The sequence below is a fragment of the Tauraco erythrolophus genome, chromosome 1 (genome assembly GCF_009769465.1).
Source record: "Tauraco erythrolophus isolate bTauEry1 chromosome 1, bTauEry1.pri, whole genome shotgun sequence".
Taxonomy (NCBI): domain Eukaryota; kingdom Metazoa; phylum Chordata; class Aves; order Musophagiformes; family Musophagidae; genus Tauraco; species Tauraco erythrolophus.
This window is the reverse complement of record NC_141465.1, coordinates 104,190,464-104,251,944: the sequence shown is the minus strand read 5'-3', so window position 1 is coordinate 104,251,944 and position 61,481 is coordinate 104,190,464. Positions and strand designations below refer to the sequence as shown.

The following is a 61,481-nucleotide window of genomic DNA, read 5'->3' as shown; positions in this document are numbered from 1 at the left end:
TATTTCACTATCACATGACAGGTCTGTAGTTTCTGAATTGTACTTCAGGGAAGTTTGGTGACCCATGCAGTCTTCCCATGTTTCTAACACTGCCACGATGCCTGTCTCTTCAAGCTACACAGTCATCTGCCAGGATTTCATCCAGCTTTAAGGACTTCAATGGTCACTCAAGTCATAACAAAACCCAATAGCTTCTCTCTTCACAGCTAAGTCAAGGCTCATTTATGACTATCAAGATCTCTGCATTCAAATTAGATCACTAATTTTCTTTGAGGGGTCTGTGGACTATTTTAGTCTTGAAAGGTAACTAAGAAAAGCAAGGGTATGGACAGCAGGCTTCCATCCACCACACAAATTTACTCCTCCTTTGAAAAAACATGTGGGATGCCTGCACATCAGAACAGTTCAAAAGCACTGCAGACATAATCAGGAAGAAAAACAAAACAGAACAAAACAAAACAAAACAAAACTGGAATGACACAGAGAGGGGAAGATGTATGAGGAGAGGCAGCTGTCCTAACAGGGCAGTGTTATAAAGAAGATAGAATAGTAAGACATGCTCAAACAGGTCCTACCACTGGATTTCACCAAATTCATTGTTGAATGTTGGATACTTCATGGTCAAACTAATACCTCTTTGGGTGACCAAAGATGACTGATCTCTCTCCTCTGTTCAGTCATTAAGCTCACAATACAGTAGAGGCCAACGCATCCCTGACAGGATTTCTTGGCAGAAGTAGCATACACTGAGCATGGTTCAAAGCAAGGGCTGGCTCCCAGTATCCCCTCTCTTGTGTGAATGCCCTCACAGCTAAGTTGCAGACTCAGCTTGTTCTGTTTGGAGGTTTTCAATTAATACTTGTTTCAAATTACGTCTTCATTTAAAAAGAGGCCGAGCACATGCAGATCAGAGCAACCCAGACCCTGGTGCTGGAGGCCCTACACTCAAAGCTAAGCGCAGTTTTCGAGACCTCTCACAAGGAGGAAGGAACTGCACCCACCAAACCCACAGCCTTCTCAGTAAGAACTGTACCAAAGAACACGGCCACTTTCACAGACCCTAGCTCTCTGCTTCCCTGAAACTGAAAGCCAGCATTTTCTCCAATTCTCAGGGGGCAAAAAAAAAAAAACCAAAGCAAACCTGAATTATTAACATTTAAGATTTTGAACGAAAAAAGGCATGACTGTTGCTCTTGTTTTTTCAGCTGTTCAGATGGGCAGCCAAATGAAAACAAGGCTTTTTCAAATAGTCCTACCCAGGTGTCAATCAGCTGTGAATTGGTAGATTCAAAGGTTTCAGTTATTGACACAAAACTACTTGTGGTTAATGTCTTCAATACCTGCTAGTATATTTGGAAGGACTGATAAATAGCTGCAAATATAAAAAGTTGACTGTTCTCCCTCCAGCTAACTCAGTGGTCCTAATGGTTCAGGAAACTTGCCCCTCCCTTCAACCTTGCCTCTTCCAAATTTGGAGCTTCTTAGCAGCTGCTAACAGCTCGTTTTAGAGAATAAACTGTCAAGCTTCAAATAAAACCACACCCTGCATGGAGAGGTGATGTGTCCCATCCCTCCCCAGTAAATAGCTTCCATTATCTAGTGCAGTAATTTACCTAATTTACCTTTGTTATGAACTGATTTTTAAGAATTATGCAAAAACTTCATTAAACTTCATGGAAGATAAGGGTTGGGGCAAGGATTGGGCCCCTGTGAACCTCATGAAGTTCAACCAGGCCAAGTGCAAGGTCCTGCACATGGGTCGGGGCAATCCCCAGTATCAGTACACACTGGAGGATGGATGGATTGAGAGCAGCGCTGCAAAGAAGGACTTGGGGGTTATGCTGGATGAAAAATTGGACATGAGCTGGCAATGTGTACTTGCAGCCCAGAAAGCCAACCGTATCCTGGGCTGCATCCAAAGAACTGTGGCCAGCAGGTCAAGGGAGGTGATTCTGCCCCTCTGCTCTCGTGAGACCCCACCTGGAGTACTGCCTCCAGCTCTGGTGGTCCCCAGCAGAAGACAGACATGGACCTGTTGGAGCAGGTCCAGAGGAGAACCACGAGAATGGTCAGAGGGTTGGAGCATCTCTCCTATGAAGACGGGCTCAGAGAATCAGGGTTGTTCAGCCTGGAAAAGAGAAGGCTCAGGGGAGATCTTATTGTGGTCTTTTAATATATAAAAGGGGCTTATAGGAAAGACAGAGCCTTTTCACCAGAGCCTGTAGTGGCAGGACAAGGGGTAACGGTTTTAAAGTGAAAGCGGCTAGGTTTAGATTGGACATAAGGAAAAAACTATTTACGATGAGAGTGGTGAGACATTGGCACAGGTTGCCCAGAGAAGTTATGGATACCTTCCACTTCCTGGAAGTGTTCAAGGTCAGGTCAGACGGGGGTGCTTTGAGCAACCTGGTCTAGTGAAAGATGTCCCTGCTCATGGCAGGGAGGGTGGACTAGATGAGCTTTAAAGGCCTCTTCCAACCCAAACCACTCTGTGATTCTGTGATCCTACAAAATCCTACCAGTAGCCCAAGCTCCAACGTAATTCACACACTTTAAATGTTAAATGCTCTAAAAATAAAAAGAAACCTCAAGCCCTCCTTCACAAAGCTTCCTTCCCTATTTAGTGGTGTCGCTTTGCAGTACTACAGCCCCTACAGGTCTAGCTTTCTCAGTGACCCTATACATGCGTTAACTAGTGTAACGAAGGAGAGAATCAGGCTGCAAGACATATTTTGAATGAAGTTTCCCCCTAAAGAGCTATCAGCTGTTCCTTGTCCATTTTTATTTGCACATCTTCCCCAGCCCCTATAAGATGAAACTCATCGCAGGCCTGACTGCTGGTTGACGCTGTGAAATGAAGAGCTGATTTTCTTTGGGTTTTGGCCATTTGCACAGATCTTAATTATTAATGAGAGTTTGGATCTATTTAAACTGTGTTTCCAGCAGACTCCAGAGCCAGGATAGCCTCTGTACTTGTGTGCACACAGTGAAGCTCAGTGACAAGTCTGTACTTGAAAACAACTTCAAACCCAAACTCATCTGGCAACCTGGGCACACCCGGTATTTTACTCTTCCAACTTCTGCCACCCGCCACCCACTGTGGATTTACAAATTGATGTCTAATTGACAAATAACTAAGCAGGCACCCAGATTCTCTTTTCTGTGTTGTGAAAGAAACTGCCTTTCTCATAACCGGTTGCCCTACATCTTACAGGCACTTTAGATTTTATCTGGACTAAAGGATTTTTCCAGCTGAAGTCCTGCTAGCACAGGTTTCTGCTGGTGGTTTTGAAAAGCTGCCCAGAACGGTACCTTAAAGCAGCCATGGAGAGTGGTAGGAAATATTGCAGTGATATCTAGCAAGACTCAGCATTTAACTCACAGACTGAAAATACTAGAGTGGGCTAGTCTGAAAACTCATTTCTTAAATTCTTAAATTTAGTTTTGTTTCAGGTCAATATGTAAAAGGTTCTGTAATTTCTAGGGTCTAAAATAGGTGGTGCATGCTAGGATTTCTTTTCACTGATATAAGCTGCACACAGTAGGATTTTTTTTTCAGTTTAACTGTACCCATCTAATATTTCAGCAAAAATTTTCAGCTACAGACTTGGCCTGAAAAACAGCTGGTTTTAATATCTTGGAAAAGTAATGTAGTCTCATGCAATGATATTCGAAACAGCTGATATTCTCATTTATGCAGTAAAAGAAAAAAATAAAATAATTTGATGTGGTACTACGTATAGTAGTACCTAATATGCTATCTCAATTAAATTAAATTGAAATTTTGACATTCCTTGTCATTCTTTTTCCTTCCACAAAAAAAAAGGCAACTAATTTGTTAGCAAATTGCCATGATTTAATTTAAAGGTTTTTGTTTCAATAGAAGGCATTTTTGAAATAAAATAATACAAGTGGAAAATCACTCTGACATGGTCAAATTAGCAACAACATTATACAGATATTTAAAGGAGGATGATAAATATGTTTAAGGGAGGAAAGCAGAAGGCTGCTGCTGCAAAATATTTATCCACTGACATTTAGCTCTGAATTTAAGAGAAAGTGTCAGTGAAGCAGTCTACCTTTTGCAGGCCGTGTGACAATTTTGAGTTACAGCTCAGCTCTCCCAGAGATTTAGTGGGGTTAAACAGGAGTAAATGCCAAGACAATAGTTATAAACTGTGTCTTGGAAGAAACAGTTGAAACAGTAAAGGCTCAGGCGCCGCGTTGCTTACGCAAGTGTGTGGCTGCTGCAAAGGTCGTTTGCTCTATACCACCACATCCCCTTTTTCCAGAGCACATGAACCCTGTGTGCAGCATGCTACCCGGTGGCTGTGTGCTGCCAGGATTTAATTTAGCTTCTGAGCCCGGAGAAGACAGTCACCATCTGCGAAGTACTGCAAAATCTCTGCTCCTCCTCAAAGCAGCGAGACTGAGAAGCTCGAGAGCCGTGCAGGGCCAGACCTTTCCAGTGGTCCTTCCAAATGTTCAGGAGTTGAAAAATACTGTGCAGTTCATCCTGCAGGCATGGCTGAAGCTTCAACAACAGGCAGGCAGCACCTGAGAGATCTCCCTAGCAAGATTTTCTCATTCATTTAAGTTAATTTATGGCCTCAGAGGACACGGTTACGCAGACATTGTTTTGAATGACAACAGTGCCTTATGAAGCGCCCATTCCCCTTGCAAATTCTCGCACTCGTGTTATCCCTTTACCGAGGCAAATCAGGTGTGTGAGTGCAGCCGTGTAGTAAAGTGATCTGGCTGCAAAGCAACCTCTATTTTTCCGAATCATTCCAGGCTGTCTCCATTCTGCTACTTGGTTCACCACCTAGCTGTGCGAGCTGCTGCAAAGGTGGTTCAGGGAGGTGATGGGAACACATGGTCGTGAACGGGGACAATCGAGCTGGTAAAGCAGCTTAGGCAGCGCTACCGCCAAATGTGAAATTAGGGTCTGATGCTGTGTGTTTTGCAAGGAAACAAAGGGAGCCACAGGAGCGTGGAAACAAGCGCTGGCTTACAAGCCTCTGGCACAGGCTCAGCCATGTGCAGGACACTTTAAGGCCAATCCGCAAATCCCTCACATAGCTGTTACAGAAGTCCTTGGTCCACACAAAGAAAAGTAGGAGGAAATCAGAGCTGTAACTAAATTCAGTGAAGTTAGGTCACCATATAAGTGACTTCAGGAAGAGAAGTTCTCATGATGTATCTTGGTAAGGGAGACAGAGCATAAAGCCTGCAGCTCACATGCTTCTTGCAATTAGCTTTATCCCATGACAAGCCAGGCCAGCCTCATTTCTACTTTCCCATTTAGTAAAATGTTTTAAACAAAGTATTCATTCTTTAAAGGCTGGAGCTGGGGCCCTAATTGAGATGTCTACTGTATAGGTTTCTGATCTCTTTTAGCTGTTTCCTCTTAGGAGGATCTGAATCATATCCTAGACGTGCAGGAGTGCTAGTCTGGCTGAGCATGACCAACTCAGAAGCAGGGATGGAGGTGTTGAGTGAAACATGTGGCTTCTCATCTGGGAGATGGGGTCAATATGCACGGCTCCCATCTCGGTGCCATGGGGTGGGTGAAAAGCCACTGATGTGACAGGCTGTGAGAAAAGTGCGAGTGAACAGAATCCGAAAAAACACCTGTGAGGGCATTTGCCCCAAAGCGGGTCACGCTAAAGAGGAAAATAACAATAACGAAGTTTGCTTAGGAGATGGCTATCAACTGGATTAAATAGTAACCAGGAAATTGCCAAGAGACTTCTGGAAAAAAAAAAAAAGAAAGAAAAGAAAAAGGAAGTCAGCTTCAAAAGAAGTCTAAACAAAACATACAAGTTCATGATGAGGGAAGAGAAACGGCCTGACAACGCGAGACGTCACCCCATCGGCATGAGTTGTGGGTGCCTGTAGCTCTGTGCATGTGGGAGAGGGTTGAAATTTGGGGGATTATTCATAGAAAGATGTTCAAGCATTTGTAGATGTTTGTTAACATTCTGGGTTATCTTTGGTACTGCTGATACTGATGCCAAATGTGTAGCACACTGATTATCAGGTGATTATGTGACATTAATAAATCAATGATCAATTATTAATGAATCCCTGTGACTGAAACAACGTGAGTGAAGCACTTTTGCACTGTGATGGAAATTAGCAAATTCCACCCTTCTCCCACTGGCAAAAATACAGACTGGAGTGGAAGTAAGGCTGAAAAACTTTAAATGCAGATGTATTCATACCATTCCTCCCTGAGATAACACTTCTTCTCGAATTCTGAATTCTCTGATAATTCTGATTTTTCTTCTCCTCCTCCTCCTCCAGCAGCATTTCATCATCTTCAGGGCAAACAGGAGCACATTCATTAGCCAAGATCACATAAATGTGTCTATGGGGGAGGAACTTCGCTCCGTAACAATGCTGATAGTACTTTTCAACTGCATTTCCTCCTCTATGTTTGTAGAAACATAGCTAGGCTTGTTTGGATGTTCTGATGAATTTCCCTATGCAGGAAAGTATCAGTATCAGATGTGAACTTTACTAAATGTGTTTCTTTTGTTTCTTCTCTGTCGTTATTCAGTGATGGTCACAAGGCTGTTTTTCCTTGTCTAGTTAGAATTACAAAGTTTCAGCATATTACTGACGGGTTTTTTTTTAAGAAAAACAGCACTTCACTGAGAAGTATCACAGGATTTCAGTGTGTGTGCACACATTTCCTCTGTGTTTAGAACAGAAAACCTTTTATAAATACCAGATAATTTAAAAGAAGCACTTTTGGTTTAGACTGTGTTTTCTCATTCATTGGTACCAGATGTGTGCTACAGCATCACCTAAGAGTATAAATTTCATACATATGAAGTGTGAGCACACAATACCACCTCTCTCATGTTAGAGCATAGGAGATGGTGTTCACACTAGTGTTATGGTGCCTAGGAGCTGGCTGATGATACCTGATCCACCATAAAATCTGCTTGGACAAAATTGTCTCTGCAAAATACGTATTACACTTCCACTGGCATTACAAGTTTGCATCACTTTGTTTCAAATAACTTTTTTTTTTGATCCAGTGGTTTGTGCTCTAGGACCCAGTTTCTCATGTCGTGGAACCATGGCCTTGGATGGAATTCAGCATCCATGAATTAGGCCACCACCCTCAAAAAGATGAAGGACTTCTTGTCTTCATGAAAGCCAGCCTGTTCTTCACCACTGCATCATCTGGTCTAATAAAAGATATTACCTCTCACTGTAGGCATTGCCTCTCTTTTAAGCACTTGACAGTTCACAAGTTTCCGTCACTGAAAGAGCATCTTGACATTTCTATATTCTCTATCACCACAGTAGTGTGTGAGCAGAATATGTCCATTATATGAATGAAACTCTTCTATCACAACAAGAAAACTTCTCCAGGAAAGAGACTTTGACTGGATTGTTCCCACTGGGTTTGCCTGGGTGGACAGCCATGCCTCCATACAGTCCTCATGATTTCCTAGAGACTCTGTGTGCGCGAATGCTGTTCCGAAAATGAGATTTTTTTGGCTCTGCCTGCAATACAAACACCACATCAGTTTGTAAGTCAGTTTAATCAAACAAATGCAAGACTGTCCTGGAGATAGAGTCAAACTGCTTTTGCAAGATTTGTTTAGTTGAACAATTTACTGTTGCAAATACTGAAAAGCAGAAGTTAATAAAATAACCTCAGCACATGGATTGGTTCATGTTACAGTTGAAAGAACAGTGGATGTCTAAATAGCAGAACTCCTGTTTAAAAATGGAAGGCAGAAGTAAGCGAATGACTAATCATCTGTTTCAAAGATGCTGAACTGTGAACATCTGCATTTCCATCAAGATAGTTAACCGTGATGAAATGTACCGACTGTGATTACTTTACCAACTACTGTGAAGACAAAAGTCTTGGAGGTAAAAAAGACTTTTTTGTTAAGCTGATAAATGTTTTGTGTACTTTTCTGTGTAGGTAACGACCTAGAAGCTTGATGACAGAGACAACAGCAAGTATCTTGAAGTAATTAAAAATATTATATAATCTGATGTCACTTTTCTTGCTTCTGTTGCCCAGTCATTCAGCAGTAATTTTTTTCGTGATGCTTTCATACTTTTTTTTTCATAACAAATAGCGGATGTCACCAGGACTTACCTTAGAAATCGATCTTTTAAGCAACGGCCCTCCAGGCTTAGGAAATGGCATGAGAAGAATGCTCTCCAGTATTATGATACGGAAGCTTTCGAGGGTCTGCCTCTGACAAGTGGACCTCTCTCAGCAGCCGCTCTTACATTTTGCATGGTGAAACATCCTGAAAATACTCAGTTCTTCCAGCCTGTTTCCTGGGAACTGCATCTCACCAGAACAGATGAAGCGTCACTTCCTCATCATGCAGCTCTACAATGCAGCAGTGACACAGTCCAGACGTCAGAAGTCACACTTGTCATTCTGGGTGTAAAACATTAATCACTTACCAGTTGGGTGCTGAATACCTGAATAGAAAAGAGCCCTTTTGTTCTGTTTAAATGAAGGACAGTTCTTAATGTAAAATTGATGCACCCACCGACTTCACATTTTTTTTTAACTCACTTAATTTTCCCAAATGTTCCAGCAAAGAGTGGAGGAAAAGAAGCTGTGTCTATCGGGCTCACCTACTTTAATGACTTGCAGTGACTAATCTTGCTTGATCTTTTACTTTTTCTATTTGCACCTACGGTTTTCAGCATTTTTATTTTGGGTGCCTTCCTGCATTATTTCATGCAGGTGAAATAATTCAATTTGCTACTGAAGTTTTGTCAGAAGAACAAATTCTTTCCTAGTAGGAAGGTATTCAGTATCTGTGATAGGAAAAAACAAAAAAGGAAAACCATCTTTCTACAGGTGACTAGTCTAGTGATATAGCTGTAGCTCCTTGATCCATTTTCTCTTGTGACAAAGCTGGTTCAACAAGCTTTGAGAAATCTTGTTGGAGAAGTATGGTCCACATTAACAATATCTGTTCTCTTTCTGTCACACATTTGTGCCAAGAAACTCCACCATCATGGGTAAGCAGTGTGTGAGCTTTACTCTTTACTCCACGTGAAGAGGACAGTGCAGTCCAGAGTGAGTTCTTAAATGTCTGCATTTCCTGTGCCTTTAACATCCCGTGTGATTCATGCTTCTCTCTTTTTCTACTTAATCCACCCTTCCCCACACTGTTCACTTCAGAAATTGCTATGCAAATCACGTTTCTAAATTATTGGGGTGTTTTAAGTTGTACTCATAAGGAATAGTTGCGTCCTGAGCTAAGCAACAGGTTAAAAACAGAAGTTACTTAAATATGCATGTACATATGGTATTTTACTGACTTTAAAAATGCTGTATAATCCTTGCCTCAGCAGTTGTATTAGTACAGAGATTGCTATTAAAAAGATCCAAAAGTGATGTTTTTTAAACTGTTTCTGATGTTCAGTTCATAGTCAAAAGGATTAACCTTTTCCCGAGATGCCAAGTTTTCCCACCTACCTTGAAATAGACAACACTGGAAAGCCTTTACAGCCTGATTTTAATGGAAAACTGCAGGGTCTTTGCATTTTTCTTTCCTTGACCTCCTGAGTCCAGCTCTACTCCTCCTGAGATCAGTTCCACTCTGTCCTTTTCTCTGCTCCATGATTTCCACTGATTAAAAGGACCTGTGGATAGGCGCTTGATTTTGTCTTCTAATGACAATAATTTCACTCACTACAGGGTCTTTAAAAAGAGCTTAATCTCATTTAAAACCTGAATGTATATTAGTTATGGCAGTTGAATAGTACCAGTAATGCACAGAGGCAGAGCTCCTGAGCAGGAATGCCTTCAGTCTCCTTGCTCTTCCAACTTGGGTGGCTGAGCCACTCATAAAACAGCTGTCAAAGTACTAGGATTAAATGATATTGTCACATAAATGATGGTCTTTGGCTATATTGGCACTGACTACACAATTGTAAACAAATATCCACCAGGACAAAGCAGGATGTGCATTGATCTGATGGAGATGTGCCATAGCACTGTAAGGTCTCCCAGCAAACTGAGGTTATGGTAGCTCGCTCAGGAGCAGCGTGGCCAGCCACCCAGCAGCTGGGCAGAAAGCTGAGGACACTGTGCGTCGTCGCAAGCTGTCGTCTTCTGCCAGGGTACCAGCATCCTCAGACATGTTTTGTATTTTGACTGGATGCCTGTAAATCAGCATGTCTGGGATTCTTTAGAGGGTCACCTGACCACCAACTTCCTGGATGTGTGTTTGGCATGAGATATTTATCCTATCCTTGTAATTATTTTGGTTTTACATACAATTATTTGTATACTTCCTTCTTTTAGCATATTGCTGATATTTTTAACTTTAAGCCTATTCCAGGCAGCTCTTTCCTGGAGAAGAAGGAATAATGATTCTTTACAAAAGGTAGAATTCTGCCATTCTGCAACATTAGCCTTATAACTTAAAAAATAATAATAAGAAAAAGGCCTTTGGAGGCTTCTTGGTGGAAGTCTTCCAAGTAATTGCCAAAGTTGAGCTAATTTAGTTATGTGATTAAAAATACTCCTTTCCCTGATTTAAAAAACAGGCCTGTTTCCTTCACACAATTTGATACAAACATTACAGAGTCAGCACTGTCTTGGGCCCCTGTCAGGAACAACGCCTTGAACGTGTTTAAATAAACTATATTAGAGACAGCAGGGATATCTGCTTTCAGTTCTCCCTTTTGTAGGTCAAAGATCTTACTGTGGTACATGTCTTGGCTACTGCCGAAGTTTACAAACCATTTACTTCCATGCCCAAGATGCGGAAAGTAGTAAGATTCCTCTACAGAAGCCCGTTGATGTGAGCTTTTAATCCACCATCTCTGCTCCCAACCTCATTTTTCTGGTTTTTGACATCTGCTGGAAGGTTGTCGGCAGGTTTTTGATGATGCTTTCCATTTTGGCATCTAAACTAGACAAAATAGCTTGGGTTTTTTCCTCTTCCTAAACCAACGTGGGTCATTCTGGCATTAGGGCAAGATGCCTGTTTGGTGCACTCTGGTCTTTTTGCCTTTCTGCCTTGTCAACTTTAAAAATAGGTGGGCATTTCCTTCCTCTTTTTCCTTGTGATGCTGCATCTGTCCAGTTTTCTAATATTTCTGTTGGTGACATCTGCAAAAAGTAGAGAGGCTTTTAATCACATCTCAAGCAAAGGGTCTAACGCAATACAAGGGTTCTTGACAATACACATATACATGAAGAGAGCAGCATGGAGAGAAAAAAAAGCAACAAATGGATGTGAAAATCTTTGAAATGCTATCACACTCTTCTTGTGCAGTATTGCCTTCAGACATACTTAGTATTTGCATTTGTATAATGCTTTTAATGCAGGAATTTTGGAAAACTTTATGGGAATGAAGCACAAATTCCCTAGCTGATTTTTGCCAGACTTTAGTTAGAAATCAGCAGAACTATGAATAAATCTATAGTCTTTCCCACCTTACTGCCTGTTCTTTGCCACCTGCACATGTAAATTTCTCAAAAGTAGAATTTATTTTTACACGTAGTCCAGTGAAATTACCATTTTATAGCTGGGAATTTGAAGCACACACCCCAGGATAACATCCAGACCAAGTTCAGACAATTGTGCATCTTGGCCAGCTGCTACTCCTAAGTTTCCACAACCCAAAGCCACTGCCCTATTTACTGGCCAAGTCATCATCTGTGCTTGAAAAGGGAGGCAATTACTCCAGAGCATCTGAAAGCCACATTTTCAGCTGCAGCTGTTTTGCATTTTGTTTACTGCTTCTACTTATTTCTGCATAGTATCATCTGCATTCTGTCTCCTTTCTAACTTCCCCATGGTTTGCAATTTCCTACGTTCCTGCACATATTTTTTGCATTTTATGGACAATCAGCTATTTTTTAGCTTCACAAATACAGCTCAGCAGTCCTTCCACTTTATTTTTAGCCCAAACTGGCTACTCGAGAACTGCAGTCTGCTAGCTTTGAGCCTGCTAAGGCAGCTGACTCAGGGACTGGCCTGGCAGGTGGCTCAATCTCTTTCTAAAGCTAAGTGAGAATGAATCCTCGTCATTTCTAATACACCAGATGGTTGCAAATCCTCGAATACAGTTGATCCTTGATTGAGAAAACACCCTCCATTCACTCCCAATTGACTTATCTTGGTTTTGTTTGGCTTTAGAATAGGATAGAATAGAATAGACTACTTCAGTTGGAAGGGACCTACAATGATCATCTGGTTCAACGCCCTTATCACTCAGGGCTGACCAAGACCTAAAGTATGTTACTAAGGGCGTCGTCGAAACACCTCTCAAACACCGACCACCTTGCTAGGAAACCCGTTCAGTGTTTGACCACCCTCTCGGTAAAGAAATGCTTCCTAATCTCCAGTTTAAAACTCCCCTGGCCCAGCTTTGAGACATTCCCACGCGTCTGGACACCAGGGAGAAAAGCTCAGCACTTCCCTCTCCCCCTCCCCTCCTCAGGAAGCTGTAGGGATCAACGAGGTTGCCCCTCAGCCTCCTCTCCTCCAAGCCAGAGTCCCGAGCCGCTCCTTATAGGTATGTTTTTTTTGTTTGCTTTTGTTTTCTCCAATTTGGAGAAGGGTTAAGCCTTCTGTTGCCAGCGAGCCCGGCGGCTCACGGCGGCGGAGGCAGCGGGGCGGGGCTCCGCGCCACACGGCAGCACCGCCCGCCCGCCCACGGGGGCCCCGCCCCGGGGCGGTGCTCCGCGGCCTCGCACAGGGCGGGAGGTGGTGGGTCTCAGGCAGTGCCCGGTGGGCAGGAGCGCTGCACGGAGGAGCTTAGCGCCGCGGCTGCAGGTGGGTCCGGGGAGCCGGGGTCGGTCGGTGGGTGGGTGGGTGGGTGTCTTGCAGGGCGCACGGTGCCCGTTGCTGGGGCGAGAGGCGCTCAGCCGGCGGGATGTTTCGGTGCCTCTCTCCGGGTTAAGCGCTTTCTAGAGCCTGTCCGGCAGGCTCAGCGCTTCCGTGTGAAGGGCTATGCGGCTTTCCAGCGCCGTGCCGGGAGGGCAACGTCGGGTTGTGCTCATCGCCGGTGCCTTCTCTTGCCCGGCAGCGGGGGGAGAGCGCAGCCTGCCCGCTACAGAGCCGGAGCGCGGGGGCTTCGTTGCCGCTGAGTCCGCTCCGTCTCTTTCTCCTTTTACAACGAACCGCGGGGTACAACGGATCGATACATTCCTCTTGTACCAGTGGTAGGCATTCCCGTCATGTTGTGTGTGTGTTTGTTTGTTTGTTTTTTTTTTAACTCTAAATTAGGCTCTTTCTAACACAGATTTCCATTGTTGCTGAGCTCTGCTTTTCGGCAATCTTATAAACACGCACAGTCAAGAGCGAAAACAGCTGAGGATGTTAAACGCGGAGTCTGCAAAACACATGGAGGATCGCGGTTAACGTGGTGGTGGTTGTAATTCTCTCCCTATTGCTTCCAGGTACTTGACAGCCAGCAAAAAATGAATGTTTTTCCACCATGTCTCTCCAGGCAGTAGCTCTCGCCAGCTTTAGCGCAACAGGAGTCTTCAGGCACCCCCGCTCCAAAAAGGTAAGGCGGGGAAGGCGCCTGAACCTTGGCTCGGTGTTTTCCTTAGCTGGGGGGGGGCTTTTCCAAACAACAGCTTTTGGTGGGGATAAGTACTATTGTTAACTGCTGGTGGTTTCAGTACGAAGTTAATTTTGGAAATACAGTCCCAATATCGGGGTGGGAAGGCTGACTCATTTACTGTGTGAAAGACGTAGAACCGTCAGTGGGTTTTACTGGTTATGGCAGCGTGTTGTGGTACTCTTCTTGCACCTCTGTTGTCATATTTCCTTCTAAGTGCTCTTTAATTGCTTTCTTACTTTTTTTTTTTTTCAGTTTTATAGTTAAATACTAAGGGAGTTCTTTCCCAGTCTGCGATGTAGTTGAAATTGTAACATCTTCAAAGTAAATGGAAATCTTTTATCCACATTCTCAGGTTGCTTCTGATAAGATCTAAGAGATGGGAGGGTTTTTTAAAAAAGATAAAATCTGAAAACTTAGCACTCTTAATATCTGTGCTTACTGATTAAGTACTTACCTTCATCCTGTCATCAGGCAGTTGTGATGCTTGCATCCTAAGAGGTAGAGTCTGTTAATTGCTGATATTGAAAACAATTATTTGAAAAGTAATTAGAATTAAATAGAAAATTAGTTCCTGTGGAAACTACTTTGTACAGTAATATTGACAATATGATAGTTATATGTATAGAGCCTGCCTACACCACGGTTTCTCTAAATGAGTACAGAGGGGGGAAAAAAAAAAGCACTATCAGATACTGAAAAGAGTATTTTTCTAAGCACTGGCATAATCAGACACTAAATATTTGAAATTCAGCATACTATTGTTGGCCAGAAATGTTATTCTTCAGTTAAAAGGGAAATTTTTTGTCGGTTTTAATTTCTTCTGCTTTCCGTGACTCTGAAGGGTATCTGGACTAGATCTGCTCTCTGAGTCACCTCTCTTTCCCATGAGACCGTGTTGTGAGGAGCACAGCGGTCAATACAGATTGGTGGAGGACACACACCTTTTAACTCCTTTCTCTTTGTATAGGATGGCAGGGTGCAGGGGAGGGTGAGAGGCATCCTAGGGATGTTTCTGTGTGGAGACGTCTCAGTGCTGTCTGTGAGTGGGGAGAAGGCACGCCTTGGTTAGGTGCCTTTTAATGATGTGCCCGTTGGAGCAGAGCACCCCTTTGATTTTCCTAGTTTCTGTGATGTGCTTTGCAAGTCCAGGACATACTTGAGGCAGGAGAGGGAGTGGGAAATGAATGTGTGACCCTCACAAGGAATTTGTGAGCTTGGGAAGGAGACCTGTTGCTTTGCTGTCCTGAGTGTGTTTTACTCCCTTGTTGGAGTTAGCCCCTCAGTATCTGCGCTAAACTGCTTACACTGGTTTGATAATATGGTAAATCCAGTTTTGGGGTTCGAAATACCGAATCAGAAGCGTCATGACTGCACAAAGCAAAATGCTGATCTGGTATAAACCTGCTCAGTCAGTTAAAATGCATTCAAAATTTCTGTCAGCTTACGCTGGCAGGCTGTATGCCAGGTCAAGTATTGTCTGTTTGTGTTGCTTCTCGCTTGATGCTGGGTCAACCATGTTGCTGATGTGAACCACAGGTACTGTGTTCTACCAAATTAGTCAGGCTTATGTGACCGTGCCTGGTCCCGGTCGATACAGCTGGAAGATCAAGCAGCACATGCATCAGGTGCTTGTGGGGCCAGAGCCTCATAGATCTAGCTCATATCTTGTATACATCTAAATAGGCCTGTGTTTCCAGCAGCAGGTTGGTGGTTTCTTGAATTCTTTTCTACTTCATTGCTGTTGTTTTGACAGATATATAGACATCCGTTTCAGGATTTTATCTTGGATATGCCTTATGCACATGTTTAATTTTCCTACTGTGGAGTTTCTTTTGGTCACCTGCCTTCTGAAGTGAAATGCAAGATTCAGAGTCAAGATGCCAGTGCTTTTCAGACAGTATGTGCTTTTCAGGAGACTTTCAGATAACCAGAAATAGAGGCAGTGGTTAGGTGACTATCGGCAGTTCCTAGCGCAGTGCTCTTCCTGTTGGGATGACTGAAACTGGGGATATTGTTACTAGAGTGCTGTTGTCTTGTAACCAGACTCTGCCTGTGTGTTCTTGTTCTAGTTGAACCACGAAAGCCTAAAGGTGGCTTTCACCGAGTCAGCGTATTCTTCAAATCCCTCAGCGAGGATTAGCTGCCTTGCTCCGACACCTCAAATCTCTGTTCTCTCAGGTAAGACAATTTGTTCTAAAATGCCTCCCTCTGGGGAGCTTCGCTGGTGCTTGTATTGCTAGCAAAGGCTATTGATGTGTGTGTATGCTAAACAAATATAGTCTGGTTGGAGAAGGAACCTTGCTTATTGGCTTTGAAGATGGGACAATGTCAAAGTATATTATACAATTTGAAAGTATGGGGTTTTTTGCCTTGTAAATGGTAGTTTGGCCATTTTATTAATACTGTAATTTTGAGTGCTTAAGAGTAAAATACTTGAACCATTCAGATGGTTCTCGGCAGGTTAACTGCTTGTTCATTCAAGAAATAGTTTCTCAGAATTTAACAGATTATCATAATTACTCACATGAGTATCAGTTGCAAAACTGAACAGACTTTTTTTAATTGAAACTAATCTATTTCTGGTAGTAGCTTTAAAAAGTGGAGGTTTGCTTTCTCTGTTTTTCGGGGTTTTTTAAAGATTTGCAAAGCAGAAGCATGAGAACTTTAAAACTTGTTCTTTTTTCTCTTACAGTCTACTAAGAACAATTATTTAGCAGAGTAAGTCAGCATGGTTATATGATTAGTGCTAGAGATACTCCATGGTGCTCTAGTAGTGGATATGACAAAGGATGAGTTGGGATGGGCTTTGCAACAGGAGAGTTGAAGACAGTAAGGCTAAATGTTTTGTCTTGCACAGAAAAGATGATGTTTTCAGCCCAGGTTAAGATATTCCTGTGCAATTGAAGCCTTTGACAGTTACCAAAATTGCTTTCTTTTCCTGAAAAGATCAAAATTTATTCGTTTGAAAGGTCAGCTAGCTTTTATTTTCCTATTCCTGCCCTTACACTGCTATGGCTGGCTACTTTGGCAAACTGTTTCTTTTCAAGTGCAGACAGTAAAATGTGCAGTTCTGCTGCTGTTTCTGCAAGAGCTTTTTCCTGGTCAGTAGCAGGTGGCTGATCCCAATTGCTGATGAACTCTTCAGCTAATTTTTGACCTAGCTTTACTAGGACAGCATTGCTGTCTGCCCTTCCAGTATAGCTTATAGGTGATGTTCTTAGTATTTTCTTTTAGCTTTCTCTTGATAAGGCCTGCTCTTTATATAGACTTGCTTTTCCAAAGTACGTGGGGGTTTTTATTTTGGTTTTGATCCCTTCATTAGTAAACTTTCTTATCATGCAGTTTGAGTGCATTCTGGCTTCCAGGTGAGTGACTCATGGAGAGATTTACTGTTTTCCGTTGAGATATGTCCAAGGAGAGCAATCTCTGGGCAAAGTCTGCAGTCTGTAAAACTTGCTGCTTTTTTTACCAGTGGTGTTTAACATTCCCTTGTGGTCCTAACTAAGAGTTCTTTGCCCTGGAAATGGATCTTTGTGATTGTATCTATTCTTAGAATTTTACGACTGACTTATCTTCCCCAAAGGAGACCTTTGTTAACTTCATTGGTGGGGTGGTCAATAGTTTCTTCTTGAACGTAGAAGTTGTCTAATCTTTCCATTGCTTGGGTGATGGCAGTTCCTGTGAGGCTTTTTGTTCACGGTATAGGATTTCAGTTTATTCTTGACTAGCTACTAGTTGTGGCGTGCACTTCCACATCATGCTCATGTTGCCATGTTCACTGCTAAAAGCAGTTTTTCCGTTTTCTATTGGACTTTAGTTTTGCAGCGGGTAACTCAGGACCCTGACAGGCAGTACTTTTCCTTCAGAGGCATTATAATGAACTCACTGTGACAGAGCTGACTTTCTGATGGGTTCACCTAAATGTTGCCTCCCCTATGAATAATGGACTGAAGGTTACTTTAGCCTTTTCCACATGAGAATAGGCGTCTGACTGAACTGAAACATGCAAGCACATGACCTTTTATTACTAAGTGTATTTATTTTTTTTTCTTCCTGCTGTATACTCCATATGTCTTGCTATAATGTGACCTTCTCTTTTACTGGCAATAGAACCAGTAAACCAGTACCTGTAGCAGTAACTGTACCTCATCCAGTTTTGTAGAACAATGATGTTTTCAAACACGCTGATCATCAGTCACTATTAAAGCCTTAACTAATTGTGTTTGGCTAGCAGCCACATACTTTACTGTTGGTTTATTACCTAGCCTTATCAACAACAGAATTGCTTCCTGACTACAGAAAGCAAGAGCTTTCTTACAGGAAGAGGCACTAGAGTGGTGTGTGAATTCAGCTTTTTCCAGTCTTCTCAGCTGTGTCAAAAATAATGTACTTTTATTCGTATTGTAAATTAACCTTTTCTTAGGATTTTTTCCTAAACTCTGAGTTTCTTCCCTTTTCTGAACAGATGAATACTCAAGGCCAGCAGTGATTGGACATGCCGGAAGTTTTGGGTCGTACCCAAACAGTGCTGAAGCTATCAAAGACATTCTCATGTCTGTTTTAAAGGCATCTGGTTTGAAGCCCTCTTTGATGCTGGAGCAGACCACAATGCAGGGGGCCGAGCATCTGGACAGTGACGTGGAACAGTGGGAAGAAAGCAGCAACGGGGATAGCAACGATGACAGTGACAGCGATTCTGCGCGCCACAGCGCTGCCTGTACACAAACAGACATTCGGTTTACAAGGCACCGGGCGTGTTGGGACAACGCGTGCTGTGATTCCTCTAAACCTTCGCTGGAGACCTTTTTTTGTCCCCGTTACACTGATGGGGATCCTGCTGCTTCCTCTTTGAATGATTTCAGTCTTTCGGACGTGTCCCCTCTGAAGCAGGACTGCTTTACCCAGGTGACGTTAACGGGAGGCACTGTCACATCGACTGTTGTGCATTCTGGAAAAGAACATTATACCTCACCTGAACAAGACTTGACTTTCACAAGGTTTCTCCCCGACTCAACTGTTGGTAAGCCAGCAGATCTGTTGAAATACCCTGATGCTTTGGAGCCTGCGCCTGTCAGCAACAGTGACAGCAATTCTCCCAGTGGACTTTCTCAGTCAGAGCCAGTCAATCAAACAGGTAACTTTACAGGTCTGTTTTTGTTTTAAGATTTCTGTGCTACGAAAGAAACTGTAGTTGAAATGAGCCTTGTTTGTCAATTGGACAAATGTCATTCAAAATGAGAGAGGGGAGAAAGATAAAGTTTAAAAATGAAATGAAGGAGAGCCAGAGGGTTGGTCTCGGTGAAACGGGAGACACTTGTGCTCGCAGCAGTTATCTGTCTTGGGACACAGAAATGCTTCTGTAATATGCAGCCTTTGGTAAAAATGTAAGAAATTGCTGAGCTGTGAGCAATGTAGAACATCCCCTGGATGAGGCTTCCACCATCTTCGTCTTGTCTTCACCAGTACCCTTCTCTCAAAAGCAGATAGTGTGGATCTGGGCGTTTGGTAGTGATTCCTTGTGTGCTGGCTCCCTGGGACATGTTGTGTGTGCCGTGAGCTGGAGGAGAGGAAGTCCTTTTGATTCTAGGGTTTTGGAGGAGGGCATTAACATCCATTCTTGTTACGACTAAACTGGCTTGTGCCAGAGCGGGACTATTTTTCTTTTCACCCGCTGCCTCAGAGACACAGAGCCCCATCCGAAACAGATCCGGTTATTTTTAGTGCTCACCAGTTTCTGTCCGTGTTGTTATCCGTACATTGTCTGTGAAGAGACACAGTCCGAGGGCTGCTAGCAATGGGTGCCTCTCCTGTTCCTGCCATGGCAGGGGGCTCAGGGCAGCTCAGGCCCCTGGGCGAGGACCTGATCCGTTGGGACGTTCAGTGCTGTGCCACTGGATGGCCGCTGTAGCGGCTCGCCTTGCCTCAGGGCTATGCTTTTTTTTTTCTTCTTTGGTCAGTAGTAGTCCTAGTGGTGGCACTCCGTTGAGCTCCACTTCCAAGCTCTGGTCCTTCCTAGCTATTCACCCAGAGTCGGCAGCGAGGTCTCAGAGAGGCACGTGCTGTTGCAGGACAGGGAGCTCTCAATAACAACTTGGTCATCTGGGACAGACTGTTGTCAACAGTACGGCAATGATGATGATGGTGGCTTCCTTCTGCTGGGCGTTCCGTTGGCCCCGCGTGTTTGAGAGGAGGAAACCACACCTGATGGTTGGAGCCAGCTGGGGCCAGTCGTGCAGGTTTGGGGAGCCACCCCTGGAAAACGCAGCCCAGGCTCTGGGTGTCAGCGGGGACCGCGAGGCACGTGTGTGAGAACAAATACTTCGTGTGTGACTTGATCTTCCGGCACGAGTAGGACGTGTTGTGAGCTCGCGTAGGGTCAGTGGTGCTGCCGGCTCTCCAGAAAGCAGAGGAAGGAGTACGGCAGCCAGGTGACTGGAGATGTAGCATCCTTGATTTTACTAACAAATACTTCTCACGGGAGCTGGGATCCTCTTGGGACACTGTGCAGCATGGTGGACTCTGTCTGCATTAGGCTTTGGTCTGTTCTGTACAAAGTGAAGATTTCTGCTTTGCGTTTCATCGTGCCTGGTTGCTTCCAGCCATTTAACTCGTTACTGGGTAGCCTGGGGTGGGGTGAGTCAGGTCTCATTCTCCCCTGTGCTGTGCAGGACTATGAGGACAGGAAAAGCAAATGGCAGACTGAAAAAGAAGAAATGAAATGCCTAATTTGAAGGCAGGAGTTATACGAAGCGTTTCCTGGCTTGCCATCCTTTCTGTTGCTATCTCAGAGGTGGTAGTTTCTCACTTTTGTTTGTCTCAGGAGGATCACTGAGGGATGCACAAGATGTAAGAAAATGACATAAGATGACTTAAAATAAGTATTTTTTTAGTGGGATTTAATGTGTGTATTTTTTTAGTGGGATTTTTTCACTGGTCCTGTGATACTCATGTTAGGCCTTGTTCATACTTTTAAGGGCTGTTCTCTAGTGGCCTCATGCAACCTTCTGAAAAGGCTCCGTCATTGTTAATGGAGAACCTGTGACTGAATTTGATGTTCTGTGGGGGCTTTGTTGTGGCTGGCGTGTCACTGGCAGTTCACAGGGCTTGTTCTTGCTTTTAACCTCTGTATGCATCAAGGTTCTTTCCATCTGTGGCTCTCGAGAGCTCTTTCCTCAGCAGCCTCCAGGCAACACAGCATAGAAGCAGAAGGGCAACTCAATTATTTTTTGTGTCACTGAGTTGTGTCCCGTTGCTGGATTTGCTGGACTCCTTCCCCATGCTCCTTCCCACTTGACATTCTTTTCACTTAAAGATGCAAGTGAAATGCAACAGGCAAGCAAGATGAGAGCTCCCATTAGATTTCAAAATTATATTTAAGATTAATTACATCTTATATTTAAAGAGAAAGGAATGTTTTTTCCATTTCCTTGTTTCTGCTTATTGTTTTTAGTTCAACGAGTAATGTTGGTTATCTTAACTGAGGAGAGTGCAGGCTTTTATGAAGCTGTAGACCCTTTAGCACTTGCCTGTGCTCCACATACTGCTTATCCAGTAAGATGAATCATCAAATAGGCATGAAAATAACCTAATTAGGTGATAAAGTCTGGTTTGAAAAGTCAGATCGTCAGCCTTTCCATTTTTCTTCCATGATATACACAGTGGAGGTGTTAATAATTCTGTACAAAACCCCTACGTCTGTCTCACTATGCTTGAGCACAGCATTGACTTTCCAGCCTGATGTCATCGGCACTCAGGGCAGCATAACATGGTTTCTATAAATAAGGCAAGCTAAAGAGTCTAAACTAGGCCTGAGAGTCAGTGCCCTTTAGTTGGAGAAAAAGTTTTCTTAAATTATTCTCGTATTTTATGGGACCTTTTTATCCTTTCTGTGACTTTAAACACATTTAGGAGTGGCAATTGTTTGTGGTTTTTTTCTTTTAACAAAGAGCCTTTGATTAAGCTGTGTTACCTGAAATGGCTTTAAATGGCATGTGTAGTGGTAGCATTTCAATATAGTCTGTTTTATCTTGTAAACATCAGCCCAGTGAAACAGAGAAATTGCTTGGTTATAAGGTCAAAGAACAGGTAGTAAGCAGAACCCAATCAGTGTGAAAAAACAGGAATCGTTTCCTTTCATATCTCATTAGTGTGTACATCCACAGACATTGCATGTAGTCTTTGTCATCCTTCCAGCAAAGCTCTTAGAGCAGTGATTGTGAGTGCTTTGAAAACAAAACATGAGGACATGATCTCACACCTTCAGTTCTCTGGGAAAGAAGATTGTATAAAAAGCAATCCATAGTACATCTATAGAAAAACGGATGCATTCTCTGCTGCGTAGTGAAATGTTCTTAACGGGGAAAAAGAGATTAGTTTTGTTTCACGTGCTCAGCATACTCAGCAGTGAATGCTGGGGAAACAAAACTGCTATTCTGGGAAGCAGGGAGTCCTGTGGTTGATGCATCCGCTCCAGTCGTGTGTATTACTACGCAGTATGGGTTGCATTTGGAAACAGGAGGGAGATTTCCTCAAGGTTTGGAAACGTAACGGCAAAGTATTATCCAAACTTGCTGTAGTCACACAATACCAGCAGTGATTCAGCGAATCTTTTAGAGTGATGTGTCTCTGAATGCTCAGACAACAGTGAGATTACTTTTTCTTCCAGCTATTGTGAATGAGCAGCGTTAGGCGGCTATGTTGCAAACTGCAGAGCATCACTGTAATCCCAGCCTGAGGTCCTGGCCATGGTTGTCCCCAGCAGCTCAGGCCATAGCTGGGTTGGGAGCACAGAAGTGCTGTCACCACACAGCATTTAAACTCTGTTTCCTAGTAGTTGATACTCATGCTTCAGGTAGTTCAAATACCAAAATGTTCCTAATGTTTCTGTCTCCTTCTCTACAACCTCTAGTCTCAACGGTCGTCAGTTTTGGGAAAGAAAGTTTGCTTTGCTGTCTGGAGATCACCCTGCATGCATCCTGAGAGCTGCAGAGAAAAAAATAACTAACAAAAGTTCTTGTTATACCCGTAGGTTCTACTTCTCCTTTGAACATAAGTGCTATACCCTTGAATCGTTCGTTGCAGGACATCCGTATGCTTCCAGAAGATGTGGAGAAGGTAAGGGCAACATAGACTATTGTCATAATATTTTTTCCATTTTATAGTGGCCAAAGCAAATTGACTGTTTCTCATTAACGAATCTTTATGATAGATGGACTCATCTTTACAAATACTGTGTTTCCCCTCTTCTTCCCCTCTGTGGGTGAACCTACAAACCTAAAATGCCTATTTTCTTCATTTACTTCCACTCTTAATCCTTTAAATAAATATTTTAATTATTTTAAAATAATGGAAATATTTTAGAACATGATACATTTCTGTTTGTCATTCCGTTATTTTCCCACGCGTTCCTTGAGACCAAACTTTAAGATTATTATCGTTGCTTTAAAGTTATGTTAGAATATGTTATGTAGAATTTGTTGCAGCTACATATGTACGGATGGGATTTACCTCATGCTTTTACTGTCAGGAGATAGGGAGAAGTTAGGGGTTTTTTTTTGTGTGTGCTTACGATGAGCATGTGAGACTGCTATGAAAGAATTACAATATGAAAAACAAGCACAGTAGTTGTAACATCTGCAGTAATTTAAGCAGTTTCTCATGTATTTAATTTGTGTAAGGTGCCCAAGTGGTCTTAGATGTGTTGCCAGATAGGCAGCCCATTTGACTGTATAAACAGAGATGAAGATGAGAAGATAATGCTGTCACACATAACTGTGTGCTAAATGTTAATCTTTTCTAACAATTTGAAAAGAGAGGTTAATGATATAATTAATTACTTAATACAAAAGAGCTTTAAAAACATGCCTAGAAAAAGAAATTTTTTTGCTGGACTATGGATGTGCATGTGGTCCCATGTCCTGGGCCCAAAAGGTAATCATCTGTGCATAGCACTAGTTTTACTGGAGTGGCAAGTTCTGCATTTGATTTGAAGCTCTAGGTATCCTTAAGGTGCATTACCCACCCCACTGCCCGCCCCCCCCCCCCCCCCCCCCCCCAAACCCACCCAATAAATCACACATCAAAATCCAACAAACTTGTGAACTAGCTTTTCATGTTACTTTTTGTGAAAGGTATTTCAGAAAGATGACGTTTCTCTGCCTGAAATATGGGAACCAAAACCAAAGTAATTTGCTTTCAGTCACCAGGAGACCAGTGAGTAGTTATCTGGATTAGAAACCACAGTCAGAACTATTGAGTGAAGCAAGATCACATCAGCTACTTTTGTCCAGATGATGGAGGGCTAACGTGATAATGGGTTAAAAGATACCAGAAGCTCAGTCTGTTATGACTGAGGCTGCCTTTGAAAAAAAACCCTAAACTAAACCCAAACCAAAAACCAAAACATTTTTAGGTTGTGAAATAACCTCTCTGAAACTTAGGAAACTAAAAACTAAGGTACTTGTAATGTCAGCGAGTCTTGAGAGTTGTAGTTGTGTGCCAGGAAGGAGATGGGTCAAATGATCTAGAGGGACTTTCCACTGATGAGAATGACAGGGAAGAGAAATGAGAAGGTTGATGTGTCATGGCTGAGTTGGGACTGCTTCCTAGGGTGATGGACCTAGCAGGAGGCAGAGCTGAAAGCCGATAGAGAGTCATGCTGAGCACAGGAGTGCTTGTGTCCTGTTCCATCTTTTTGCAACTCTCAGATATGCTCATAAGTGTTTTTATCAGTAGGATGTGCTGATGTGCTCTGCTCTGCCACTAACTTGGGGTTAACCATTAGAATACAGGCTTTTTGAACCTTCAGAGTAGGAGATGTCCTCTTCATCTCCAAAAAGCAAAAAGGCTGTTTTCTTTCCTTTGCTAATGATATATCCTGAATTTCACTGAAAGTTGTCTCTGGAGGGTCTGTGCACCAAGCAAGTGATGTTAATCAGTGTTAAGGAAAAGATAAAGGTTTGTTCAAACACCCACAGGGACTTGTGGGCTTTCTGATGTTGAGATTAGTCCCTTAAATGTGTTTGGCTGTGGACAATAAGAAAGTGACATCTGTTGTACCCTTAAGATTTAGCTGTTTCTTAAACACTGATGTCTTTCTTCCTGCTTTCTGTACAGGTTGTAGGGGATGTCATGAAGACAGAGTGGTACAATTTTCTGATCATAAGCCACTTTTCTAGAAAGCTTTAATTATTCTGTACTCAGTACCTGTAGCCTTAGTTACTGCCATGGTATTTTACATACAGGTTTTAGCCTTGTACAGTATGAATGCGTGGAGTTGAGAGAAGGGGAGAGTATCCTGGACATCTCCACCCACTCACCTTGAGGGCACCTAACCCTTCACAATGCATAGACCTTTGAACTGAGCCTGTGTAGGATGCTGTGCCCAAGCCAGAAGCAGTAGCACAGGTGGGGCTGGTGGGGTGCTGTTAGAACACTGGAGATAGGGCATACAGCAATGAAATTGGGGCAGGGAGCCTCAGGTTTGTCTGGATGTCTCAGTGGCACTGGAGGTGGCTTTACAAAATTTCCTTTCTTCTGGAGGATGGGTGACCCAGGCAGGCAAGATGGTAAGGGACACCATGGGGAGGGCTTCTGTCTGGTGTGGAAATGCCACGGTGAAGCTTTGAAACAGCTGCCTTAAATAAGACAGCGTGAACACCAAGGGAGCTAGGTTCCTATTCACCATTATCACAGACATTCTGTGCAGCCTTGAGTTGACTGTGTAAACTATCTCACTGCCTGTTCCCTACTTCGCTGCCTGAACTCTTAACACATGAAAGCATTTTACTAGCTTCTGTACTACCCACCACCTGAAGATCTACAGTCCCTTCAAAACTTGCCACTTCTGGCCCCATCCGAGTTAGCATGTGTGCAAAAGTGCTTGTACACACTGACTTGAACTTAAATCCTACTAAATAGGTTACCTGGATTCACACTTCCATACTAAATAATGGCGGTGTAACTAGAAGACTGTGTCCCTAAAATGCATGCATATTTATCAGATAGTCATGTAATCAAGTTTCTTTTTATCTAATAGATTGGTAAGATAAAAGTAAATTGTATGTTTTAAGCAAGGGTGAGACAATTATCGGGGCAGTTGCCTTTTGCATGTTTTCTCTGAATTGCCCTTGGGGTGTTGTTTTTTTGTTGTTTAAATGAAAGGTGATATAGCCTGACATTTTCATTTCTTGAGTTGAAAAAGTATAGGGAAAGATTACATATTTCACTTAACCTTAAATAGGTATCAAATATGCTGTGTACTAATCAGCGTTCCAATCTCGTGTCCAGGAAAACGCGCACTTTTTTGTTGCGGATATGATTATAGCATCGCTAGAGAAAATGAAATGTAATATCCTAAGTCAACAAGCAGAGTCCTGGATTGTGGAGGAAACAAGTGGATCAGATGGCAGCTTTCACACTGATTCAGAGTTATCTTCTTACCCTGGAGTGAAGAAGTCTGATTCTTCTGTTGCCTCTTCAGACAGTGGTTACGAAGGCAAGTTCCTTAGTCTATAACGCAACCTTGTCTGACAGCCTTTGCTGTTTATTTTTTTGCAAGAAAATACTAAAAGGAATCTAGGCATTGCTTTGAAGCAAATCCTCTGTTACCTTCTTTGAGTCTTTTGAGAGCTGCATTCCCTGAGGATCATTATGCTACAAGCGTTTTCCCTGTGGGTCAAATTCTTGCTTTTGAATGCTCATGTCTGTGTTTTCTTTATTATATTTATTTTTTTTTACATGAGAAAGAAAATGTAAGGTTCAAGTGCCACATGCCAAGCACAACTCTCCATAGAGCGTGCCAGTAGTTGGCTGTTTTTCTCTCTGCCTTAATCCTTTTTTGCAGGATTTGAACCTTGACTCTTTCCTTCTATGCTTACTTCTGCAGTATGCAGATCAGGCCATGCAGTTGATTTGAGTGAAACTGGCCGGAGTATTCATTCACGTATAGTTTGAGGCAAGATAATAAATATTCCTGGCATTATAATTCTTGAGTCAGCACTTGCATTTTTAAGTAGATTTTAGTCTCTTGAGTAATACAGATTTTAGCAATAGATCTTAAGTCTAAGTGACAACTTCTGTGGAAAAATGAATGGTGTGCTTGCACATGAGAAGGGTAGAGACCACTGGTAATAAAGCTTTTGGTTTAGTCTCTAGAAGCTTCTTCCTGAGAAACTGAGGCACATGCTGTATGACAGACTCCAAAGAATTGGCTTTCTGTGTGTGCATATAAATAAAAAAATAAAATTGCTCTGTAAATACAGGCTCTGTGCTAAAGTTTTGGTAAGTGAAGAAAAACACAAATAAAATTGCAACTACTGTATAAATGCTGGAAAAGTTTAACTGATGTTGCCTTTGTTCCGGACAGGCTGTGCTCTGCTGCCTGTCAGTTCCCCAGTCCGTCTACCATCACATCATGAGGTTACCAGATTTCATTGCCACAGTGACTCAGAGGATGAATATGTAATTATTGGTAAGACTTTAAAATTATAACTGCAGAAACAGCTCTATTGTTCAGCTGAATTTATTGCATTGTTTGGAAAATTTATTGGCTTAGTAGATGTTATTGCAGAAGAAATAACATGAGAAAATGGAAAGAACGATGTATGCATGACTCCTTATTAGAACACATGTGGACATACCAGATGGGTGCAGGATTTCCTTTTTAGAAAAGAATATCTTTGCTGGTTTGAGGGTGTGGTGGGTTGGCCCAAGTGCCAGGTGCCCACCAAAGTGGCTTTATCACTCTGCTCCTCAGATACATAGGGGAGAGAAAATATAATGAAAGGCTCAGGTTGAGATAAAGATAGGGAGAGATCATTCACTAATTACTGTCATAGGCAAAACAGACTTGACTTGGGGAAATTGGTTTAATTTATTACCAATCAAATCAGAGTAGGGTAATGAGAAGTAAAATGAAATCTTAAAACACCTTCCCTCCATCCCTCCCTTCTTTCCAGGCTTAACTTTACTCCCAATTTCTCTACCTCCTCCCCAGTGGAGCAGGGGGACAGCGAATGGGGGTTGTGGTCAGTTTATCACATGTTTCTGCCGCTCCTTCCTGCTCAGGGGTAGGACTCCTCAGACTCTTCCCCTGCTCCAGTGTGGAGTCCCTCCCATGGGAGGTAGTCCTCTACGAACTTCTCCAATGTGAGTCCTTCCCATAGGCTGCAGTTCTTCATGGCTCCAGTGTGGGTCCTTCCACGAGGTGCAGTCCTTCAGAAACAGACTGCTCCAGCGTGGGTCCTTCACGGGGTCACAAGTCCTGCCAGCAAACCTGCTCCAGCATGGGCTTCTCTCTCCACGGGTCCACAGGTCCTGTCAGGAGCCAGGTCCAGTGTGGGCTTCCCATGGGGCCACAGCCTCCTTTGGGCATCCACCTGCTTTGGAGTAGGGTCCTCCACAGCTGCAGGTGGATCTCTGCTCCACCGTTAGCCTCCATGGGCTGCAAGAGGACAGCCTGTCTCACCATGGTCTTCATCATGAGCTGCAGGGGAATCTCTGCTATGGTGCCTGGAGCACCTCTTCCCCCTCCTTCATCACTGACTGACCTTGGTGTCTGTGGAGTTGTTTCTCGTGAATATTCTCACTCGTCTCTCTGCTGCTGTTTCCGCAGCAGTGTTTTTTTTTTCCACCCCTTCTTAAATATATTGTCACAGAGGTGCTACTGCTGTCGCTGATGGGCTCAGCCTTGGCCAGTGGCAAGTCTATCTTGGAGCCAGCTGGTGTTGGCTCTATCGGACATGGGAGAAGCTACTAGCAGCTTCTCACAGAAGTCACCCTTGAAGCGCCTCCGCTACCAAAATCTTGCCACGCAAACACAGTACAGAGATTGAAATTATGTCTAAGGATTAAACCCAATGAATGTGGGTGAGCAAAGTGTGAAATTCGCACCTCAGCCAACTACAGCAACGCTGTTTGAGAGAATTTAGGACATGATTGTTTCCTAATTAAAGAGGTTGATTAGGTTTTAGGCAGCCCTCCCTCTAATTCAGGACTAGAGCAGAATGTGTCTGCAAGAGTTATTTTGACATGTATGAATGGGGAAGCGTTTGTCTTGAGAGCAATATGCATCACCAATGTGAACACTTTGTCTGCATAAGCATATTTTATCTATATAAATACATTGAAGTGATGTGTGCTTTAATTCCATTCATCTCACCTGTTACTAGCTTGTTTATAGTATTAGCTGACATGTTTGTGATCGGTGCCTCCGAATACCTGTCAGTGTCCAAAAAAATTAATGTGCTCTCTGCTGGTTCTGTATATTATTATTAATTATGTCTAGTGCCTTCTGGCTGGACCGGGACTAGCAGGCACTTAGTCTCTCTTTACTGATTCTCAGGCTTTTGAAGGGAGACTGATGGTGATGATGTGAGGCATAGCTGCTAGGGAGTACTATTCATCAGCAGATGTCAGAGATCTGCAGAGGAGATAAGACTCCTTATGTCTGTTCTACAATCAGAGCTGAGGTTATTTCCCACATCCAGCAAGGGTGTTGTAAAGATGAATATATTTAAAACTGACACTGTGTTAACACAGAAGGTAGATTTAAAACAGTGCTGAGTAACAGAAGCTTTGTTTCTTAGATGGCTTGATAAAATTTTCTCCTTTACCGCAGAACTTGAAGACCTTGAAAATCTGTCTGTCACCACAGATGAAAGGTAATGTTATGTATCTTTACAGTAATAGCGTGGTGGCACTACCTTTTCTGCTGGACCAGCTTTCTGATGACTCTTCTGGCTGGGGCGGGGAAAGATGTGGGAGTGGTAAATGTGGCCCTCCCAAGGAAGGGGAAGGAATGCTGCTTGACAGCAATTGTCTGTGGTTTGGCTTAACAGAGCATTTCTCTGGTCCTGGAGTCTCGCTGGAGGGTGGTGGCTGTGGCTCTGAGAGGGCCTGGGTGTATCAAAGCGAGGGGATAGGAATGAAAGGATGGGAGAAAACTCTTTACGGATGCAGAAGAGTCAGCAGAGCTGCTGATGACGTGCTGCTACTTTTCACTCACTGTCTGTGTTGCTTAACTTTCAGATCATCTTTTGAACCAGGCAGCAATTCTGCTGAAGCAACAGCCCAGGAGTTGTGCCGAGCTTTCAGAAAACACTGGTTGCAGACAGACTCTGCAGTTCAACTGTCTGGTTGCCTGAGCTCATCTAAGCAGAGAGTGAGTCTGAGCTGAAAACAGCGGAGTCTTTATTTGGTTCCCCATATAATCATTTGCTCACTGCAGCTGCTTCACTGTTAGGGAAAGGGGGACACTGCATTTAAAAATAAAAAAATAGAAAAAAAAAATACAGATGAGTACTTAGTTCACTTTAGATAAATTTTTAGAAGATTCCTCCTCTCTTTTGCAATTTTCAGCACATTTAAGATGTGCAGTTGTGAAGAATCAGGATGTACTTTCTGCTGGGACTGATGCAAGGGAGTTTAACTGAGGGGGGAGTACATGCAGGTGAAAACTAAACGTTAAAATCCTGGAGTATAAAGGGAGATGTTTCATAGCATTTAACATATGTCCAGCTGATGGGCTGTTCATCTTCATGAGTTTGTCTTTCAAAACAGTTTGTGCTGAAAGAAGAGATTCCAAGAGAGCTTGAGTCCAGTTTGAATCTGGCTGAAGAAATAAAGATCATATCAAAATTAAGAGGATCTTCTGGCTGGACCCCACCAAGATCACAGATTATATTTAATATTCACCCTTCAGTCAAGTAAGTCTAAAGGTTCTGAGTATTGTTGTTTATAGTACAGCCTGGGGATTTGTCTAAAACCTGCTGAAGTTCATGGAAGGAGCCTGGGTAATTTAACAGAGCTAAGATTAGAGCTAGTGCATGGCACAGCGTTCTGCAGTGTTTGTCACCAGCTTCACTAGAAGTCAGGTGGCATCTTTTTCCATCTATTGGCACATCCTGATTAACGTGGCATGTGCACTTTTACATGTGATAATACACACACTGTTTGTTACAGTGGCAGCATGCCTAGCTGGACTCCTAAAAAGTTTGATTTTTTGAGACTGCCTGGAGAATATTCTTAAGAATTTCTCCACTTTCCTGTTGATATTTTGTGGGTAGTAAGTCTTCAGAAAGGGGGGAGAAAACGGGTTGTGTTTGGGGAAACTACTATCTCACTTTGCATAAAGTGCTGTTAAATGCACACAATAGGCAAACTGGCTAATTCCCTGTAGGTCCAGTTGCTTTTTCAGTTGCAGATGTGGATTTCCTCCTTCAGTTTCCCCCTTGATACTGATGCCACCTTAAGAAATGGAAAAGAATGTAATTCTTGCAACAAGCCATATTTAGAAGCAGTAATTGACAGTATGTTCTCCACAGAATATCTTAGACTCTCACTAAAATAATAATCTGCATCTACTTCCAGAACCCCCTTCTTCGTGTGGAAGAGTAGGTAGGAGTCAGCTCCTAATTTGGACATTTTCACTAGTGCCAGTGTAGCTCTCTTGCATTTTGGGAGAATGTTAACTAAACTGTGTTTTTGATGCTGGAAGGTGTTAACTATTTGCCTCTGTATGCAGGAGAGATGTCGTGGTGGCTGCCCAAAACTTTACGTGTGTTGGTTGTGGAACGCCGATAGAAAGCAGTAAGTGTACTAAAATGGAAAAACCTAATAAATCCGTTACCAGTAATCAGGCTGTAATCTTCAACATAGATGTACCTCAATTACAAAATTATCTGAGAAGAAAAATCTCATTGTTGAATGTGCCTGCAATCATAAAACAGACAGTGGGATCTTACCACTGCCTGGAATTTCTCATTGAAGACAGAATACAATACTTCATAGGTCTCCTTCTCATACACAGGAAAAATTTGTGACAGTCAACAATAAAACAGGAAAAGCTATTAAAAAATCAAGCTTCCAGGCTGGAAAGTGCTGGTTTTACATCTTCCAATGGTTTATTTTGATAATTATTTCTCTGTGTCAATTTACACATTTCCAGAAGGCTCTTTTTAGATACTTTATGGAAGCTTATGGAATAATTGGTTTTGTTCTTTTGGGGATGTCTTTTTAAAACTTTTTTTTTCCTTTAAATCTTGGTCACAAAATCCTGCTTGTGTTTTATTTGTTATACTTCGTGAGAACTGCTTGAAAGCATGATGATTTGCAGGTCTGACAACCAGACCTTACCTAAGAAATCTTTGAAGTGGCTTTCAAGACTTGTTCTGGGTCTGCGCACAGAAGAGCAGCATTTGTGATGGCCTGTAAAGAAAATACCAACAATCTGTGATGGCACAGTAACTGGAGCAAACCTGAGATGCTGAGATAGCTGGGGAAAACCCACAGGCCTCTTTATAGGAAAAAGTATTATACAAATGTGATTCCAAGATCAGCTTGTCTTTCCATTTGATGGGAATATTTTGTTGCGTGTTTTATCATGTCTCTCCTTTGTGGGTAAAGTGACAATGGTTTCTCTAAGATCTCAGGGTGATAAATATAATCAATTCAGTTTGACAAATGTGGATATTTCTCTTCTGATGCAAACTACAGACTTTATGCATGTGTTTACCACAATAATAAAAGCTCTCACTTAAAAAAAACCCACACCCTTACCCCTCACTCCAGTAGATCTGAGTTATTTAGACAGAATAGTCCTACAGACAAGAGGTGTGTCCCTTACATATTACAATTACTCATAATTTCATTGCTATCTGCCTGCAGAATATATCAGGAGACTCCGCTATTGTGACTACCTGGGGAAATACTTTTGTGACTGCTGCCACAGCTACGCCCAATCTTCCATTCCTGCCCGAATACTTTTGAAGTGGGACTTCAAAAAATACTACGTATGCAACTTCTCCAAACACCTACTGGACAGCATATGGCAGCACCCCATTTTCAATGTGTCCTGTATTAACAAAGCCCTCTACACAAAAAGTAAAGAAATGGACAGGGTGAGGGTAAGCGTGGCCTCTTTTTATTGGGAATTCGTGGGTCTGAGACTTTTGGGAAGAACTCCTTAGGGCAGGTTATCCTTTGCTGTGGGCTTATATGGGAAGGAGTCTAAGCGCAGAGAAACCAACGCCGCCTTGTCCCATCACCGCTTCTGGGACTTGCCCTCTCTCTCCTCAGATGAAGCAGGAGGAGGGAGAAGTTTCCAACCTATTGCAGGGGTCTCATTTTCCCCCTCGTCTTTGGGAGGTCTTTTCCTTATTGGTTTTCAGTTTTAGTTTATTGAAGGGAGCTGCAATCCTGCAGTAAATATTTACCTCTGCTTGGCAATTGGCTGTTGGAAAGCTCCAGAAGTTTTGAATGACTTCTTAATTTTGTCGGCCATTAGAGAAAGCAGCTTGGGCTTATCAAAGGGCAGCACCTCCTACAGTTTGAGGAAGGGTGCTCTGCGAAGATTACAAGTTGCTCTGCACTCCCCTCTTGGCTGAGGAGACACTTATCTCTTCTTACCAGGGTCTGGGTCTAGTGCCTTGGTGTGCCAACATGGAGCCATTTGTAACATTGCGAATTGCTTCGCTTGTCAGTGAACAAAAGTGGCCATCCATTGCATTCCTTGGCCTTTCGTGCATTAGAAAATCCATTTGTTTAATTCCGTGCTGCGTGTGAAGTGCCTATTTTTAGATGTGGCTTGATGTATTGACAAGGGTTGCTAACTCAAATTGTGATGTTCCTCACATATGAATATATAAATGCAGTTGCTTTTAATTTTTAAATTATTTTGTTTTTCCTTTTTGTCTTTTAGGAGGTGCAAGAACAGCTTTTTCATTTAAAAAAGCTTTTGAAAACCTGCAGGTTTGGTGAGAGGTATGGGCCATGATAGTGCATGAAAAATAGCTTATTAAAATGTGCCTAAGGTGCTTACAGAGCCTGCTTCTCTAGAGACATTTGATTGCAGTTTTAAATCAGTTAATATGATCATTAGAGAAAATTCCAGTAACAAAACTTCTTTCTATTGCAATGCACATGTTGAGTGAAGAACAGGTTTTATGTGATAGCTTTCTCTTTCTTGTAACAGATGTTTAGTTTTAAATGTTGAGCGATTTTTTTGTTAGGTTTGTGTTTTTTCCTAGTCTCTCTCTTAGGTTGTCATTTGTTCTTAAAAGGTCAAAGATATTTATGTATATCTGTGAGATGACTTATCTTTAAAACAAATTTTAAAACAATTAACAAATGTGTTTCTTGAGGGTTTAAAGATTTCTTCCAGAAATTTGTCATAATTCAGTTTATAAAAGAAACATATTCACATGAAACTAGTAACTAAAAGTGATAAATACTGAAACATGACCTTGCTTGTTGCTGCAAATTTAATATTTTTTGATATTTACCTTCCCAAGCTATGGGCATAACTAATAGGTAGACATGTGAATGATAAACCCTTCACTGCAGAATTACTGACCTTTTTAAAAAACAAACATAAGCAAAATAATCTTTAAAAGTAGGTTCTGTCCTCTCTCTGACATGGACCTCTTTTATGCATCAGTTATGTGCTGTTCACCAAAAGAAAATAGAAACGTATTGTAATGTCTGTCTTCTGGACAGCCGCCTGTGATTCCATTATCGAAATAAGCATTAGGATCCTCCCTGTACCTTCTACATCAGCCATATTTTAAAAGTAATAGCTATATTTTCGTTGTTCACCCACTCAGTACAAGCATAGTTTCACCTAATAGTGACCTGGGCAGGATAGAAACCCTCAAAATTCTCTTTGCAAAAAAACAGTAAATAACCCTAGCTTGTTGCTTTAGATACTATATGGCATTTTACCTGCTGTTCTTGTATGATTCCTGGGAGTCTAGGAAAGTGAAAGAAGCTTATTTTTCAAATATACTTGAGAAACAACTTGTAACTTGATTTGCTTTTTCTTTCTCTTTACAGTGTACTGAAAGAATTTGAGCAAGTCCCCAGCCACCTGATAGAGGAGCTGCATCTCTTCTCGCTGGATGATCTGGTGAAGATCAAACGAGGGCATTTACTGCCCCTTCTTAAAGATATTCTGAAGAGCTCCACCTCCCATGTGGATGGTTGTGAGGTAAGCAAAAGCCAAGGCTCTTGATATCCTTGCAGCTGCTAGTATGAGGGATATCCCTGCCAATGTTCCCAAATAACTTTTTCTTAGATTAAAAGTAAGTCAACTCTTTTGCTGTCCTTGTAGCTCTGTCAAGCGAAGGGGTTTATCTGCGAATTCTGTCAGAGTGCAGATCTGCTCTTTCCACATCAGATTGCCAAATGCAGAAGGTGCACAGGTATGTTCCAGACCAAATGTTTTTCTTTTTCTTGTGGGGGATAAAAAAAAAAAACTGTGTAAAACTGCTCAGACTTATTTTAGGAAAACATTGAGAACTTGTTTCACAGGAAGCATTTATGTTTGAAAACCTGCATGTGTATTTGAAAACCAGCCTATGGCAGCTGTCTTGCATCAGTGAATTCAGAGAGCAACACCAGAAACTTGCCTGAACATAATTATGGCTGCAGGGGAGGCTATTTTTTGGGTCTGTGCATGAGAGCAAGCCTGGGACAGTGCTATGCTGCTGCTATATCAGATCTTGCTGACATTCAATGTAAATCCTGTGGATCTTACCAAAATGTTCAGTCATAGTTACTACAGCGCTTCTTGCTGTCCTGACCTCGCACTGCTGCTGTTTGCTTTTATACCTGGGTGAACTAGATAGAACATCCTTCAAGGAGCACAGCTGTTGATTCATTTTTTTAATTTTTCTTTTTCCTGAATGTTAAACAGAGTGCAAAACATGCTTTCACAAAGCATGCTTCAAGTCTGGAGGCTGCCCCAAATGTCTGCGGATCGCAGCTCGGAAGACATTTTCAGAAACTCCATCACTGGTGCCTCCGTGAAACTGGATTCCTCTGACTGTTTATTTCAGAAGATGCTCAAAGACAAATCTTCAGGTGCCTGACTAAGAATGAGATAATGTTGTTTTAGACATTACCATTTTTAATGCATGTCTCCTTCATATGAGGGGTTAAAGAGGGAAAAAAAAAAAAAAGACAAAAAAAAGAAGAAAAAAAAGACTTTACTATCATCATTGAAAACTCATCCTAAAGAAGTTTCTTCTTAACTGGTGACAGAAATACTGGATGTTAATTCTGTGAGCAGCCTTTTGTTGCTATGTTTTGTTCTTGTATGTAATATTTTTTTAATATTATATTTTTCCATATACAAATTACTCTTCTCTGTAATTCTGCAAATAATGCATAGATAGTAAAGGAGTGTTGGAAATCCTTACCTGTGTCAGATTTTGGAAATAGGAAAAAGTGGTAAAGTATGAAATCATTCTCCAAAGCTCTGCAATAGAGAGAACTTGTCTGCAAGCTTTAGGCAGATGCTGATCTGAGATTCTGTTCTGGCAAATGCTTAATGTGAACCAGTGGATTTTAGGTTTCTTTTAAACAGATGTATGGAACAGCTTGTGATGGGTTGACCTTGGCCTGCTGCTAGATGCCCACCCAGATGTTCTCTCACTCCCCCTCCTCAACAGGACAGGAGGAGAAAATAAGATGGAAGAGAGAAAAACGCAGAGATCACTTACCTGCTATTGTCCTGGGCAAAACAGACTTGAATTGGGGAAAATTAAATTTATTGCCGATTAGAAATTGAGTAGTGTGGTGAGGAACAAAGACAAAACTAAACCAACAACTTCTTCCTACCTCACCCACCCTTTTTCCCAGGCTCAACTTCTCCATTCCCGATTCTTCTGCCTTCTCCCCGCCTCAAGTGGTGCAGGGGTATGGGGAATGGGTGTTGCGGTCAGTCCATAACAGTTCCTCTCTGCTGTTCCTTCCTCTTCTTGCTCCAGTGTGGGATCTTCCTGTGGGCTGCAGTCCTTCAGGATAAACCTACTCCTGCATGGGCTCTGCAGGAGATATAGTTTCCTAGTAGGAAATATCCATGTGCTCCAGTGGGGTCCTTTCCATGGGCTGCAGGGGAATCTCTGCTCGGTACCTGGAGCACCTCTTCCCCCTCCTTCACCAACCTTGGTGTTGGTACTGCTGTTTCTCACTCCCCCTTGCCTTTGCGGTGTTTTGCCCTTTCTCAAATACATTTTCTCCAGACATACCTCCATCTTGGCTGAGGTGCTCAGCTGTGTCCTGCGGTGGGTCCATTGGAGCTGTCTGGAAGCAGTTTTGTCTGGCAATGGGGCAGCCCCAGCCTCTTCACACAGAGCAGCCCCCCACTGCCAACACCTTGCCACTTACATCAGTACATCACTCTAGAGGTTTCTTTCCAGAGCACTCAGAAATGTGAGGAAAGGCAGTGAGCGAGCAGGAGAGATGCTCCTGTTTAAGTCCACTATCATGCTTGCAGACCGAGTCCTTGTCTAAAGATGAAGTGCTGGAGGTTGAAAGCAGCTTTTTTTCCCAGCCTGCCAGGTTGCTTCTGATGAAAGTGGCTGAGGAAGCAGCCCCTGCCTGCAGAAACCCAGAGCAGCTGCTTGAACCTGTAAAACCATTTTTCTGTTTGTGCCACGTACGAAGTACCAACAAACAGAGAAACCCCAGAACTTGAAAGCATTTACTAAAGTTCTGACTCTCCAATGGAGTGCTCTTAATACTTTGAATTCGTTGTTCTCATTTTGTGCTTTGTTCTGTCTCTCCTCACCATCTAGCTTCAGCTTTTAGCAAGGAAAAGATCAGGTGTCTGTTACTAAGGTCTGTGTAAGTTCACCTCCACATGATTGCCCACAGGACTAGTAAGTTCACTAACTCTTCCACTTAGCTATTTTTTTCTGTGGCCAAAACCAGCTTACCTACTTATGGCTCAGAAGCAATGTTATAATCTCTTGCTCAAGATCACCAAATGGATACTGACGTAGGGTGAGACATGGTGAGAAAGAGCCTGCTTATGCATCTGACTGTATTTAATGTTATGCAAGAGTAAATTCTCATTGAGACTAACTGAATCACATGAGAGGCCTTGCTGTAGGGATTTTCTGCTTATGAAGGAGCTCACCTGAATAATCCTCCTGTGGGATAATCCGCAAGGCAACTGAATACATCTTTTTCATTATTCATGAATTTAGAAGAGCTGATCTGTTTTCTGGCTGTGCTTTTCACAAAGGTTCGAGTCTCACTAAACAGTAGCGGTACGCAGAAGGGGGAGCATCAGAGAGTGAGTTTCATGCATCAAGTGTTGATGCTTTACATCCACTTAGTTCAGTCCAGATCTCGGTAGAGCCTGTACAGCTCATCCTAATTGCTATGTACCACAACGTATATTGCAGCAAGAGAAGGTCCTCGATGAGAGGCAGAAAGCTGGAGATCCAAGAGGATCATCACACCTATAATCCAAATAAAACTAGTTAAAATGTTCTGCTACTGAAGCTAAAGAAAGAAGGAACAATTTGTGAGGTGCTAACAGGTTGGTCACAAGTTAGAAGGAGTAACAGAGGCCGCTATTTGCTGCTTCGAGGAGGTGGTGCTCTTGACTGGGTCATACCAAAACTGTGTTCTTGGGTGCTGGTGTCAGCATGAGATACCACAAGAGCAAGCTGAGGCCATTCTCCCTGAACCTCCTCTCTGGTGAGAAGTGAGGCATGAGTGACTAGACCTGTAGCCACAAGGTGTTCTCAGCTGCTATTCTGAGATAACATAAAGGAACCACAATGCAACTGAAAGTATGTACTGTCTCTGTATTTGGATGGGAAAGGGTGACTTCCACGCTACAAACCCTCTAGGTGTCTTCAGAGTGTAGCTGTGTTCTTTGAATCAAGTTTTGAGAATCATTAAGCTTTTTACATCAACACTATGCTCTTCCTGAGCGTATCTCTTATGGATATGTACTGAGTTGCATCAAAAGCAGTGTGGCCAGCAGGTTGAGGAAGGTGATTCTGCCCCTCTTCTCTGCTCTTGTGAGACCCCACCTGGAATACCGTGTTCAGCTCTGGAGTCCCCAGCACAAGAAGGACATGGAGCTGCTGGAGCGGGTCCAGAGGAGTGCCACGAAGATGATCCGAGGGCTGGAACACCTCTGCTATGAAGACAGGCTGAGAGAGTCGGGGCTATTCAGCCTGGAGAAGAGGAGGCTTCGGGGTGATCTTCTTGCAGCCTTCCAGTACTTAAAGGGGGCCTGCAGGAAAGCTGGAGAGGGACTTTTTACAAGGGCGTGTAGTGATAGGACAAGGGCCAATGGATTTAAACTGAAAAAGGGCAGATTTCAATTAGATATAAGGAAGAAATTTTTCACTCAGAGGGTGGTGAGACACTGGAACAGGTTGCCCAGAGAAGCTGTAGATGCCCCATCCCTGGAAGTGTTCAAGATCAGGTTGGATGAGGCTTTGGGCAACCTGGTGTAGTGGAGGATTTCCCTGCAGGGGGATTGGAACTAGATGATCTTTGAGGTCCCTTCCAACCCTAACCATTCTATGATTCTATGATTTCTGAGGTTAAACCAGATAATAAGGCAGATCCAAACCAGGACTTCTTAAGAAACAAAAGCTGTATGGCTACAAGGACTCTCTTTGCAGGAAGTAAAATCCAACATGTGGAAGCTCTGAATTCTTTGAGAGAAGACATAGAGGTGTTAGTCTGTCTTACGCAGGACTTACCTGAGTTCAGAGTAAGTTGCCTGCTACCTAGAAAGCTGTACATGCTTCACAGAGGACAGTGACAAGAGACATGACTCTTCAGCAAGGGAAAGGGAATTGGTGCATGCTTCTGTTTGCCCAAGCAATGGGGACCAATGCTCATTCTTATCAGTGGATTTCCATGATTCTTTGTGGATGCAACAGGAGCAGGTCTGAGAAACCTATGGACAACTGCTCTTGGGGACATAGGAGGCAGAGAAACCTATTCCTATTTAACTGCTTGCCTCACTCCACAGGCACAATTCAGGTCAAGACAGTTTTACTAGTAATTTCCACAGGAGCAGATTCTCAAAAGAATACAACACCCATATCTTACTCTTGCTGCTACTAATTTTACCTGTTTTTCCACTAGTTATTTCTTTGTACTGTTTTGTTGTATTTTTTCTCTTAGTTTCAGTTGTGAGTTGTCTGGAGGTGGAAGTCCTTTGCTAAGACTTTGTACAGTGCATTGCAGCCAGGATCTTTCACGATACATCATACAGCTGTTACTGTAAATAATAGAATAATATTAATTGCCAGGTGTAGTATGGACTCGCAAATACAGGTCTTGTTGGAACTGTAAGGAAGTGTGCCTAGTAATTAAGTAGTTTTGTGGGGCCATATAATTCCAAGGATGTGTCACACCCATTACTTTAAGAGAGGAAAATATCTGTGTGTTTTATGAGAAATTATATTTTGTCTAGTTTTGCACACAGAGTACACAGGCTCCTTCAGCAGAAGTCTTTCATCTCTGGATGTGCCTGTTTTCATGTTTTTCATTTTTTTAAAGGAAATGGGTCAAGGATCTGCTCCTTCGGCTGGATGCCCACAAGTCTATGGGGCCTGATGGTATCCACCCAAGAGTCCTGAGAGAGCTGGCGGATGTCATTGCCAAACCCCTGTCCATTATCTTTGGGCAGTCTTGGCTCACTGGGAAAGTTCCGCTGGACTGGAGGCTGGCGGACGTTACCCCCGTTTACAAAAAAGGGCGGAAGGAGGATCCGGGGAACTACAGGCCTGTCAGTCTGACCTCGGTGATGGGCAAAGTCATGGAACAGGTTATCTTGAGTGCTATTAATGAGCACATACAGGTTAACCGGGTGATCAGGCCCAGTCAACACGGGTTTATGAAAGGCAGGTCTTGCCAATCAAACCTGATCACCTTCTGTGACAGGGTGACCCGCCTGGTTGACGAGGGAAGGGCTGTGGATGTAGTTTTCCTTGACCTCAGTAAAGCCTTTGATACAGTTTCTCATAGTGTTCTGGTGGAGAAACTGATAACTGCTGGCCTGGATAGGCACACCCTCCTTTGGGTTAAAAACTGGCTGGATGGCCGGGCCCAAAGAGTGGTGGTAAATGGGGCTAAATCCGGCTGGAGGCCGGTCACCAGTGGGGTTCCCCAGGGCTCAGTGCTGGGTCCAGTTCTGTTTAACATCTTTATCAATGACCTGGATGAGGGGATTGGATGTACCCTCAGTAAGTTTGCGGACGACACCAAGCTGGGAGGCTGTGTCGATCTGCTCGAGGGTAGGGAGGCCCTTCAGAGGGATTTGAACAGACTGGATCGTTGGGCTGAGGCCAATGGCATGAGCTTTAATAAGGCCAAGTGCAGAGTCCTTCACTTGGGGTATAAAAACCCCAAGCATCACTATGGGCTCGGGGAAGAGTGGCTGGAGAGCTGCCTGGCGGAGAAGGACCTGGGGGTGTTGGTTGACTACCGGCTTGATATGAGCCAGCAGTGTGCCCAGGCGGCCAAAAAGGCCAATGGGATACTGGCGTGTATCAAGAATAGTGTGACCAGCAGGAGCAGGGAAGTGATCCTGCCCCTGTACTCGGCACTGGTGAGGCCGCACCTGGAATATTGTGTCCAGTTTTGGGCCCCTCGCTTTAAGAGAGATATTGAGCTCCTGGAGCGAGTCCAAAGAAGGGCGACTAAACTGGTCAAGGGGCTGGAAAATAAAACTTATGAGGAGCGGCTGAGGGAGTTGGGGCTGTTTAGCCTGGAGAAGAGGAGGCTGAGGGGAGACCTGATTACAGCCTACAAATACTTGAGAAAAGATGGTGGGAAGGTAGGGGAAGGGCTCTTTACATTAGTGTTGGGTGATAGAACAAGAGGAAATGGGTATAAGCTTAGTCAGGGGAGATTCAGGTTGGATGTTAGGAAGTATTTATTTTCTGAAAGGGTTGTCAGCCACTGGAATAGGCTGCCCAGGGAGGTGGTTGAGTCCCCATCCCTGGATGTGTTTAAGAATAGGGTGGATGATCTACTTGGGGATATGGTTTAATGGGGATTAGGGATGGTTGGACTCTATGATCTCTAAGGTTTTTTCCAACCTAGAAATCTATGAATCTATGAAATCTACAACTGTTTCCCCAGGTTTGCTCTGTGACTGCTGCTTGATACAGTTTTCTTTTAGACCAGCAATCTGAATACTCTGAGAAACACCTTAACTCTTCTCTCTAAAATATCAGGTCTACTTAGGTGGTTCAGCGTTGACATAATCATTGGCAGCCTTTGGTCCAGAGTATTTGCCCTCCTTCACAATTCTGAACAAAGCTACAAGACCCTTTCGTTTTGTACGTGTAAACACCATGTTTGATCACACATTGAGTATCTGTCTGACCACAGACTGAAAAGTCTCCTGAAAATTGCAAAACCAGGAGGTTGTTAAGGGAAATCTAATCAGGAAAGGAGAGGTAGGGAATACATTTACAAGAAAGGCTTGGGGAGCTGTCCTAGGTTATGATGTAACAAGATGTGCCCAAAAGTATGTATTCTATCACCATCTTCATGAGCTGCTGAAACCAGGTGGGGCAATGTTTCCCTTGCCTCCTCCTCCCAGACTGTCTTCTGTTAATGGGCCATCAATGCCTTGCCCATGACTGTGGATCACTCCCTCCAGGAGCCATCTCTGTTTGATGGGCAATCAAGGATCTGCGGCCAGACTCCCAGAACAACATCGGCCCCATGTGAGATGCTCCAGCGGGGGAGGAGAGGGCGGGCCTGGGGACTGCACCCGGGGGCGCGCGGGAAAGGGGCGGCGGCGGTGGTCGGGCTCGGGCAGTCACCGGGGGAGACAGACGGGCACTTCGGGCTGCTGCTGGACTACTTGGGACAGAGCAGCCACTCGAGGAAGACCGGGCCATCTGCAGCACCGCCGGCCCTTCGGAGGGGCCCGCGCCCTTCGGCAGGATCGCTGCTTCTGTGGAGCCACGTCTGCCATTGCAGGAGGACCGCAGCCACCGTTTGATCAGACTGCTGCCAGCACCCTGACCAGCAGGGTGTCAGGTCGTATTCTGACTCTGTCAGCGGGTTTCTGTTTTTTTTTTTTTTTTTTTTTTTTTGTTTTTGTGTACTGTTGCATTTGGGTTGTTGTTGTTGTTGTTTTCCCTTCTCTTTAATCTTCCCAGTAAAGAACTGTTATTTCTACTCCCATATCTTTGCCTGAGAGCCCTTTAATTTCAAAATTTTAGTAATTCGGAGGGAGGGGGTTTACAGTTTCCATTTCGAGGGAGGCTCCTGCCTTCCTTAGCAGACCTCTGGTTGTTTTTTTTTTTTTTTTTTTTTTTTTTTTTTTTTCAAACCGAGACAATTTTGGCGCCCAACGTGGGGCACGAGGGCATCGAGAGGAAAAGGAATAACAGTTCGTGAGCGACCTACCTTGTTGTAAGTGTCACCATGTGGTCTGGCTTACCCTGGTTCGGGTGGCATGTGGTCGTGGCTGTATTTCTTCCATTTGCAGGCCCTTATCTAAACATGGGTCCTATAACTAAGGCCACTGTGGCTGTTATCCAGTTCGCTTTATGGGTTAATAAGGTGAAGAATTCATGGATTTTTAACTTCCTCTGGAAGGCAGGCACATGGATTCAGAGCTATCACACACTAACTGTATGTTTTTGGGGTTACTTTCTTAATGGTACCTACTGTGAGGAAATGACACTGGGAAAAATTTTCTCCCAACCCTTCACCCAGGTCTTTGGGTCTGCCCCACCAGTTTTTGAAGGATTCAAATCTTCTCTAAATGCTAATGATATCATACAGTGGTTGGTGCTGCTGATATGCCTGTTCTTTTTAGCATTCAGAGATAAGGGAAGATTGACTTGGATAACTACCCTGATATCTACCCCAGAGAATAGGGAAGCTGCCCCAGAGCCTGACACTGCCCCAGAGACTAGAGATGCTGCCCCAGAGCCTGACTCTGTCCCACAGCCCACCTCAGAAATGAACCACTCGGACTGGATGGGGGTAATGGAGGAGAAGATACGCCAGGTGCTGAGGGAATACACTTCCCCAGCTGATGGGAAACCCTCTCCCTGCCCCGAGGAGAGGGAGCTTGATGGTGCAGCAGTGGAACCCACAGATGTTACAACTGTTCAGGTTCCAGCTGAACCGCAAGGGCAGCTGCAGTCAGCAGCCGTCGCCCCTGTGGAAACAAGGAAGTCTAAGATAAAATCAAAGCACCCAGATAAGGATAAGAAAGGAGGGCCCTCACAACCAGCAGGAGAGCCAACGGTTGAAATCATCACCGAGTCCCTGACGTACGAAAGTCTCCGTAATCTGCACAAAGACATTGTACGACGGGGGCGTGAGGCCTATACAACCTGGTTACTTAGGGTTTGGGATCTTATGGGTACAGGCGTGCAACTGGATGGTACTGAGGCAAGGAATTTGGGACCCTTGACCCAGGACTCAGGTATGAATCAGATATTTGTAAGGGAGCCAGGGTCCTTTTCCCTCTGGGAGCGGCTTTTAATGAGTGTAAGAGAGAGGTTTGTTCACAGAGAGAGAATGCAGGAGCACCATCATAGAATGCGCTGGAAGACCCTTGAGGAAGGGATCCAACAGCTGAGAGAAGTGGCGGTATTGGAGGTTCTCTTTGGGAGAGATGGGCAGCATGATAATGACCCTGACAAGGTCAGGTGCACGGGGCAGATGTTGTGGAATCTGGCAAATCTAGGGCCATCTCAATACACCACCTTCATTGCAACAATTAATGCCGATAACAACCAAGAGACAGTGGGCTCTGTAGCCAACAAGCTTAGAAATTATGAGAGTATGATCAATGGCCCGATGCAGGCTCATGTCTCTGCTGTGATTAAGGACCTCAAAGAGGAGATGAGGGAGATGAGGGAGGAGATGAGGAGGAACAGTTCTCACATGGCACCAGTGCAAGTTACAGGCCCCAGAGTCAAAGTCCAACAGAAAGGGTACACCCCACGAGCTAACCTGTGGTTCTTCCTGCGTGACAATGGGGAAGACATGGCAAAGTGGGACAGGAAACCCACTTCTGTTCTGGCAGCACGGGTGCGTCAACTCAAGGAGGGAAACATTAATCAAGGGAATTCCACTAAAGTGAAGGTAGCCTCAACCTCCTATAACCAAGCTGCTGGGTATGATCTGTCAGATCCCCTTGAAGGAACCTCTAGTATGTATACTCAGGAAAGAAATTACAACCAAGGCTAGAGGGGCCCTGCCTCTAGCCAGGGAGAGGCACGGGAAAACCGGGTTTTTTGGACGGTGTGGATCCGATGGCCTGGCACATCAGAGCCACAAAAATATGAAGCATTGGTTGATACTGGTGCGCAGTGTACCCTAATGCCATCGGGACATATGGGGGCAGAACCTGTTTCTATCGCCGGGGTGACAGGGGGATCGCAGCAATTGACGCTGTTGGAAGCCGAGGTGAGCTTGACTGGGAAGGAGTGGCAGAAACATCCCATTGTCACCGGCCCAGAGGCCCCGTGCATTCTAGGCATAGACTTCCTCCGGAATGGCTATTACAAAGACCCAAAGGGACTCAGGTGGGCTTTTGGAATAGCTGCTGTGGAGGCAGAGCACATTAAACAATTGAACACCCTGCATGGACTATCAGAGAATCCTTCTGCAGTTGGGCTCCTGAAGGTGGAAGAGCAGCAAGTGCCAATCGCCACCTCGACAGTGCACCGCCGGCAGTACCGGACGAATCGAGATGCTGTGATCCCCATCCACAAGATGATCCGCGAGCTGGAGAACCAAGGGGTGGTCAGCAAGACCCACTCACCCTTCAACAGCCCCATTTGGCCTGTGCGCAAGTCTGATGGAGAATGGAGATTGACAGTGGACTATCGTGGCTTGAATGAAGTGACTCCACCATTAAGCGCTGCTGTGCCGGACATGTTGGAGCTCCAGTATGAGCTGGAGTCTAAAGCAGCGAAGTGGTATGCCACTATTGACATTGCCAATGCCTTTTTCTCCATTCCTCTGGCAGCAGAATGCAGGCCTCAGTTTGCTTTCACCTGGAGAGGTGTGCAGTACACCTGGAACCGATTGCCCCAGGGGTGGAAGCACAGTCCTACCATCTGCCATGGACTGATCCAGACTGCACTGGAAAAGGGTGAGGCTCCAGAACATCTGCAGTACATTGACGACATCATTGTGTGGGGGAACACAGCAACGGAGGTATTTGAGAAAGGAGAGAAGATCATCCAGATTCTCCTGGAAGCTGGCTTCGCCATCAAAAAGAGCAAAGTCAAGGGACCTGCCCGGGAGATCCAGTTCCTAGGGGTAAAGTGGCAAGACGGACGGCGTCAGATTCCCATCGAGGTCATCAATAAAATCACTGCGATGTCTCCACCAACCAACAAGAAGGAAACACAAGCTTTCTTAGGCGCCATAGGTTTTTGGAGAATGCACGTTCCTGAGTACAGCCAGATCGTAAGCCCTCTGTACCTGGTTACCCGCAAGAAGAATGATTTCCACTGGGGCCCTGAACAGCAGCAAGCCTTCGTCCAGATCAAGCAGGAAATCGCTCATGCGGTAGCCCTTGGCCCAGTCAGGATGGGACCAGAGGTGAAGAATGTGCTCTACTCTGCATCCGGGAACAAGGGTCTGTCCTGGAGCCTTTGGCAGAAGGGGCCTGGTGAGACTCGGGGCCGACCACTGGGATTCTGGAGCCGAAGCTACAAAGGGTCTGAAGCCAACTACACCCCAACAGAGAAAGAAATCTTGGCTGTCTATGAAGGAGTCCAAGCTGCCTCAGAGGTAATTGGCACAGAGGCACAACTCCTCCTGGCACCCCGACTACCGGTGCTGGGGTGGATGTTTAAGGGAAAGGTTCCTTCCACGCATCATGCCACTGACGCTACTTGGAGCAAATGGATTGCCCTCATAACGCAGCGCGCCCGTATTGGAAGCCCAAATCGCCCTGGGATCTTGGAAATAATTATGAATTGGCCGGAAGGCGAGACTTTTGGATTATCTTCTGAAGAAGAGGAGGAGCAAGTGACACGCGCCAAGGAAGCGCCCCCATATAATGAGCTACCGGAGAGTGAAAGACGATATGCCCTCTTCACTGATGGCTCCTGCCGAATTGTAGGTGCTAGCCGGAAATGGAAAGCTGCTGTATGGAGCCCCACACGACAAGTTGCACAAGCTACTGAGGGAGAAGGTGGATCGAGCCAACTAGCTGAACTCAAAGCCGTCCAATTAGCCCTGGATATTGCTGAGAGAGAGAAGTGGCCAAAGCTCTACCTCTACACTGATTCATGGATGGTAGCCAATGCTCTGTGGGGCTGGCTGGAAAGGTGGAAAAGGGCAAACTGGCAGCGTAAGGGAAAACCAGTCTGGGCTGCTGATGAGTGGCAAGACATTGCCACTCGAGTAGTGAAGCTACCTGTGAAAGTCCGCCATGTAGATGCTCATGTCCCTAAGAGCCGGGCTAATGAAGAGCATTATAACAACAAGCAGGTAGATCAGGCTGCGAAAATAGAGGTGTCCCAGATAGACTTGGATTGGCAACATAAAGGCGAGTTGTTCTTAGCTCGATGGGCCCATGATGCCTCAGGCCATCAGGGCAGAGATGCCACCTATAAGTGGGCACGAGACCGAGGGGTGGATTTAACCATGGACAGTATCTCCCAGGTTATCTATGACTGTGAGACATGCGCTGCAATTAAGCAGGCTAAGCGAGTGAAACCCCTATGGTATGGTGGGCGGTGGTCCAAATACAAGTATGGGGAGGCCTGGCAGATTGATTACATCACACTGCCTCAAACCCGCCAAGGCAAGCATTATGTGCTCACCATGGTAGAAGCCACCACAGGATGGTTGGAGACCTACCCTGTGCCTCACGCTACTGCCCGTAACACCATCTTGGGTCTGGAAAAGCAAATCCTGTGGAGACATGGCACCCCTGAGAGAATCGAATCAGACAACGGGACCCATTTCAAAAATGGCCTTATAAACACCTGGGCCAGAGAACATGGTATTGAATGGATATATCATATCCCTTACCATGCACCAGCTGCTGGGAAGGTTGAACGGTGTAATGGACTGCTTAAGACTACCCTGAAGGCACTTAGTGGGGGAACCTTCAGAAATTGGGAAATGAACTTAGCGAAAGCCACCTGGATGGTCAATACCCGAGGGTCCGTCAATCGAGCTGGTCCCGCCCAATCTGAACCCTTGCATACAGTGGATGGAGATAAAGTCCCTGTGGTGCACATGAGAGGTATGTTAGGAAAGACCGTTTGGATTAATCCCACCTCAGACAAAGGCAAACCCATCCGTGGGATTGTTTTTGCTCAAGGACCTGGTTACACTTGGTGGGTAATGCAGAAAGATGGGGAAACACGTTGTGTACCACAAGGAGACCTGATTTTAAGTGAGAACTGTATGTAAGGGGTTTTGGTTTTGTTTTTGTTTTTGTTTTTTTTTTTTGTTTTTTGTTTTTTTTTTTTTTTTTTTCTTCATTCTGTATCTCTCTCTCTATATATATATATGTGTATCTCTGTAGGAGGGTATTGATTTGAGTATGATGTAGATGGTAATAGAATAAGGGGTGGATTATGTCCTAGGTTATGATGTAACAAGATGTGCCCAAAAGTATGTATTCTATCACCATCTTCATGAGCTGCTGAAACCAGGTGGGGCAATGTTTCCCTTGCCTCCTCCTCCCAGACTGTCTTCTGTTAATGGGCCATCAATGCCTTGCCCATGACTGTGGATCACTCCCTCCAGGAGCCATCTCTGTTTGATGGGCAATCAAGGATCTGCGGCCAGACTCCCAGAACAACATCGGCCCCATGTGAGATGCTCCAGCGGGGGAGGAGAGGGCGGGCCTGGGGACTGCACCCGGGGGCGCGCGGGAAAGGGGCGGCGGCGGTGGTCGGGCTCGGGCAGTCACCGGGGGAGACAGACGGGCACTTCGGGCTGCTGCTGGACTACTTGGGACAGAGCAGCCACTCGAGGAAGACCGGGCCATCTGCAGCACCGCCGGCCCTTCGGAGGGGCCCGCGCCCTTCGGCAGGATCGCTGCTTCTGTGGAGCCACGTCTGCCATTGCAGGAGGACCGCAGCCACCGTTTGATCAGACTGCTGCCAGCACCCTGACCAGCAGGGTGTCAGGTCGTATTCTGACTCTGTCAGCGGGTTTCTGTTTTTTTTTTTTTTTTTTTTTTTTCTTTTTGTGTACTGTTGCATTTGGGTTGTTGTTGTTGTTGTTTTCCCTTCTCTTTAATCTTCCCAGTAAAGAACTGTTATTTCTACTCCCATATCTTTGCCTGAGAGCCCTTTAATTTCAAAATTTTAGTAATTCGGAGGGAGGGGGTTTACAGTTTCCATTTCGAGGGAGGCTCCTGCCTTCCTTAGCAGACCTCTGGTTGTTTTTTTTTTTTTTTTCAAACCGAGACAGGAGCGTACACTTTAGTGGAGTGTGGAGAGAGCTGAGCAAGACTGGCGGCAGTAAAAGAAGCTCTGCACCGAATAAATCATCCATCCTGTCTACAAAGGATTATGATATTTTATATTTGACTACATTAAAAATAAAGATGCAGGTTAAACTTGCCCAGGACTCGTCTCTGGTACTGAGGACAGATGGTGCAAGATGGGCCAAGTTCAGATACTCCATGCTTTTGTTCACTGTGGGGTTGCCAAATCCAACATTCCTGTTGTGAATGGCCCCATGTCCATAACTCCTGATCTGCATTTGGTGTCATGGGCCAGAAATGTGCCATGTTTAGTCTTAACAGTTTGCCAGTGCAGGCGCCCCTGATTTAATTAGGAAAAAAACCCTCTGTGGCTGTCATTGGTTGGTGTAACCACTCATATGCTCAGGAAAGTTTACAGCTTAGTTGCTGCCAGTTGCTTACCTTCCATGAAATGATGGCATCTGCCTAAATTGATTTTTCCCCGTTAAGTCACTGAAAGTTTGTTCTTTTGTGGCTTTTGAGAGAATATGTCTTAAGGCAGACGAAAAAGGAAGTTTGATTTATTTTATTTTCTTTCTCCCCAGTATACAGACTTCCTCTCAGTGGATCATGTAAGGTTCATTTATGTGCAGCCAACCCAACCCAGTGCCAGCCTAATAACAACTGCTCCAAGGGTGGGGCTGAACAGCAGGGGGATTTGGGGGCTAAATAAGTTCCCTGAGTGTGATGGATATACAGGGGAAAGAGTACCAAAGCACTTCTGCTGTAAAAACCAGCTGCTTTATACAGAACAGTCATAAGCAGTTAAGGAACTGCTTAAATGTTTTTGGTAAGCAAGAGTCAGGTTCTCTACCAGACTGAAGGGTGAGTATCTGTGGAAATATCCTGGAGTACCTGTGTAGGTACAGAGGGTATGAGCAGGTCACCACATAGATAGGGAATCTGGCATAGGAAGGCAGCAAGTGTTATACAACAAAGTAACCGAGTGTCCAGCTACAGGGTCTATATCCATGGCACAGATTTGTGTTTTAACAGTGCCTGTTCCATGGACCTGGGATGGGTACCCACCTCCTGGTGCAGTGCAGAGGAAGCCAGACACCAATGGATCCCATAAAAAGTGCTGAAATAGGGATTAAGGAGGAACCAAGTAAAAAAAGATGCAATCTTATGGAGGCCTTAATTCCCATGGTCATATAGAATCATCTGGTTGGAAGAGACGCTCAAGGTTATCAAGTCCAACCATTCACCCTGCACTGTCAGGGTCCCTAAACCATGTTCCTCAACACCAAATCCACAAGGTCTTTAAACATCTCCAGAGATGGGGACTCCACCACCTCCCTGGGCAGCCTGTTCCAATACTTCACAACCCTCTCTGGAAAGAAATTCTTCCTGATATCTAACCTAAATTTCCCCTGGCATAACTTGAGGCCATTCCCTCTCGTCCTATCATTCATAAAGTGGGAGAAGAGACCGACCCCCATCTCCCTACAACTTCCTTTCAGGTAATTGTAGAGAGTGATAAGGTCCCCCCTGAGCCTCCTCTTCTCCAGACAAAACAGTCCCAGCTCCCTCAGCTGCTCCTCATAGGACAAGTTCTCTAAACCCTTCACTAGTTTCGTCACTCTTCTCTGAACCCGCTCCAGCACCTCAACGTCCTTCTTGAAGTGAGGGGCCCAAAACTGGACACAGTACTCAAGGTGTGGCCTCACCAGTGCTGAGTACAGGGGGACAATCACTTCCCTGCTCCTGCTGGCCACACTGTTTCTGATACATGCCAGGATTCCGTTGGCTTTCTTGGCTGCTTGGGCACACTGCTGGCTCATGTTCAATCGGCTGTCGACCAGCACCCCCAGGTCCCTTCTCTGCTGTGCAGCTTTCCAGCCACACTTCCCCAAGCCTGTAATGCTGCAGGGGGTTATTGTGGTCCAAGTGCAGGACCCAGCACTTGGTCTTGCTGAATTTCATAAAGTTAGTCTCAGCCTATCGATCCAGCCTGTCCAGGTCCCTCTGTAGAGCCTCCCAACCCTCAGGCAGATCAACACTACCTCCCAATTTAGTGTCCTTTCCCGTAAAAATTTTTCTGTTGCCTAGACATCTCCCCCTCCTCTTCAGGCCCAGAACCGTCCTAGTCTAAGCAGCTAGATACCATTTTCTTGCTTGCACCTGCCTGGGATTTGGAAATGAGGAATTCTGCCTGAAGGATGGACAGATTCTTGCTGTAAGTGAGAGCTCAGGGAACAGGACAAAATGCTTGTGGAGCATCATTCAATGTCAGCTCTTAGCTGGAAACATCATTTTATTCAAGTGCCTGTCTTGTGCCCCAGCACCGTGTTGCTGATGCTGCGAACAGCTGTTTGGACATTTGCAAGAGCAAGAGCTGAGCTGGAATGATTTTTGACAGCTATTCCCACTGTTCCTATGTCACTTATCTGAGATGATCTGACTCGCCTTACTTCCCCAAGCAGCAGCAGCTGTTCCTCTTGGATTCCTTTCACTGCTATTTTAGTTGAGGCCTTTCCAGTTGTCCATAGAGGCAAAATGAAACTGAGAAGTAGACCTCCAGTGTTACCAGCCCCTCTTGTCCCAGTCTCGTTTTATTCACCTGCTAAACCATTTTACTTCTTTACAGCCCAGATGAATTTCTTTGAGATGTGCTCCTTATGATAAAACAAAGAATATAATAAAATAGTTTTGCTATTCCATAACCTAAGAATGACACGAAGGAAGATATTAGCAAAAAAAAAAAGGGAAGGAAATTTATTGAGGTGTTAGCCTGAAGAAAAGAAAAAGTGCTGTAGAGTAGCATAGGCAGGTCCTTGGAAAGACCTGCCTGCTGCTTTAGGAAACATCACCAGGAAGCATTCCCTGGAAGAAATCACAGTGCCTTGCACAAAGCAGAAGGAATACGGTGTTGTGGTCACTTCAAAGCAAGTGACTCTGCCGAAATGCTGCTATTGCACATCAGGGAGCGTGGGGTGGGAAAGGAGAATTTATATGCCTCACCTGGAACTGGGAGCCATTTGACTGTGCTCTCATCTCGGTCCAACAGTTTCTGTAAATTGAGTTCCCCCTCCCTGGGTTCTCAGAAGGTGAAACTAAATCAAAGTGGGAATGGTTGTACTGGAATAGGGTATGTTTTCAGGCCTTCTACATGTGTCATGGATGAGACAAAAGAATGTGAGTTGTAGTTTACGTGCTGACACAGCACAGAGGATACATCCATGCTTCTCCTGTAACAGAGGATTTCCTAAGCTAACTCAGCCCCTAGTAACATCTGACTGCAACAGCAGTGTTCCTCTCACCGGAAAATGCCTTGGCACAGCATTTTCCTGTGCCAGCACAGCGCTAACATGGCCAGCATGTCGTGCCGTGTCATGCTAGAGAAAAGTTTGTGGGTCTATGACTGAAGCAGAGCCTCAGGGCTAATTAGAAGTGTAACACAAGATTGAGAAGTCACTGAAGTAGGAAAATATGAGGAGATGATAACGATGGGCAATTGGAGAAGAGTGTTTGTATATCCCAGATCTAGGCCAACACCCTAATCAGAGGAGCATCTTTCTTCTCTAACCTTGAGAGACACAATAGTGATGAAGAAAGACCTTCTCAGGAAGGATGAAATGTACACAGAAGGGTGAAGATTCCCTGTCTGTCCCCCATAGTGAAGAAAAATCTCATTCTCTTATGTTTCATCAATTTATTAGTAAAGATGTTAACTGCACCACTCATCAACCTTTCCTCTCAGAGTCTGCTTAACGTGGAGGATCTGGTTGCCCCAGACCCCACTCTAAGTACCTCCGAGGACACCTGGCTGCTCTCCTTGTTGAATAGCACTGCATTTGCTGCCGTCAGCCTCCTTCAGTAGGTCTCAGTGGCCAGGCACAAGGTCTGTGTCAGAGTTAGACAGGTCGGACCCTCCCCAACTCCGATCCTCAGAATTTCTGTATTTGACAGACTGACGGGAAAGCAGAAATAACTACCAGTGTATCCTACACACTTCCTATTTCACAACTGTTTTCTTCTAGTTAACACATGCGCTTCCCCTTTTACAGAGCAAATGTGCACGACTGCTGCTCCAGCAAGCGCTGGCTGGAGATGGCCGTCACACCTCTCCATGCCCCCTGCAGCTCCAAGTCACCTTCCACTTGCTCCTGCCAGGAGATGGCCAAGTCCACAAACAGCTTATCTACTGGCTCTGGATCTGTCCTCTGATGCTGGGCCTGTCTCCATGATGGTCTTGTCCCAGCATTATGCTGAATGCTCACCAAAGGAATATGATGACCTTAGTTTCATATTTTCCAAGCAATTTTCCTCACATTTTTGTCTTCCCAGGTGTCCTTTCCATGGGAAAACTCTTCAGTGCATTCTACCCCACCCTTTCCTCTCAGAGTTTCTGTAGATGCATCGTTCACTCCAACCTTCCCTAGAGTTCCTAGCTTTCACAGCCACACATTTCCTTCTAGCATTTCCTCCCCTCTTCTTCTAGCATCTTCCAGCAGTTGTTGTCTGGAGCCTTCAGCCTTTCTTCACACCTTACCTGCCAAGAAGGTGCACCTTTGTGTGTGCAGCTCATTGCATCCAGCCACTGTCTCTCCTGGACACTCATCTCAGACCCAAGTACTCCTCTATATACTCCTCTATATAAGCTGTCTATACCTCCTCCAGAGGAGCGACCCAATGGAATCTTTAATTTTCCAGAATATATCACACAAATTAGCCTTTGACTATCACTAAGAGACTTCACTTTCTCTGTAACTGAAATCTTCACTGCTCTTTGCCAGGTATTTTTTCACCACTCATCCTTTCTTCCAGCTTGACCTGACTGCCAGTGAAGCCTGAAACACCTTTCAACAATTTAGCTATGACTGTTTCCCATCAACCCTTGTTCACCTGCATAACCTCCCAGTCCAAGGAATTCAGAATTCCAGTCAAGCTTACAGAAAAAAACCACCTTTCTTATGCTGTAAGACTGAGATATTTCACACACTTGCTTTCCACATCCTATTGAGGACAGAACACAAATACATGCTTTTTTTTCTGAGAAAAATAATATGATTACAAATTATCAGTTTTTATCACCCAGGGAGGCACACCTGCTGTAAGTCTAGAAACACCATTTACCATGCGTCATGAAAAAATGACTCTTTGTCTTCTAAGGTGGGCTGTGACGACGTGTGCTGCAGTATCTGACTGTCCTTAGGAGGCTATTTGCCAAGTCAGCTTCCAGTGTTTTACATGCGCTGGGTCTCACCAAGAGAACAAATGCTGAAATCGTGTCAGAGCCTAAGGGCAGATTTCTCAAACAAAACCTATCGTCCAAATTTGACAGCAGATGGCATAAAACTTCCCTGCTGGCCCTGCCACTCTGCTGTGTCATAGATTGTTTCAAGCACCACTCATGCAGGGACAGGGGACAGCTGGTATTTATTGTTTGCTGCTAACTCAGCCTGACTGACCAAGGATGTTGTACAAAACACTGTCTAATGACCGGATGACTTGTGGCTACACCAGACTTCTCTCCAAAGTTCTGCCTGAGTCAGGGGAAGGAGGAACAAGAGGAAAGTTGCTGACAGTGAATGATTTCTCCTTGAACCCCAGGGAAATAAAAGCTGACCTAGGGATTTCCTGCTTTTTGAAAAAAAAAACCTGTCCCCTCCCTCTTCTCTGCTAAGCAGGCATCAGAAGCTGGAGGGGTTGATCCCTGCAGTTACACCATGATGTGTAGTGCTACAGCCTTTGGCACCTGGGAGTCACAGGTGAGACAGAGGTCCCAGGGTTGCGCTGAGGCTGAGCAACCAGGGTGCCAGGGTGCCACTGAAGCAAGAGGCTCTGTCATGGCGTATGACCCACCATGTGGTGGTTCAGGCGCTGGGGCTGCAGCAAATTGTGAAATTTATGTATAAGCTTGAGCTTCTAGTTAGGTATGATGGTTGTAAGCTGATCGTAGGAACGCCGAATGGCCAGTCTGGTATTTAATGGTCAGCTATGTGCCTGCACAAGTAGGTGTGTCGTCGTGCCTCATCCTGGGCTTCTCAGCCACAGGCAACTGGACACTGAAAAATAAGACGTCACTTAAATTTTGCCCTGTTCACTGCCCTAAGCCAAGATGAGGGGCAAGAAAGGAAAGGGTGTGTTTCACATGTTGAACAGAAAGATGTGCCTTGACCTCCAAAGGGGTTTGGCACAGTTCACAGGCGGGAAGACCAAGGAGAGCAGTGACTTGTATCTGTTCACCAGCTCCCTTCCCTCCAGCCTCAGTCAATAAAGCAGAAACCTCATTTTTCCTCTCATTGTGAGAGGTGCGAGGTGCTTGCTTGGCTGGACTCCAAGAGATGGCTCAGTGTAGATGGTGTAAGAGATGGGGCTGTTGCAGACGACAGGAATAGCTGAGAAAGTATCTAAGTGTGCTGAGTTGAGTGAGAGCAGCAGATAACAGTGAAAAGCAAAAGCTCAGAACAGTGAGAGCGAGTCTGTTGGGAATTTTGTAAATCTGATGAAGCAAGAGTACGGTGCTGTTAAGCACAGATCGTTGCAGTTTTTCCTGTGGTAAGCTTCACTTCATTCCTCCTGCACACACATCTTTCCTGTGCTTGCCTAACACACAACTGGGCTGTGGCAAGCAGTTGCTTGCTGGGAGAAGGACACGCTCCAGAACAGACTAGGCGACTGCACTGCACGCTCCAGCTGGTCCAACACCCAACCCTGTGTGTTGGCCTAGAGACCTGTCTGCACTTTACAAGTACAAAATGCCACGGGTGTAGCCACACGACCAAGGAATGCAGTACACAGTCCTTCATCATTGGCTTTTCCTCCGTCAGTAATGCGAGAGGACGTGCCTGTCAGCCATAATCTTGTGGCCCAAATCCTCCCCACTGGCTGTGCAAAATCCGTGCGTGGGTATACGTTGCTCACAGCTACCTTATCCTCCGCATGCAAAGGGAAGGGCTCTTGGAGTGTCTTGCTACACCAGCCATACTACCTGCACCCTTAAGCCACCTTCCAGCTGACTGGAGCAGTGAATTGAGCAAGGACTTGAAATAAAAAGGTTCCCTCCCCTGTGTGTCTGTAGAGGTACAGGCACACACACCTCCTTGCACACACACATCTGTGGAAAGGAGCAGAGCCCAATGCAAAACCACCAAGAAACACCAAGTTTAACTTTGGCTAAATTACAACCTCTTGTCTCCAAATTGGGCCCCGTCTGAGAAGCAGGAATGCTATGTATTGGTCGCCCAGTGATAAGCCATTGCTGAGCTATCTAAACACGATGTGAAAGTCAGATTTATATTTTTAGTGATCTTTTGATAAGGTAATGGTTTTTCTTCTAACCTCACCAAAGCTTTGTCCTCTGCTTCCAGGGTATGCAATTTCAAAATCCTGAGTTAGTGGGAATATCAAACTGAGGCCGCCAGCACAAACTGGCTGTCATTTTAAGCTTTTCCAGTCCTCTCTTTGAGGAACTGTGTAAGGATGAGCTCTGTATATATGCAATCATATGTAAAATATGATGCCTGTGCTTCAGCATGTGGGTCAGATGCCTTAAGTAACTAACACTGCTACAAATACTGCTAATAAAATGCTCAAGTATAGTTTTAGGAGGTGGATCTGCTCTAACATTAGCTTTACGTTTAAAAGTGTGGTTGGAAGTGCCCTGGGTAAAGAGGAAGATAAATGAGGCTTGAAGACTTTCACAGAGGAGATGAGAGAAGCGTTAGTGTTGAGCTGAAAAGCTGTGTATTCCGAAGCAGCGGCTTCGTTCAGGTTTGCACGGTTTGATGATGATTTTCATTTCACTCTGTCACGGAAGCTTCTGAAGGTGACTTGCTCCGTGTGCCTGGCTCTGCAGGGGAGGAAAGACTGTAGCGATTCAAACAGTTTAAACCTTGATGGTGTCACAAACTCCTTACACTCTGCTACGTGTATAAAATAAAAACCACTAAAAGCCAGTTTCACAAGGCGTTAAAACTTCACCGGAAAATACCACTAGAGGGGGCTGGTTGTACACAACTCAATTTAGGTTCTTCACCTAAAGGTGAGGTACAGCGGTCGCTGTCCTGGTGCCTCAACACCGCTGCGATCCGTGGCCGGCGCATCCCTGATGGACACCACCAGCCTGTGCAAACGTGCCTCAGCGTAGCTGTAGCTACACAAACTGCAAAACCCGCCCAGAACCAGAGTCAGAACACAGAACTCCATAACCTCAGCAATGTCGTGTTGCCGCGTTCATGCTGCTCTCTACTCCAAAGGTGCGTCTGCAGAGCCACCCCAAGCTGGAGATGAGCAAACGTTCACCCAGGGGAAGCAAAGTCTACATGCACCAGCAGATCTAGTGTCTGCAGAATGTAACTGCATTATGTGTTCACTTCATAGAATCACAGAATCATAGAATGGTTTGGGTTAGAAGGGACCTTAAAGATTGTCTAATTCCAACCCCCCTGCCACAGTCAGGGTCACCTTCCACTAGATCAGGTTGCTCAAAGCCTAATCTGACCTGGCCTGGAACACCTCCAGGGATGAGGACTTCAAGCTCTGGTTCCTCATTCTCATGTTTCCAAGCTTGTCCACCTCTATTCCTATATTCCCTGAACTCCTTTTACTATTCCTGTTTTGTGAAAGACACACTGAGTGCCAACTCTCTGCTGCTGCCAAGTTAGCAACACAGCCAGTACAGCCTTCTGCCCCTGAAGCCTCGTGGAGAGGCTGGCAGTCTGGTCCAGAAATCCTGAATGCATTTGGAGCTCTTTCAGTCTGGAGACACATTCTATTAATTAGTCCTGGGAAGCTTTACAGCCATTCCTAAAACAATAGAAGAAATTGCTTAAAGATATCCCTAGAGCAGCTCAATGTTAGCAAACGTTTTTTTCTTTGGAAGACACAGAAGTACTATTCCCTAAAAGAGTACCAACTCCTCTGAGGTTGCCTGGCACGGCCCACCCTCACACTGGGAAGCCAGAGAGTGAAGCAGTGCTGCACTTGAGATAATAATAACAAAAATAATAACAACAACAACAGCAATATCAATTTGCATGAAAGACAATGTAACTGCAGTTTACAGCTTGTTCACTGCCAGCCATCTCCAAGCCCAGAGCACCGGAGGTCATATGTATCTGTGTTTCTCTACGCCTGCAGCTCCCCTTGCAGAAGCACCTACAGTACTCTGGAGTGTCAAAATTAATTTTCCTCACCATGAACAGCTAGGAACAGGTGAGAGAATGCCCAAGATTCCTGGGAAGTTTACTGGGGATCTTGCTCGTTCCTGGAATTGTTGATGCTTTGAAATTATTTTGAATTTTAGCCATGGGCTCTTCAGCATGTACAAATACTCTGGACTATATCAGTCTCAGAAAACTTTAAAGAAAAATAAAGATCTCCTTTCCTTCTGTACCATGGAGCTATTCCCTTCCTGGTCCTCTCAAAATAATAGGGTGGTTGTTCAGATCACGTGCTCTATGGTAGGCACTGAAAATGCTGTGGTATCTAAAGCAATTTTCTATTCTATGTGAAGGTTTAACACTTAGTGAATGGCAATCTTCATGCAAGTGACACATTTCCCTGTTTTCTGTGTTTGAATAATCCTTATTATCATTTGTATAAACTCCTCCAGATCTTCTCTCTTCACTGTAATGCCCATGAGTTCTACTAAACCTCTGAATTCCATCTTTCAGATCTCTTTCTGCTACATCCACTTCTGCTTCTGCATTTAAATTTCTCTAAGTTAATTCCCAGTCAACACTGTCACCTACCCCGATTTCTGACAGTCTGTAGCTGGATACTTGCACTGAACAAATTTTCAACTGAATTAACAGTCTCCAGTTAAAATCCCAGCAAAGACAAATGGTTTGAGGTTTTTATTATAATTAGTGTAGCAAGTGCAGAAAGACTTGCAAAGTTACTTTCATCCTTCAGTTCCACAGAAACCAGATTTCAGGTATGTTTCGCTAACGAACTGAAGCCTACCTGCATCCTTGGCCTGGCCTTTGTCCACAGGCACCTAAATTCTCTCTGCAGCTCCCTGGGGCACCTGGAGACTCAGGGCTGCACACACTCCGATGGGTTACCATTCTGTGGGAACCACACAAAGACAACACTGAGTTCACTTGACATTGCTGAGGAGAAGGGGAGAAGGGGAATTGCTTCTGCGGAACGGTGCAGAAGTTGGAGTACTTACCAGAAGGAAAAAAACATTCCTTCTTAGGCTGAGGTGGCTTCAACTCCTTGTAACCATATCCCAGCAGAGCTCACCAGCCACAAGTCAACAGCAATAAAGTAATGTGTAGTGGAAAGCAGAAGGGATGATGGGAAAGGAAAAGGGCTACTACAGGTACGTAGCTGTCATCAAGCATGCAAGATTCATGACGCCATAGCAAGAAGTCAGCAGAAGTCACCTACCTTTGTGGCTCAATGCTCATAGGAGCAGGAGGCCTGTGTGTTAGGCTCTGTCCTTGATGGTACTAATGCAATTTATCCAACAATTATTTTGGGACAAACTGTATCTGCTGGAGCAGAGGTGTCCCTCTGTCTATAGGAATGTTTGGGTACATAGAAGACCTGTGTCATCAGTTTTTCACTTCTCCCTTAGCTTTTCCCTCTTCTGTCTCTGCATCTCAACTGCCTTTATAGTGTTGTGTGTACAACTTTTCTGTAAAGAGCCACGACCAGCCTTTCCAACCTCAAGTCACACAACATTGAATGGCTCCTCAGAAAGACAACAAATCCAAGGCACTTCCAGCTGAAGGTTGTGAAAACACCAGGATTTTGGGCAAGTCCCGTGGGGCCACACCAGGAAGATAAGGCAACAGTCCCTTTCCCCTGATAGGTCCAGGTTGTAGCTGTGGGCCTACCAAAGTCAGGGAAGACCCAGGCACTGATTTCAGTGCATCAGGGTCCAAAGTCTGTTACAGACCCATGATAAAAGTCCTTGAATACAAAAAAATGTTTGCCTTGGAATAGGCATAGGTACAATGGTTGTTACAGCGACCAGAACAAAACCCTTGAAATGCAGCCATGAAAAAATTCATGATTTTTGTCATCTGACCAAAAGATATGAAAATCTGTTGCACTTCTGTCTTGTTCTGTGAATGATATGAATGAATTCTGCATCTGTCTTGTTAAGTGAATGATAATAAAATCAGGGGGTTGGGTTTTTGAGTTTTGTTTATTAAAATGGTAGTTGAGTTTCACTATTTTTGTATACTGTACCACTTGCACCACCCATACAACGTGGGAAACAACAGAAAGCATCAACTAAGCCCTTACTGAACTGGATTGTGATTAGGGGGCATCAAGTCAGAAGCTGGAGCTCTGATCCCAGTTCTGTTGAAGAGTGTCTTCATCTTCAAGCCATGTAGGCAAGGGTTTTTTGTTTGGTTGGGGTTTTTATGTTTAGAAAACACCAGGCATTTCAGATTTGGGGACTGGAACTCATTTAAAAATATTATTTTTTTCCTATAGTAAACATAACGTTTATAAACCAAGTATATACAAGACCTTCTATAGCTTGCAAAAATGTTGCAGTTTTGACAAATTGATCCTAGATGTAATATGACATATTGCTATCAATGAGGAAGAATCTGATACCTCACCGGGTATCACTGGAGGAAACACAGGGTCAGCATATAACTTCATTGATTTTACATAGGGCTAAGTCTGCTTCTCATTTCGATTCAGCTCTATATTTATTGATACAAAACAGACCATTCAGAGCTGAAAGGTAATGGTACACAGCAAGTGATCCCAACATTCCAGCTGAGGCCCAGGTTGTCTGACAGAATAACATGACATGAGATCTTGTATTTCTTAACTATTTTATCCCATTCACAGTTACTCTGCTGTAATCCAGATCACTTGCCACAGAGTACTGGAGTCAGGCCCCTGTCTGAGACATGACATTTCTATGGCATGATGTAAAAGGTACAGACGTAAAAGGGAAGCCTTCCAAATTTAAATATGTCCCTGTAAAGTCGGATGAGTCGAAGTCCTTTCCCATACCGTGGTCCACTGCAGCAATCACAGACAGGAAAACTACAGTGAGGAAGAAACTGGGTCAAAAACTTTGCATCATCCTTCTAAGACTATATACACACCCACAGCAGTTCAAATTCCTCACTCAGAAATGCAAATTAAAGAAATTAACTGGCCTCAAAATGACTATGGTTCATCACTGGAGAAGGTGCTTAAACTTCCTCAGCTCAATTTTAGCAGAGGCCCACGCTATTGCAAAGAAGTAATTACTCCAGCCTTAATGCACAGTCTGCATGGCTCCCGTGGGGAAGAAGGAGGCAGACATGTCAAAAATAGAAAGATGTACTGTACAGCGGAGTGGAGTAGAGAGAGAGGGAAGAAAATGATTCTGCAATTCCCAGAAATGGAGCTGATATAATTTTTGTCTCAGCCATAAGCTACAGGTCCATCTCCCTTCTGAATGGCTTGACACACATGAAGCTGCAACACACATTTTGTCTGAAAGACAGGTGGCAGTGTAAAATCTAGAGAACATTAAATAGAAGAAACTGTTTGCATGCCTGATAAATCTCCCTTAAATGTAGTTTCACATTCACCCAGATATACTCGGAATCTGAACGGAGCATGCCTGCAGGGAAACTGTTATATGCACCACCTTACGTAATAGCAACCTTTGATGAACACTAGTTTCACGTGAAAGAGT

The 61,481-nt window shown here is 44.3% G+C and overlaps 1 protein-coding gene across 2 annotated transcripts; it reads left to right on the top strand.

The window, feature by feature from the left end:
* Nucleotides 1-12,729: 12,729 nt before the first annotated feature.
* Nucleotides 12,730-35,566, top strand: RUBCNL (rubicon like autophagy enhancer). Of its 2 annotated transcripts, none has more exons than XM_086620505.1 (16): nt 12,730-12,803; nt 13,430-13,539; nt 15,669-15,777; nt 18,065-18,733; nt 22,628-22,713; nt 25,888-26,095; nt 26,966-27,070; nt 29,219-29,261; nt 29,629-29,761; nt 30,160-30,305; nt 31,124-31,188; nt 32,266-32,504; nt 33,299-33,360; nt 34,432-34,585; nt 34,709-34,799; nt 35,294-35,566. In XM_086620505.1, exons 2-16 carry the CDS (start codon nt 13,468-13,470, stop codon nt 35,404-35,406), a joined length of 2,295 nt encoding a protein of 764 aa, XP_086476631.1. In that variant the 5' UTR covers nt 12,730-12,803; nt 13,430-13,467; the 3' UTR covers nt 35,407-35,566. The 2 variants fall into 2 exon arrangements, with proteins under 2 accessions (XP_086476631.1, XP_086476636.1); XM_086620510.1 differs by lacking the exon at nt 12,730-12,803 and adding an exon at nt 13,119-13,192.
* The last annotated feature ends 25,915 nt before the right edge of the window (nt 35,567-61,481 follow it).

Bases quoted from the DNA above. Each gene is read 5' to 3' on its own strand.
- RUBCNL (XM_086620505.1), top strand. From the start codon at position 13,468: ATGTCTCTCCAGGCAGTAGCTCTCGCCAGCTTTAGCGCAACAGGAGTC. The intron at 15,778-18,064 runs GTAAGACAATTT...TTTTCTGAACAG, and splicing joins TCAAATCTCTGTTCTCTCAG to ATGAATACTCAAGGCCAGCA. The intron at 34,800-35,293 runs GTATGTTCCAGA...AATGTTAAACAG, and splicing joins CAAATGCAGAAGGTGCACAG to AGTGCAAAACATGCTTTCAC.